The sequence below is a fragment of the Jaculus jaculus genome, chromosome 1 (genome assembly GCF_020740685.1).
Source record: "Jaculus jaculus isolate mJacJac1 chromosome 1, mJacJac1.mat.Y.cur, whole genome shotgun sequence".
NCBI lineage: Eukaryota > Metazoa > Chordata > Mammalia > Rodentia > Dipodidae > Jaculus > Jaculus jaculus.
This window is the reverse complement of record NC_059102.1, coordinates 328564332-328628261: the sequence shown is the minus strand read 5'-3', so window position 1 is coordinate 328628261 and position 63930 is coordinate 328564332. Positions and strand designations below refer to the sequence as shown.

Here is a 63930-nt window from a genome sequence, read left to right as displayed (position 1 = left end):
AGCATTGCTGGTATTCAGCATGGTGTTGTGGGTTATGAATTGTGAGAGCGGCAGTAACTGTGGGATGTCAGTGTCTCTGGATATCCCCTCCAACCCTGTGGCTCTTACATTCTTTGTGCCCCCTCTTCCATAAAATTCCCACATTCTTGGTTGGTGTGCTTTAAGTCTACTTTAGTGTACATGTTATTAGGCTGGTTGCTAATAGCAGTGTTCCTTGGTTTCTCCCAATGTTGTTGGCCATTTTTTCCAAGCAGCTCATGTAGTGCTTAGAAATTATTTTGTGGGGTTGGGGTGCTGGAGGAATGGCTTAGCAGTTAAGGCATTTGCCTGCAAAGCCAAAGGACCCAGGTTCGATTCCCCAGGACCTACATTAACCAGATGCACAAGGGGATGCATGTGTCTGGAGTTCGTGCAGTGGGTGGAGGCCCTGGCACACCCATTCTCTCTCTCTCCCTCTTTCTCTGTCAAATAAATAAATTAAAAATGTTTTAGCAGGGCTGGAGAGATGGCTTAGCGGTTAAGCGCTTGCCTGTGAAGCCTAAGGACCCCGATTCGAGGCTCGGTTCCCCAAGTCCCACGTTAGCCAGATGCACAAGGGGGCGCACGCGTCTGGAGTTCGTTTGCAGAGGCTGGAAGCCCTGGCGCGCCCATTCTCTCTCTCCCTCTTTCTGTCTTTCTCTCTGTGTCTGTCACTCTCAAATAAATAAATAAATAAATTTTTAAAAAAGTTTAAAAAAAATTATTTATTAAAAAAAATGTTTTAGCAATTATTTTTTTGAGGCAAAGGAATGAGAGCAAGAGCAAGAGCATGAGAGAGAGAGAGAGAGAGTTGGTGCCTCCAGCCACTGCAATCAAATTTCACATGCATGTACCCCCTTGTGCACATAAGAATTTTGTTTTTGCTTTTGTTTTGGAGGTAGGATCTCACTCTGGTCCAGGCTGACCTGGAATTAGCTATGTAGTCTCAGGGTGGACTCGTACTCACGGTGATCCTCCTACCTCTGCCTCCAGAGTCTGGAATTAAAGGCTTGTGCCACTACGCTCGGCTGAGAAATTATTATTTTTAAAAAAAAATTTATTTATTTATTTGAGAGAGAGAGAGAGAAAGAGTTACAGAGAAGGAGAGAGAGAATGGATGCACCAGGGCCTCCAGCTACTGCAAACAAACTGCAGACGCATGCACCCCCTTGTGCATCTGGCTTACATGGGTCCTAGGGAATCGAACCAAGGTCCTTTAGCTTTGCAGGCAAATGCCTAACCACTAAGCCATCTCTCCATCACCTGAGAAATTATTTTTGATAAAACAATATACAATTAAAAGTAGGAGGTGGGGCTGGAGAGATGGCTTAGCGGTTAAGCGCTTGCCTGTGAAGCCTAAGGACCTCGGCTCGAGGCTCGGTTCCCCAGGTCCCACATTAGCCAGATGCACAAGGGGGCGCACGCGTCTGGAGTTCATTTGCAGAGGCTGGAAGCCCTGGCGCGCCCATTCTCTCTCTATCTGTCTTTCTCTCTGTGTCTGTCACTCTCAAATAAATAAATAATTAATTTTTAAAAAAAAGTAGGAGGTGGAGTGGTACAAAGTGGCTTTAAACAGAGAGGTAGACAGGATGAGTCACAGAGTTTATTATGTCATGTCATTTTACAGTCCCTGTTTTCATCCTTTCCTAGGTGAGTGGAAAGTCTGCTATATACCTCATTTTGTGAACTATTTCGGCCAAGGCCTTATTTAAACTCTGAATCCTTCAGAGCTTGAGTATGCATAAGAATCAAGTGGATTACAACCTGCTGGTTCAGTGATGCTATTATCTCTAAAATATTATGCACTTCATAACTGTATCCAGGCTGAACTATCTGAACACAGAAATCAATTCATGGCAGGTTCTGCTTCTGGCCCACATAAATACTGAAATTTAACATGTCCACCTAGTACTATCTAAACTCACATTGTATTCATAACAACATATCTATGTGTATATTTCTACATCTACCCATCTATTATCTATCTACCTATCATCTATTTTATATCCATCCATCCACTGGGGAAACCGTAACCATAGACTTTGATGTAAGATGAAATACAAAAATCAACTCCAGTGGCTGCAGAGATGGCTCAGAGGTTAAAGGTGCTTTCTTACAAAGACTGGTGGCTCAGGTTTAATTCCTCAACCAGACTAGTGTTCATATACAACAGCAAAAAACCCTGGCACATACATGCACATGTGTGCACACACAAATATGTGCAAAGACTTTAAAAATAAACTCCAAATGAATCAAAATCAAAGCACTTAATGTGAGACTTGAATATCTGAAACTGCTGGGAACAGGAAGGGAAAACATTGCAAGATATGAGACTATGTAAGAACTTTCTGAAAAGGATTCTAGTCACCTAAAAAATAACATCAGCAGGGCTGGAGAGACAGCTTAGCATTTAAGGAGCTTGCCTGACAAGCCAAAGGACCCAGGGTTGATTCCCCAGTACCCACATAAGCCAGACGCAAAAGGTGGTTGTATTAGGGTTCTCTAGAAAAACAGAACTGATAAAAGGAATTGTATTAAGGCGGTCGCACGCCCCTTCCGGCGAGGGGAGGCCCCTGAGGATCGAATGCTGCTCGCTCAGCCGCCTGTAGCGCCACCGGATGACGTAGGGCCGGGTCTGCGGTGTCCCTCCCCGCTGCCCCCCCCCCCCCCCCCCCCCCGCACAGGCATCCCGCCCAGCCTGTTTATCACCGCAGGAAGATCTCTGCCCCCTGGACCTGGGAGACACCCACCCTTTCTCCAAGCTGAAGCTACAGGGTATTGAGACATTAGCAAGATGTCTTCCCACAGAGCATCTGCGGTGGCACAGGGCAGCGGGGCTCCTGCCAGCAACAGGGAAACCGACACACTGGAGCTGGCAGAACTGGGACCCCTGCTGGAGGAGAAGGGCAAGCGGGGGACTGCCAACACCACCACCAAAGCTGAAGAAGAGCAAACCTGCCCAGTGCCCCAGGAAGAGGAGGAGGAGGTGCGCGTACTGACACTTCCCCTGCAGGCCCATCATGCTGTGGAGAGGATGGAGGAGTTTGTGTACAAGGTCTGGGAGGGACGTTGGAGGGTCATCCCACATGATGTACTTCCGGACTGGCTGAAGGACAATGACTACCTGCTACATGGCCACAGACCACCTAGGCCCTCTTTTCGGGCTTGCTTCAAGAGCATCTTTCGCATTCACACAGAAACTGGCCATATCTGGGCCCATTTACTTGGTTTTGTGCTGTTTCTGTGTTTGGGAATCTTGACCATGCTCCGACCAAACATGTACTTCATGGCTCCGCTGCAGGAGAAAGTGGTTTGGGATGTTCTTTTTGGGTGCAGTGCTCTGCCTCAGCTTCTCCTGGCTCTTCCACACTGTCTACTGTCATTCAGAGAAGGTTTCCCGGACTTTTTCCAAATTGGACTGCTCAGGGATTGCTCTACTCATCATGGGGAGCTTTGTCCCCTGGCTCTATTATTCCTTCTACTGCTCTCCACAGCCTAGGCTCATCTCCCTCACCGTCGTCTGTGTCCTGGGCACTTCTGCCATCACTGTGGCACAGTGGGACTGGTTTGCCACTCCTAAGCACCGTCAGACAAGAGCAGGCGTGTTCCTGGGACTTGGCTTGAGCGGCGTCGTGCCTACCATGCGCTTCACCATTGCGGAGGGCTTTGCCAAGGCCACCACTGTGGGCCAGATTGGCTGGTTCTCCCTCATGGCCGTGATGTACATCACCGGAGCTGGCCTTTATGCTGCTCGCAGTCCTGAACACTTCTTTCCTGGAAAATTTGACATATGGTTCCAGTCTCATCAGATTTTCCACGTCTTGGTGGTGGCAGCAGCTTTTATTCACTTCTATGGCGTCTCCAACCTTCAGGAATTCCGTTATGGCCTAGAAGGTGGCTGTACTGATGACTCCCTGCTCTGAGCTTTCCCACCTGAGGGGTGCAGAAGGAACTTCCCAAGTGCTTTTAAAAAATAACTTCATTGCTGAAGCAAGAGGAAGAGTCTGGGTTGTTTGTTCATAGAAGAAACCTCTTAGAGAATTCAGTACCAGTCAAGCTTCAGCTCACTTTCACAGCCACGGGGCAATGAACTTTCCATTTTCATTCTCTGCCTGGGGAAGGTGTGAATGGTCAACGCAGCCATCCCCCTCCTCAGTCGTCACCTTCTCAGCAAGGCAACTACTGGTCCTTCACAGACACACGACTTTGGAACTCACATTGAAATTTTCCCCCTCCAACCATTTTGGGAAAAAAATTATGGCCTGCAACTCTTTTTTTTTTTTTTTTTTTTTTTTTTTTTTTTTTGGTTTTTCGAGGTAGGGTCTCACTCTGGTCCAGGCTGACCTGGAATTAACTCTGTCATCTTAGGGTGGCCTTGAACTCATGGCAATCCTCCTACCTCTGCCTCCCGAGTGCTGGGATTAAAGGCGTGCGCCACCACGCCCGGCTTATGGCCTGCAACTCTTCATAAACTATATTTGTTTGTTTTTCTTGAAGAAAATATCCCTTCCTTGCCCTTTTCCTTACTTTGTAACCTGGCTTATAACAAGCCATCATTTTTGTAGCACACTTTTCAAAAACAATTATAACCTATTCCCATCTTTCTAGGGCCTAGACCTGCTTACACAGCAGGAAGAGTAAATCCACCAACTTTTATGTACCCCAGCTAATCATGGAAATATGTCCAGACTTCAGATAACTTGAGTTTTTATTTTTTTTCTTAGCAGAATAATGTAAAATTTAAATTGGGAAAGATATTTAATACTAAGCTTTAAGAAGAATCCTGCTATTGTTGCTATGTATCTTGATGCAGAGAATATGATGATAATAAAAGAAGAAAAAAAATGAATTGTATGAAGAGGGAATTTATTTGATTAGCTTACAACAGTCCAACAACAGCAGGCCTGAGAGTCAAAGAACCTGGTAGCTGCTCAATCCACGAGGCTGGATGACTCAGCAGTCCCAATCTGGCACTGAAGGCCTGGAGGTGTCCTGGAGAGAAGCTGCTCTTCAGTCCATGCTGGTCTTTCCACACTGGAATGCATCAAACAGCAAGCAACCAGCAGCACTGGCAGCCAGGTGGGAGGGGAGGAGAATACCTTTCTTCCCAGAGTTTCTTTTGATAAAGCCTCCCCTCTGAGAAGGGGCTACCTACTCTGGAGGAAGGATTCCTCCTTTAGTTAATCCTTCCTGGAAGCAACCTCAGAGACCCACTTATGAGGAATGTCTGTGGATTCCTAAACAGATCAAGTTGACACAAACCTAACCATCACAGTGGTCCATGCATCTGGAGTTCCTCTGCAGCAGCTGGAGGTCTTAGTGCACCCATTCTCTCTCTTTCTCTCAAATAAATATATAAATATAAAAATATTAAAGTAAGGTAAACAATCAACAAATAGGACTTTATGACATTGAGAAAGCTTCTGTGTAACAAAGGAAAGAATCAACTGGAGAGATGGCCTAGGTGGATGGAAAAACATCTTTGTTATCCAAGCTGCTCTCACTTTTGGTTGGATAATCTGTTTTATCTTACATATGGTAGAGAATACTGGGGAGATTCAAGATACATAAACAAAACAGGAAAAGATAGCTGACTGCCTACCATGACTTTATCACATCAACTGGGGCCCAGAAGTCATGGCAGAGGAAGTGGCCACACAAGTACTGCTCTCATTGCTAGCCTAAAAGCCAATTCCATGGAGATGCAGACAGATACTATGCTCACTCAAATTTCATCAAAACAGAAATCCAGAGACTACAGGGAATTCAATATTATATCAGATTTCTAACATGCCCATCAAGGCTCAAGGAACATTGTGGAAACCTGGCAGAAATATTGAAAGAAGAAGCTAGAGAGATAGCTTAACAGTAAGGCACTTACCTACAAAGCCAGTGGACCCAGGTTCAATTCCCAAGGACCCATGTAAGCCAGATGCACAAGGTGGGACATGTGTCTGGAGTTCATTTGCAGTGGCTGAAGGCCTTGGCCTGTCCAAGCTCTGTTTCTATCTGCCTCTTTCTTTCTTTCTCTCTCTCACTCAAGTAAATAAATAAAAATTAAAAAATGTTTTTTTAAAAAATAAATACTGTAAGATCCTCAAGGTGAATGGGATTAGCTTGGGGGCACTGTCACCTCCAACAGAGACTAACTGAGGCCCTCAGAACCCCACAATGAATACCAATAACCCCACTGATGAGGGCCCTCAGTGGAATGGGGAGTCGGGGCTAGGGGATATGAGTGTTATTTTTTTTTTCAGAAAATTAAATTTGAAGTTAAAAAACTGAACAGAGAGTTTTCAAAAGAAGAAATCCAGGCAAGGTGTGGTGGTACATGCTTTTAATCCCCATACTTGGGAGGCAGAAGTAAGAGATCACTGTGAGTTGAAGGTCACTCTTTGATTACATAGTGAACTCCTGGGCTAGAGCAAGAAGCTCAAATAAAGAAGGAAGAGGAGGAGGAGGAGGAGGAGGCGGAGGAGGAGGAGGAGGAGAAAAGAGTGGCTGAAGAGATGGCCTAGTTGCTAGGTTATTTGCCTGAGAAGACTAAGAACCACCCAGGTTTGATTCCCCAGTATCCACATAAACCAGATGCACAAGGTGGCACATGCATACAGAGTTTGTCAGCAGTGGCTAGAGGCCCTGGCATGCCTATTCTCTCCCCCAGCTTTCTCCCTCCCTCTCTTTCTTTCTAATAAATAAAATATAAATAAATGAAATATTTTTAATAAAGAAAAGAAATGCAGGACTGGTGAGATGGTCCAGTGGTTTAGGCACTTGCTTACAGAGCCTAAAGGCTCAGGTTCACTTTCCCAGAACCTACATAAAGCCAGATGCATAGAATGGTTCATGTATCTGGAGTTCATTTACAGTGAGCAGCAGCCCTGGTACCTGGTACCCTCTTTTATCCATCTCTCTCTCTTTCTCCTTCTCTGCTCACAAATAAATAAATAAATAACATTTTTTTAAAAAACAGAAGAGGAGACTTCCGGTTAAGATGGCGGCGTAGGTACCACGCCAAAGCAGCCTAGGGGGGAAAAAGACCAAAAAAACTCAGCAAAATACATGCTTTTACTAAAAAGTGAGGTGTATAGGAAATTGAGGCGGCAGCGGAAGTGGAAGAGTTATAGAGCATCCAGAGCCCGCACAGGCGGGATAAGCGGCTCCAGCGGCTCAGGCAGCTCGGCCAAACGCCGCAGCCGCGGCGCAGCAGAAAACCACCAGACCAGCTCGAGCCGCAGGAAAAGCCAGGTGCGGGATTTTCCCCTCACACCGCGCTCTCCGCAACTCAGGAAACGTGAGGGAGAGAGCGGCAGCGAGCAGCGGAGGAGAAAACCGCGAGGTAGAACACGTGGAGCAGCGAGACAACCAGAGCAACCGCGGCTCCCTCCCCTCCCCCACCACCTGAGCCCAGCTCCAGCGAACACAGCAGTGGCCCGGGACCCAGCCACGCCAACTTGGGCTGACAGCGGGACCCAAGCAGGAGCAGAGTTCGGCAGCAACTTCAGCGGCTCCAGCACCGGTACCAGCGGCCCCAGCAGCAGCGGACCCAGGAGCGGCAGCGGCGGCAGATCCCGCAGCAGCGGCTTCGGGGGGAGCAGCGGCGGTGGTCACGGCAGCGGCAGCTTCAGCTTCAGCAGCGGTGGTGGCTCCGGTGGTGGCAGCTACGGCAGCAGCAGAGGCAGCAGCAGCGGCTCGGTTTGCCCCGTAGGAAAAGCAAGTGCCCAGCTCCAGAAATCAGAACAGCAGCCCGACGACCCAGGCAGCAACTTGACTGAGACCAAAATCACCCAAGGTAACTGGGATTGCACCAGGGAAGGGTCTCACTTGGTCACAAGCTGACTTGGATCCCTCAACAGACCAGAAATCTAAACCTCTTTGTTGATAGAAGATCTGGTCATTATAATAACTACTCTTGCATACATACTCGGGGCTGTTTTTGATTGAATGTGTACAGTGTTTAGTTAAATTTTAGAATCTACCTGTATTTTATTCCACTCAGCCTGCTTGAATACTCCTATAGCAGGGAATCTCAACCCCTAAGAACATCTTTGTAGATACTCTGAGAGTCTTAAGAGCCACACCTAATACCTTAAGGTCCTACCCTGAAAATATATTACATCAAATCAATTGATACAGCTAAGAATACACAGCTAGCTAGAAAATCCAAGCATAAACTTAATCCAAGATGCAAAAATATATACATTATAACACAAGAAACACTAAAAAGCAAGATGATATAAATCCACCTAAAAGTATTAATGCATCAGAAATGTCCTCCAGAGAGAAAGAGTTAGAGGAAATGCCTGAGAAAGAGTTCAAAAGAATAATTATAAATATGTTCAAAGAGGTCAAAGAACACATGAAAACAATCAAGGAAGAAATCAAAGAGGAAATCAAAGGAATCAAAGAAGAGGCAGGACACCAATTTAATGAAATAAAGAAGGCAATACAAGACATAAATAGGGAAATAGAAATAATAAAGAAAAACCAGTCAGAATTACTAGCAATGAAGAACACAGTTAATGAAATAAAAAACTCTGTAGAAAATCTCACCAGTAGGATGGATGAGGGAGAGGACAGAATATCTAAGCTAGAAGACCAGGTGGCAGACCTAATGCAGTCCAACAAAGAGAAAGACAAACTTATAGAAAAGTATGAGTGGGAATTTCAAGATATTCGGAACACTAAGAAAAGATCCAATATAAGAATTCAGGGCATAGAAGAAGGAGAAGAACTCCACTCCAGAGGCATAGTAGGCATCTTCAACAAAATCATAGAGGAAAATTTCCCCCAAATTGGGAAAGAGGTGCCAATACAGATACAGGAAGCCTTTAGAACCCCAGCCAGACAAAACCCAGAAAGAACCTCCCCTCGCCATATTATAATCAAACTTCCAAACACACAAGCCAAAGAAAAATTATTGAAAGCAGTTAGAGAGAAAAATCAAGTTACCTACAAAAGCAAGCCCATCAGGATTACAGCAGATTATTCAACACAAACTTTTAAAGCCAGAAGGGCTTGGAGTGATATATTCCAAGTTCTGAAAGATAACAACTGTCAACCAAGGTTACTTTATCCTGCAAAGTTATCCATTCAAATAGATGGAGAAATAAAGACATTCCATGACAAAAGCAGGTTAAAGGAGTATTTGAAGACAAAACCAGCTCTACAGAAAATACTTGATAGAATCCTCCATGCTGAACAAAAGGAAAAGCACACATATAAGGAACCTAGAAAAAACAAGCTATACTCAAATACCAGTTAACAGAAGAGAGCACAGGTAGAACCAGTAACACACACACACACACACACACACAAATGGCAAACATAAATACACACCTTTCAATAACATCTCTTAATATCAACGGTCTCAATGCCCCAACGAAAAGACATAGATTTGCAGACTGGGTTAAAAAGCAGGATCCTACAATTTGTTGTCTCCAAGAAACTCACCTTTCTACAAAGGATAGACATTATCTTAGGGTGAAAGGTTGGAAGACGGTGTTTCAAGCAAATGGGCCTAGAAAACAAGCAGGGGTTGCTATCCTAATATCAGACAGGGTAGACTTTAGTCCGACGTTAGTCAAGAAAGATAAGGAAGGTCACTTTATATTGATTAAGGGCACACTCCAACAGGAGGACATTACAATCCTAAACATATATGCACCTAACATGGGGGCTCCCAAATTCGTCAAACAAACACTATTAGAACTAAGGTCACAGATAACACCAAACACAGTGGTGGTGGGTGACTTTAACACCCCACTCTCATCAATTGACAGGTCATCCAGGGAAAGAATAAACAGAGAGGCATCTGGACTAAATGAGGTCATAGAAGGAATGGACCTAACAGATATATACAGGACATTTCATCCAAAGGCTGCAGAATATACATTCTTTTCAGCAGCACATGGAACATTCTCTAAAATAGACCATATATTAGGACACAAAGCAAATCTTAACAAATTCAGGAAAATTGAAATAATTCCTTGCATTCTATCTGACCACAATGGAATTAAACTACAAATCAGTAGCAAGAAAGGCTATAGAGCATACACAAAATCATGGAAACTAAACAATACACTACTAAATGATGAGTGGGTCAATGAAGAAATCAAAAAGGAAATCAAAAAATTTATAGAGTCAAATGATAATGAGAACACAACATACCAAAATCTCTGGGACACAATGAAGGCAGTTCTAAGAGGTAAATTTATAGCCTTAAGCGCCTATATTAAGAAATTAGAAAGGTCGCAAGTAAACGACCTAATGCTTCGCCTTAAAGCCTTGGAAAAAGAAGAACAAGACAAACCAAAAATTAGTAGACGGGAAGAAATAATAAAGATTAGGGCAGAAATTAATGAAATAGAAACAAAAAGAACAATCCAAAGAATTAATGAAACAAAGTGTTGGTTCTTTGAAAGGATAAACAAGATTGATAAACCCTTAGCAAATCTGACCAAAAGAAAGAGAGAAGAGACACAAATTAATAAAATCAGAGATGAACAAGGCAACATCACAACAGATTCCAGAGAAATTCAAAAAATCATAGGGACATACTACAAAAGCATATACTCCACAAAGTATGAAAATCTGAAAGAAATGGATGATTTCCTTGACCTATATGACCTACCTAAATTAAATCAAAATGAGATTAATCACTTAAATAGACCTATAACAAACATGGAGATCCGAACAGTTATCAATAATCTCCCAACTAAAAAAAGCCCAGGCCCGGATGGATTCACTGCTGAATTTTACCAGACTTTTAAGGAAGAGCTAACACCATTGCTTCTTAAGCTTTTCCAGGAAATAGAAAAAGAAGGAATTCTACCAAACTCCTTCTATGAGGCCAGCATCACCCTGATACCAAAACCAGGCAAAGATAGAACAAAAAAATAAAATTACAGACCAATCTCCCTCATGAACATAGATGCAAAAAATCTCAACAAAATATTGGCAAACAGAATACAAGAGTATATCAAAAAGATCATTCACCCTGACCAAGCAGGCTTTATCCCAGAGATGCAGGGATGGTTCAACATACACAAATCTATAAATGTAACACATTACATAAACGGGTTGAAGGACAAAAATCACATGATCATCTCATTAGATGCAGAGAAAGCATTTGACAAAATCCAACATCCCTTCATGATAAAAGTCCTACAGAGACTGGGAATAGAAGGAACATATCTCAATATAATAAAGGCTATTTATGACAAGCCTACAGCCAACATATTACTAAATGGGGAAAAACTGGAAGCTTTTCCACTAAAATCAGGAACAAGACAAGTGTGTCCACTGTCCCCACTTTTATTTAATATAGTTTTGGAAGTCTTAGCCATAGCAATAAGGCAAGAGACACACATAAAAGGGATACAAATTGGAAAGGAAGAAATCAAGTTATCATTATTTGCAGATGACATGATTCTATACATAAAGGACCCTAGAGACTCTACTAGCAAGCTGTTAGAGCTGATCAAAACCTACAGCAATGTAGCAGGATACAAAATAAATACACAGAAATCAGTAGCCTTCATATATGCTAACAACAAACACACAGAGGATGAAATCAGAGAATCACTCCCATTCACAATTGCATCAAAAAAAATAAAATACCTTGGAATAAACCTAACCAAGGAAGTAAAGAATCTATACAATGAGAACTTTAAAACACTTAAGCGAGAAATTGCAGAAGAAACTAGAAAGTGGAGAAACATCCCTTGTTCCTGGATTGGAAGAATCAATATTGTGAAAATGGCAATCTTACCTAAAGCAATCTACACATTTAATGCAATCCCTATCAAAATTCCAAAGGCTTTCTTCATGGAAATAGAAAAAACAATCCAAAAATTCATTTGGAATCACAAAAAACCTCGAATATCTAAAATAATACTGAGCAACAAAAAAGAGGCTGGTGGTATCACCATACCTGATTTTAACCTATACTACAGAGCCATAGTAACAAAAACAGCATGGCACTGGCACAAAAACAGACATGTAGATCAGTGGAACAGAATAGAGGACCCAGATGTAAGCCCAAGTAGCTATAGCCACCTGATATTTGATAAAAATGCCAAAAATACTCATTGGAGAAGAGACAGCCTCTTCAGCAAATGGTGTTTTGAAAACTGGATAAATATCTGCAGAAGGATGAAAATAGATTCTTCTCTCTCGCCATGCACAAGAATTAAGTCCAAATGGATTAAAGACCTTAACATCAGACCGGAAACTTTGAAACTGCTGGAGGAAAAAGTAGGGGAAACCCTTCAACATATTGGTCTTGGCAAAGACTTTCTGAATACAACCCCAATTGCTCAGGCAATAAAACCACAGATTAACCACTGGGACCTAATGAAATTACAAAGATTTTGCACCGCAAAGGACACAGTGAAAAAAGCAAAGAGGCAACCTACAGAATGGGAAAAAATCTTCGCCAGCTATATATCTGATAGAGGATTAATATCTAGGATATACAAAGAACTCAAAAAGTTAAATAATAAGGAATCAAACAAGCCAATCAAAAAATGGGCTAAGGAGCTAAATAGAGAGTTCTCAAAGGAAGAAATACGAATGGCATATAAGCATCTAAAAAAATGTTCTACGTCACTAGTCATCAGGGAAATGCAGATTAAAACTACATTGAGATTCCATCTCACTCCTGTCAGATTGGCCACCATAATGAAAACAAATGATCATAAATGTTGGCGGGGATGTGGAAAAAAAGGAACCCTTCTTCACTGCTGGTGGGAATGCAATCTGGTCCAGCCATTGTGGAAAGCAGTGTGGAGGTTCCTAAAACAGCTAGAGATTGATTTACCATATGACCCAGCTATAGCGCTCCTAGGCATATATCCAAAGGACTCATCTCATTTCCTTAGAAGTACATGCTCAACCATGTTTATTGCTGCTCAATTTATAATAGCTGGGAAATGGAACCAGCCTAGATGTCCCTCAACAGATGAGTGGATAATGAAGATGTGGTACATTTATACAATGGAGTTCTACTCAGCGGTAAAGAAAAATGAAGTTATGAAATTTGCAGAAAAATGGATGGACCTGGAAAGTATTATACTAAGTCAGGTAACCCAGGCCCAGAAAGCCAAGCGCCACATGTTCTCTCTCATATGTGGATCCTAGCTACAGATGACTGGGCTTCTGCGTGAGAATGAAAATACTTAGTAGCAGAGGCCAGTAAGTTGAAAAGGAGACATAAAGGGTGGAGAAAGGAAGGGAGGAGGATACTTAATAGGTTGATATTGTATATATGTAATTACAATGATTGTAATGGGGAGGTAATATTTTGGAGAATGGAATTTCAAACGGGAAAGTGTGGGGGTGGGGAGGGAGGGAATTACCATGGGATATATTTTATAATCATGAAAAATGTTAATAAAAATTTAAAAAAAAAAAGAAATAAAAATGTCCAATAATTATTTTTTAACAGCATTCAACATCCTTAGCCATGAGGAAAATTCAAATTGAAACTACTTTGATATCCTAGCTCACCATGGTCATAATGGCCTTCATTGAGAAACCAAATAATGGGCTGGAGAGATGGATCAACAATTAAAGGCATTAACTTACAAAGACTGCTGGCCTCGATTCAATTCCCTAGCACTCCTGAAAAGCCAGATACAAAGTAGCATATGATTTGCCATCCCCACACAGCTATCACCATGGAAGGTTGAGCCAGGAGAATCCACAGCTTGCAGGCCAGCTAGTCTGACATTTCATTTGTAAAGGCAAGAGATTCTGCTTTAAAGAAGGTAAAGTATAGACACTTTGAAGTTGTCCTCCTGAGCATTATTCAAAGAACTATACATTCTACTGAAGAGATATTTGTTCATCCATGCTTTGGCTATACTCTTCAGAACAGCAAGGAATTGGTTTCAGCCTAGATGTCCATTAATGGAGGAAGGGATAATGAAAATGTGGGGACACATAAAATGTACAATGAAATTTTATTCAGCTATAAAGAACAATTAAATTATGAAATCTGTAAGAAAATAGATGGTATTTATGGTAGTTTGAATGGATACCCCCCAATATAGTTAGGATTTTATTAAAGTTTATAATTTAGATTTGCAGCCACCTGAATGAAGGAGATGTCACTCTGGGCAAATCCTAGGATCCAGTCCTAAAATGTGGGGGTGGATTTGAAATTCCAGTCTAAAGATATGCAAAGTGACTGAATTCTGCCTGGGATGACTATGTAAGTGTGCTTGCTTGTGGTACTGATGTAGTTTGTGCCTTTTCTTTCTCTGCTTGGACCTGAGAAAGTGGACCAGCTTCTTCTGCCATTATGGAACTTCCCCTCTATCTTCAATAAATCACTTCATAACTGTACCTGGTTTGGAAGTTCATCCCAGTAATGTGATGCTGTCTATATGTTCTCTCCCATATGTGAATTCTAGCTTAGAATCTTTATATATGTGCATTATTGTGGAAGATAGTGTGCCAGGAAACTAGAAAGGGGCCCATGAGAGTGAGAACAAAACAGAAACTTTAAAGGAGAAAAGTAAGAAAGATGGCATATGATATGAAAATCAAAGGAGGAATACTGGGGTGGGAAGTTGAAAGCAGAGAAGTGAGGCGGGCAGATGGAGGAAAGAAAGGGGAGGGGGTGGGCTAACCAAACTAAGTAAATATGTTAATAAAGATAAAATTAAGCCAGGCATGGTGGCTCACGCCTTTAATCCCAGCACTCAGGAGGCAGAGGTAGGAGGATCGCCGTGAGTTCAAGGCCACCCTGAGACTGCAGAGTTAATTCCAGGTCAGCCTGGACTAGAGTGAGACCCTATCTTGAAAAACCAAAAAAAAAAAAAAAAAAAAAGATAAAATTAAACAATATAAAGAATAAAATAAGATAAAGGAAGGAAAGGTAAGCACAGTGGGGACAGAGAACAAATAAGCTCAAAGTATAATGATATATATGTATGAAGATTTCATAATGAAACCCATGTCTTAGTGATATTGCTTATTTATTGTGCCAGTATTTTCTCTACTACTTCTGGCTGTGCCCAGATATCCCTAACTCTTTCCCATGTGGCAAAATACTTTATTCTAATATATATTACTTTCAGTAAAGTTTGTTGCTTTTTCTTTGTAATATTGTTAATTCTAATACATGAAATATATTCTTATACTTTTCATTCATTTAATATATGAACAGAGAAAAACCAAAACAGAAGACTATTTGAATGTATTTTGAATAAGCAGCTCTACAACTTACCATTAATAGGCTCATAATAGATGTATCTAGAAGATAGTTGTGTGCTGAAGCTTGGAAATATGAGGTAAATAAGCAATAGAAAAGTTCTATAGGCAACATTTTCGAATGTTCTCTTACTCAGACCAAGTCTTTTTTGTTGTTGTTGTTGTACCAGTGTTTTCTTTTTTTATTTTATTTTTTCTCAATTTTTTAAAACATTTTTCATGATTATAAAAAATATTCCATGGTAATATCCTCCCTCTCCCCTGCTCCCCTTTGAAATTCCATTCTCCATCATATCCCCCCCATCTCAATCAGTCTCTCTTTTATTTTGATGTCATGATATTTCCCTCCTCTTATGATGGTCTTGTGTAGGTAGTGTCAGGCACTATGAGGTCATGGAAATCGAGGCCATTTTATGCCTGGAAGGAGCACATCATTGTAAGGAGTCCTACCCTTCCTTTGGCTCTTACATTCTTTCTGTCTCCTCTTCTGCATTAGACCCTGAGCCTTGGAAGGTGTGATCGAGATGTTCCTCGGTACTTTAGTCACTTCTTTGAGCACCATGAAACCTTCTGAGTCGTCCCAAGGTCACTGCCATCTGAAAGGAGATTCTCTACCAAAAGTGAGAGTAGCACTAATATAAAGGGATGAATATTAAGAGAAATGCTTACTGGGCAGTTTGATAAACATAGTATATATACTTATCCAGACATCAGCAGATGTTACACCCCTAGGGCTCATGATTACCCCTGTTTTAAGTTTTCAGTATCAGGGATGTATTCCCTACCATGGAGTGGGCCTCCAGTCCAATTGGAGGGCAGTTGGTTTCCACCTTGATAGACGTGCCACTATTGCACCCATTGCTCATTTGGCATGGCTGGCCAATTATAAGGCTTGCAGTGTCCACTGTTGAGTATCTTCACTGGTGGTATCTCTTTCCCCCATTGAACTGCATGTAGAATGGCTTCTTCCAGCTTTCTGTCAGCTGGTCTACATGGAGGAGGTTATCAGCTCAGTTCCAGCAGGATTTCTCAGTGGCCTTGCAGTCCAAGTATGTGGAGTCTTCAGCAATAGGGTCTTACCATCGATTCTTGGTGGAAAACCAAGGGCCTCAGCAATGGCTTATAATGTTTTGGGGGCATCAGGGACAACAACTCACTGGAAGATATCTCATTCCTGGCACTGAAATTTTTCTAGCAACGATCTATGTCTCCTGAGTGTTCCATTGTCCAAAAACAGAGAATTCCCTATGATTTATTTATATCCTCTTAAATTTTGATTAGCCCTCCCTCCACCTTTACTTTACTCAATATCCTCCCCTGACCTTACTTAGGACCTTTTCACCCCCATTAATCTATTCTTCTACTTACATATATACAATACCAACCTATTAAGTACACTCCTCTCTTCCTTTCTCTTCCCTTTGTATCTCTTTTTAGGTTATTGGTCTCTGCTACTGAGTTTTTTCCTTCTCACACAGAATCCCAATCATCTGTAGCTAGGACCACATATGAGAGAGAACCTGTGGCGCTTGGCTTTCTTGGCCTGGGTTACATCACTTAGTATAATCCTTTCCTGATCCACCCATTTTTCTGAAAATTTCATAACTTCATTTTTCTTTACCACTGAATAGAACTCCATTGTATAAATGTGCCTGTTGCAGTCCGGTTCGCATTGCTGTTAGAAATCACCCAACCAAGAGCAGCTTCTGGGAAAAAGAGATTTATTTTGGCTTACAGGCTCGAGGGGAAGCGCCACGATGGCAGGGAAAAACGATGGCATGAGCAGAGGGTGGACATCACCCCCTGGCCAACATAAGGTGGACTACAGCAACAGGAGGGTGTGCCAAACACTGGCACAGGGAAACTGGCTATAAAGCCCATAAGCCCGCCCCAACAATACACTTCCTCCAGGAGGCATTAATTCCCAAATATCCATCAGCTGGGAACCTAGCATTCAGAACACCTAAGTTTATGGGGGATACCTGAATCAAACCACCGCATTCCGCCCCTGGCCCCCATAAACTGATATCCATACATGATGTAAAATACAATGCATTCAGTCTGACTTTAAAAGTCCCCATAATTTTTATCAATCCCAATGATGTTCATACATCCCCATAGTCCAAGATCTTTTAACTGAGCTGTAATACCAAAAAATAACCTCAAAAAAACCATAATGGCACAGAATAAATATTCACACTGCAAAAGATGGCTTTGGGCATAGCAAAGAAACATTCAACCAATACAAGATTTAAAACAACCAGGGCAAACATCAAACTCTGTAGCTTCAAGTCCAGCAACTATAGCCAGTGACAAATCTCCAAGTCCGATAATTCTAACCAGCAACAAGTCTCTGGCATTCCAATTCTGCCCCTCCAGCTAGGCTACTCACAGTCCTGGAAAACTTCATCAGGGCCGGCAGCTCCTTGGCAGCATCTCATGGTCCTGGCATCTCCACTGGGTCTCCACTGCAAGCCACGGTTCATCCTCTTGGCCCCATGGGGTCTCTATGCAGGCAACCAGCAAACCCGCTTCACACTGCCCATGGCCATTTCCAAAACACAAGACCATGTTGCAAACTCAATGACCCTCTTTCCAGCATTTCTTATACTCCACGATACCAGGTAGGGTGCCAACTTGTTAATCCAGCGGGGAATAAAGCAGACTTTAAAGAACAGGACACTCCTTGAGCACTGGGGCCCCTTCAAAAGAGTCTACATTCTTTCTGTTGCCCCAGCACAGGTCAGCTAGCCCAGTCTCAAAGGTTGTAATCTCTGAGTTGCAGCTGAACAGGCAACAGTTCACCCAAAGATTTTTCTTTCTGTGCCATATCCCTCTGCACACACAAGTTCATTTCTACGCAAAGCAACCCTGCACAACTTCTCAGGACATGGGCACAAGAGCAAGCTTCTCACACAAACTGCTAGCCCAGTCCAAGCAAAGCTCTTTCTCACCCTCTACCCTGATAAGCCAAACCTCACAGTCCATAGTTCTTACTGCATTCAGGTCTTGCAGCTCAGACCAGAACAGTCCATCAAGCTGTACTTACAGCACTGCAAGGCATCTCTTAGGCCAAGGTTTCAACTCCTTCCACATTCCTCTTGAAAATCAGCTCCAAAAGGCTGAAACCACATAGTTAGGTGTGTAGCAGCAATCCCACTCCTCAGTACCACTTTACTGTTGCAGTCCGGTTCGCATTGCTGTTAGAAATCACCCAACCAAGAGCAGCTTATGGGAAAAAGAGATTTATTTTGGCTTACAGGCTCGAGGGGAAGTTCCACGATGGCAGGGAAAAACGATGGCATGAGCAGAGGGTGGACATCACCCCCTGGCCAACATATGGTGGACTACAGCCACAGGAGGGTGTGCCAAACACTGGCACGGGGAAACCGGCTCTAAAACCCATAAGCCCGCCCCCAACAATACACTCCCTCCAGGAGGCATTAATTCCCAAATATCCATCAGCTGGGAACCCAGCATTCAGAACACCTAAGTTTATGGGGGACACATGAATCAAACCATCACAGTGCCATATCTTCATTATCCACTCATCAGTTGAGGGACATCTAGGCTGGTTCCTTATCCCAGCTCTTATGAATTGAGCAGCAATAAACATGGTTGAGCATGTGCTTCTAAGGAAATCAGATGAGTCCTTAGGATATATGCCTAGGAGTGCTATAGCTGGGTCATATGGTAGATCAATCTTTAGCTGTTTTAGGAACCTCCACACTGATTTCCATAATGGCTGGACCAGATTGCATTCCCACCAACAGTGTAGAAGGGTTCCTCTTTTTCCACATCCCTGCCAGCATTTATGATCATTTGTTTTCATGATGGTAGTCAATCTGACAGGAGTGAGATGGAATCTCAATGTAGTTTTAGTCTGTATTTCCCTGATGGCTAGGGACATAGAACATTTTTTTAGATGCTTATACACCATCCATAATTCTTCTTTTAAGAACTCTCTATTTAGCTCCATAGCCCATTTTTTTAAATGGCTTGTTTGATTTCTTATCATTTAACTTTTTGAGTTCTTTGTATATCCTAGATATTAATCCTCTATTGGATATATAGCTGGCAAATATTTTTTCCCATTCTGTAGTTTGCCTCATTGCTTTATTCACAGTGTCCTTTGCAGTACAAAATCTTTGTAATTTCATGAGGTCCCAGTGGTTAATCTGTGGTTTTATTGCTTGAGCAATTGGGGTTGTATTCAGAAAGTCTTTGCCAAGACCAATATGTTGAAGGGTTTCCCCTACTTTTTCCTGTAGTAGTTTTAGAGTTTCTGGTCTGATGTTAAGGTCTTTAATCCATTTGGACTTAATTCTTGTGCATGGAGAGAGAGAAGATTCTATTTTCATCCTTCTACAGATACATATCCAGTTTTCCCAACATCATTTGCTGAAGAGGCTGTCAGACCAAGTCTTCCTCAGACTTGGTTTTCAGCAAGTGATAGCTTCCCATAAGGAAATAATTTCTGTGGTAGTTTGAATGTGATAATGTAAATGTATGGCCCCACAGACTTAGGTGTTCATTAAAATTAAACTTGTAACTTGGGTCTCCAGCCATCTGGCTGAAGGAGGTGCCACTGGGGGAAGATCTAGGCGTCTAGCTCTTAGGCATGTTTTGGGGTGGATCTGAATTCCAGACCAAAGGCTTGGAAGGAGCAATTTGAGCTCTGGTCATTTGTGTTTGCTTGGGTTTGCTAATATTGGTGATTGCTTGCTGAAGTTGTTTCTGCTTGGATCTGTGATACAGAGCCAGCTTCCTCCACCATTCATGCAACTCCCCCTGGATCTATAAGTTTGAAATAACTTCCTTCCTCTCATAAACTGTATGGTTAGATATTTGTCCCAGCAATGTGAAGCTGACTACAAAACCATTTGAGGAAAATAGATGTAATTTTAAAAGGTAGACTTCAGTCCAATATTACTCAAGAAAGATAAGGAAGGTCACTTTATATTGATTAAGGGCACACTCCAACAGGAGGACATTACAATCCTAAACATATATGCACCTAACATGGGGGCTCCCAAATTCATCAAACAAATGCTATTAGAACTAAGGTCACAGATAACACCAAACACAGTGATAGTGGGTAACTTCACCACCCCACTCTCATCAATTGACAGGTCACCCCAGGAAAATATAAACAGAGAGGCATCTGGACTAAATGAGGTCATAGAAGGAATGGACCTAACAGATATATACAGGACATTTCATCCAAATGCTGCAGAGTATACATTCTTTTCAGTAGCACATGGAACATTCTCTAAAATAGACCATATATCAGGACACAAAACAAATCTTAACAAATGCAGGAAAATTGAAATAATTCCTTGCATTCTATCTGACCACAATGGAATCAAATTACAAATCAATAGCAAGTAAAGCTATAGATCATACACAAAATCATGGAAACTAAACAATACACTACTAACTGATGAATGGGTCAATGAAGAAATCAAGAAGGAAATCAAAAAATTCATAGAGTCAAATGATAATGAGAACACAACATACCAAAATCTCTGGGACACAATGAAGGTAGTTCTAAGAGGTAAATTTATAGCTTTAAATGCCTATACTAAGAAATTAGAAAGGTCACAAGTAAACGACCTAATGCTTCACCTTAAAGCCTTGGAAAAAGAAGAAAAAGGCAAACCAAAAATCAGTCGACAGGAAGAAATAATAAGGATTAGGGCAGAAATTAATGAAATAGAAACAACAACAACAACAAAAATCCAAAGAATCAATGAAAAAAAGAGTTGGTTCTTTGAAAGGATAAACAAGATTGATAAACCCTTAGCAAATCTGACCAAAAGAAAGAGAGAAGAGACACAAATTAATAAAATTAGAGATGAAAAAGGCATCATAACAGACCCCAGAGAAATTCAAAAAATCATAGGGACATACTATAAAAGCATATACTCCACTAAGTATGAAAATCTGAAAGAAATGGATGATTTCCTTGATTTATATGACCTACCTAAATTAAATCAAGATGAGATTAATCACTTAAATAGACCTATAACAAGCATAGAGATCCAAGCAGCTACCAAAAATCTCCCAAATGAAAAATGTTCAGGCCCAGATGGATTCACTGCTGAATTTTACCAGACCTTCAGGGAAGAACTAATGCCATTACTTCTTAAGCTTTTCCATAAAATAGAAAAAGAAGGAATCCTACCAAACTACTTCTACAAAGTCAGCATCACCCTGATACCAAAACCAGGCAAAGATAGAACAAAAAAAGAAAATTATAGACCAATCTCCCTCATAAACATAGATGCAAAAATTCTCAACAAAATATTGGCAAACAGAATACAAGAATATATCAGAAAGATCATTCACCTGGATCAACTAGGCTTTATACCAGAGATACAGAGATGGTTCAACATATGCAAATCAATAAATGTAATACATTATATAAATGGACTGAAGGACAAAAATCATATGATCATCTCATTAGAGGCAGAAAAAGCATTTGACAAAGTCAAACATCCCTTCATGATAAAAGTCCTACAGAGACTAGGAATAGAAGGATCATATCTCAATATAATAAAGGCTATTTATGGAAAGCCTACAGACAACATATTACTAAATGAGGAAAAACTGGAAGCTTTTCCACTAAAATCAGGAACAAGAAGAGGTAGCATTTTATATGAGATTTAAACTTATTCCATAGCACATTATTCATTCAGGAAATAAACTTTATACATGTGGCCCATTTGGGAAAGAAAAATCAGTTGGAATTACCTACAATTAAAAGGCAAAGAAATTCTAGAAAGAAAACATAAGCACAGTGAATGTGGAGAAACTTTCAGTGATCATTCAGACTTTATGTGCCATCAGAAAACTTACAGCAGAGAAAAGCTTTATAAATTTCACATATGTGGAAAATTATTCATTATAAATTCATATCCCATTCAACATCAGAGAATTCATACAGGGGAGAGACTTTATAAATGTAATAAATATGAGAAAGTCTTCAGTAACTATCGTGCTTCATCAATATCAGAGTTCAGTTGAAAAAAATCCTTCACTAATGGGTCATCTCTTACATAACATCAGAGAATCCTCACTAGAAAGAGACCCTATCAAGTTAACTATGAGAAGACAGAGTACACACCTGACAATACCAGAGAATTCAAACAGGAAAAATTTCCATAAATGTAATAAATGTTGGGAAACATTCATTTCCCACTCAGCATTTTATAAAACATCAATGAGTTCACACTGGAGAAAAACTATAATGCTGTAATTAATGTGGGAAGGACTTCTTTGAAAATTCATTCCTTATTAAACATCAGTAAACTCATATTGGAGAAAAATCCTATGAATGTGGTTAAGTTTTCAACCAGAATACTTACCTTATTCAACATCAGTGACAAATGTGCAAAGGTACTTGTCAATAAGTCAGTCTTGTTCAGATATGAGCAGTTTCAAACTTTAGAATAATCCTGATAATGTTGTAACTTTGTGAACTATAGTCCTGTAGGATTGGAATATGTTTTGAGAAACATATTGTTACATGACTTTTGTCAACATTCAAGTTCATAGAATGCCCTTAATCACTATATGACCATATTTTCATATAATTGACAACACTGTAAGTTTTACACCAGCATTATAATTACCTTCTTGTTGGTGGGAAAATAAACACTCGACAAGAAGTAGTTTATGGAAAGAAGTGGCTTATTTCAGGCTTACATTCTTGAGTGAAGTTTCATCATGGCATGACAGAGCAAAGACAAGATGTTACATCTTGCCACAGCAGCAGGAAGGTTGGTGAGTAGGCTAACTCACACTGGCAAGTGGGCTTTACTATAAAGTCTCAGTCCTACCTCAGTGACACACCTCTTCAAGCAAAGCTCTACATTCCAAAGATTCCAGCAGCTTGGAATAGAATATGAGGCTTAATCACAACCACATGAGGCTATGGGGTAGATTTCATACTCAAATCACCACATTTTGCCCCTGGCCCCCATAGACTCACAAACACGTCCTTATATAAAATTCATTAAGTTCAAGTTTAAAAGTGATCATAGTTTTTACCAATCCCAGCAACTTTCACAAGTCCAAAGTCTTATCTGAGTCTGTGAGCCCTGTAAAATCAAAATACAAGTTATGTAATTCCAACATATAATAGCACCTATGAAACATTTCCATTTCAAAAAGGAGAAATTGGGAATATCAAGGAAAGTTTGGACCAATACAAGATCAAAAATAAGCAGGGAAAACGTCAAATCCTGCAGCTGCATGTCCTTCACCTGGGACCTGTGATGAAGTGCTCCAAAAGGCCTGTGTAGCTCAGACCCTCCATCTGTGCTGTTTACATCTCAGAGAAATTCCACCCCAAAACAGCAACTTTCCTTGCAGCTGTTCCATATTTTTGGCTTCTCCAAACTCCTGGGATTCGACTGCAACCTATGGTTAATCTTCACAGCTCGATGCCATGGCCTAACAGTTCCTCCGCACAGGGATTTCAATGCTGCACCATCTCCCAGTAGCTGTATCCAAAACCATGTGCATTTTCCAACCCATTTTTCATGCATTTATTATACTTCCAAAACCAGTACCAGATGAGCTACCAAATTTGTTAAGACATGGAGGAATAAAGCTGACTGTGAGGAGGAAACTCCTTAAGCATTTCTCCTTCAGGCCCCTTCCTTTCAAAAATAAAAAAAATAAATACAAGCACTTCTATTGTCCCATTGCAGAACAACTGTCTCAGTCTTAACGGTGGTAATCTCCTAAACAATTGTAGCTGAAGCTGCTGTGTCTGGGTGTGAGATCTGAAATTTTTGTTCACATTTCTTCCTGTGCCAAACTTTCTATTATCAAATACTTCTGCTCTGATTTTCTTCCACTAGACACACCAGCCCATTATTTTTAAATTGGATTTGATCAGGTTCTAAGGACAAGGGCAGAATGTTGCCAACCTCTACCACAACATCACAAAAACTACTCCTAACCCTGTCCTGAAAAAGTCTTCTTTCCCCTCGAAAACCTCATACACTGGGCCTCCACAGTCTACACTTCTCTCTATTTAGATTTTTCAAACTCTCACCAGAATGGTCCATCAATCTCTATTTATAGCACTGCAAGATTTCTCTAGTCCAAATTTCCAAATTCTTTCATGTTCCTCCCCACAAACCAGTTCCAAAAGATGAAAAAACCACATGACCAGGTTCATCACAGCAATAACCCTACTTCTCAGTACTTTTCTGTAGCAGTTACCTACTCATTGCTGGGATTAAACCCCTGACCAGAAGCAGTTTATGGAACAAACAGATTTATTTTGGCTTACAGTTTTAAAAAGAAGCTTCATCACAGCAGGGAAAGCATGGCAGACAGCTGACTCACATCTTTATTGAAACATAAATTGAGGTTTTCTTTTCAATGTACCAATATGAAATGTCAATGCACCAATAATTTTGGGGTGTCTCATTAATTCCATGAGTGAAATCCACAGACCAGACAATAAAGTTCAGAAAAATTCTATTATAGCTTAGAGCTTTAAGACTTGAGTGGAAAGAGATCTTAAGGGAAGGAAAGAAACAGCTCTGATCCAAGAAAGCAAGAGAGTATCTGAGTAGCCTTCCTCAAGACTTAGGTTTGAATTTTTTTAATGTGAGTCACTTGGATGGGTGGCTGGTCTAGCCAGTTAGTCCTAACATCAGGTGTCTGGGGTCAGGATTTATGGAAAAGGACAATCATCCCAGAAATCTTACTGTCAGAAGGGAGAGGAAGGACTCCCTAAGAGGGAAGAGATAAGGAAAGACCAGTACCTTTTGATGTTTCTGACTTGTAGTTAAGTGTAATGATGTAGATTCTCCCCTACAGGTCCAAGGACAATTCCTGCATTTATCCAAGAAAGGGCTTTTCATTTTGGGGGCCTGTTCCCTCTAAACTGTTTCAATATCAACTTCAGGTAGAAATAGCAAGAGAGAGCTCTCTAATACTGGCAAGTGGGGCCCACCTCCAGTGATACACCTCCTCCAGCAAAGCTCCACCTTGCAAAGGCTCCACCAACAGGGGATTAAGTATAAGGTTTACTCATAAACATTTGAGGCTACAGGGAACATTTTACATTAAAACCACCATAGATTATCTTAATCAACCCCTAATAATGCTACCCCTGCTTCAAAACTAGTGTTCAATTCCATCTGAAGCAAATTAGTTTCTTATGTTTAAGCTGCTTTTACTTGCATAGAGAAAATGACGTGTCTAGTAAATTCCCTTCCTTGAATGCCCCTTCACAATAATTCCAAAATCCAGTGGTCTCTCTAGTTTTCCCCTAAATTGAAATATAGCTTATAACTATGTAAGCAATATAAACCACCTTGTATTTATGAAATACTGATGTTCTTCCAGTTGGTACTAGTTTGTTAGAAAAAGTAAACACAATCCATGGAAATGACAGGAGGAAAGAGACTGACCCATAGCAACAAAGCAGACATGAAGTTGTCCCAGTGCCAGAGTTGTGAGGTCAGCCAGGGAGGCTAAAATGGAGAGTGAAGCTTTGACATCCAATGAGTACCTTGGTAAATACCAGGGTTGTGGGGTGATGCTCCATGCATAATTGCAAGCATGAGGAAAGTTTCTGCAATCAAGAAAGATGTTACATGAGGGGACTGAATAAACACCACACACACACACACACACACACACACACACACACACACACACACGCACCAGGAGTGGCACCTCTGCCCATATCTTAATGACCATAATCGCCAACATCCAGGCATGCATGGCTAACAGTCTCTACCCAAGACAGACTAACGAATGGCAATCCTCTTTCTTGAAGACCAGGCGTGTCTCCAGCATCCGGGCACTACAAGTAGACAACTGTCTGGAATCCCCAACATCCGGGCACCGCAAACAGCTAGTCTCTGTCCGGAGGCCGTTGAGGGCCCACGGTTCCTCAGAACGCCTCGGAGCGGCCCTTAGTGGCGTGGAGAAATGCCCTCCACGGCTTCACGGCTGGGGTCCACCCACGGGACGCAGACACCTCCACCCCAGAGGCGGTGGGTGGCGCAGTCGCCGCGAGAGCCGAAGAGGCAGGGGTCTGCGTCGGAGCAAGAGTTGTCACCCGTGCGGCAGGAGGCGCACGGAGGCCGAGGCTGCTGCCACACCGACTGCCTGGAGGCGCCGCTGTCGGTTGCCTTCCGGCGGCTGGGGGCCGCCATCGCCTCGCACCCCTGGGCCTTCCTGCTGGCGCCCGTGCTGCTGACCGCCGCGCTTGGCTCCGGGTTGGTCTTCCTGCCCGAGGACAGTGAAAGCCTGGAGGAGCAGTACACCCCGATCGGAAGCCCTGCCAAGGCCGAGCGGCGCTTCGTGCAGGGACATTTCAGCACCAATGACTCATACCGCTTCTCCGCCAGTAGGATGAGCTCCGAGTCCCACTTCGCGTCCATCCTGGTGGTGTCCCGCAACGAGTCCCTGCTGGAAGAAGACATCTTCCAGGAGGTGAACAGGCTGGACCAAGCTGTGCAGGCCCTGAGTGCAGTCCAGGAAGACGGAACGCAAATCCCATACAGCACGGTGTGCGCCAAGTACAAGGAGCTGTGCGTGCCCCCTAACCCACTGCTTGTCGCCTGGCAGAACGACTCGTTATTGTTGGACCTGAAGAACCTCACCTTCCCGGTATACAACATGTCCGGCCATATCATCTACATGGCCAGCTTCTTTGGGGGAAATGTCTTAGGCCAGGAGATGGGACAGAGCCGCCACCTCATAAAGTCCAAAGCCTTGAGACTGCTGTACTACCTGAAGACCGAGCAAGATGAGGACAGCAAGCGCAGCAAGGCGTGGCTGAACCACTTCATGGACCAGTTTAGGGACATGACGAGTGCGCTGGCTTTGGATAAGATCAAGGTATCTGGACTTCAGATTTGCAGGGATGTGTTCTTTTCACAGTAACCCTAGCCCTCCTGGAGCTGGGTGTGCTCCACTGTCTGGGAGCCTAATCCAACCTTGTCAACACGAATGACTTCTACAAAATCATAAATCCTTAGTAACAGTCGGTCAATAGCATAAATCCAGTATCAACCAGATAGATCTAAGTATAGAAAACTGAATTTCACAGGGTTTGGTTTTCCAGTCGTATCACTTGGAAATTCTTACTTTTAGTCTCTGGTTTCTGAGAGCTGCTAAAACTTTTTTTGGAACTGAGTGGGATTAAAAAACTAAAATTTAAGCAAAGTTCCATAGTGTTTAAAAGAAGATAATTAGCTCAGCAATTTTCAGGTTTGTTAACAGGTAAGGCACCTAGCTTTTAGTGTCAGACTTTTGTTAGATGTTCAGTAATTTCTGGGCCAGAAACACTAACACTAATAAATAAACCCATAAAAGTGAAACACCTCCTGGGAAGAGCCCTTGAAGACCTCCTTTCTTTTTTTTTTTTAATTTTTTTTTTTTATTTGACAGAGAAAGAGGGAGGGATAGAGAGACAGAGAGAGAGAATGGACCCTCCAGGACCTCCAGCCACTGCAAAGAACTTCAGAGGCATGTGTCCCTTGTGCATCTGGCTAACGTGGGTCCTGGGGAATAGAACCTGGGTCCTTTGGCTTTGCAGGCAAACACTTAACTGCTAAGCCATCCCTCCAGCCCAAGACCTGCTTTCTTGAAATGATGTTTATACAATAAAATACTAAAAGATACTAATAAGATTTAGAAAATGACACCATATCCATAGTCATTAGTGACATGATTTCATGATTTTATGTAAAACAGTTTGGGTATGTTCAAAAACACTTTGGGTTTTGAAGGGAACTTTGGAAAGCTCAATGCAGACTTTGCGGGAAGAAGCATATCTACATTATCCTCTCTATTCTAAATTACAATCCACATATTTTGATGTGTCTTATCAAGCAGCAAAACTGTTCCTGTAAAAAGTTCCAGCTCTCCAGTGTAACTCTTGTCAGATTTGGAATTGGTCTTCCTTTCCTGAGTATGTTTTTGTTCCAGGTGGTCTTCCTTACATCCCTTTTCAAACAGCGGGAATTGAAGGCAACTTCTAAGACAGTCATCCCTCTGTTCCACTTGTCATACAGTCTAGTCATACTGTTTGCAGTTATATCATGTTTCAGGTAAAACTTTTATTTTTTATTTCTTACTTTGACAAATTATTTTGAAGAAATGTAAACAATATAAAAATATACTAGCTTAACCATTTTAAGTATACTATTCAAAGCAATCACCAAAACTATCTGGTTTCCAAGTTTTTCCACCACCACAATATATACTCTGTGACCATTATGAAATAAATTCTTTTTTAAAATATTTTTCGTTTATTTTTATTTATTTATTTGAGAGCAACAGACAGAGAGAGAAAGAGGCAGATAGAGAGAGAGAATGGGCACGCGAGGGCCTCCAGCCACTGCGAACCCCCTTGTGCATCTGGCTAACATAGAATCGAGCCTCAAATCATGGTCCTTAGGCTACACAGGCAAATGCTTAACTGCTAAGCCATTTCTCCAGCCCATTATGCAATAACTTCTAAAACACCTCTCCCCCAGTCCCAAACTTCAATCTACTTTCTGCCTCTGAATTTGCCTATTCTAGAGACTTGTACTTTCTGTTCTTTATAAGTTATTCAGTCTAAAGCATTTTGTCACAGCAAACAGAACATACACTTCTGTCTGCTTTGGTTGCCTTCTCTCCCTTTTCTAGTCTTATAAGACTTGAAATTGGGTTATTTTATTTTATCACTCCTTTCATGTAGATATTTATAGCCAGAAACTTCCCTCTAAGCACCCTTGTTGCTTCATCCTTTTAATTACAATATGTAGCATGCTAATTCTGTTCCTCACTAAGTTGTTTCTAATGCTTCTTGTGGTTTCCTCTTTTAGAGTGGTATTGTTGGATTTTTTAATATTTGTTAATTTTTGAGTTGTTCTACTATTGATTTGTAGCTTTGTTATGCTCGTGGTTAGAAAAGGTATTTCATATAATTTCAGTTTTAAAAGTCTATTCAGACATGTTTTACAGCCTAATAGTCTATCCTGGGAGTTGTTTCATTTGCAGTTTAAGGAATATGTATCTATTTGGTTAAATGCTCTGTGAATCTCTGTGTAGTCTAATTTGTTTGTTCTGCTCTTCATTTTCTACATGTTCTTATTGATATTTTCTCTATGAAAACTATAACTCACATAATTTCATCATTCCTTTTATCACGTTTCTATGAAAAAGCTGAAGTGTTCCAAGAGTGTTTGTCAAATTAGTGGAATTGAAAGTTATTTTCCTGAATATATTTTGTTGCAAGTGCTTTTATTTATGACTTTGGATCTAAAACAAGTCTCTGGTAGACAGGATATTGTTGGACATGTTTCAACCATTTTGCAACCCTGTTTATTGAGAGTGTAATCCTTTTACATTTCAAATAATTTGTGATAATGGAAGACTTACTTTTGTTATTTTTTCTTTGTGTTCTGTATGCACTAGTACGTTTTCTTTCCATTTCCCCAATCATGCTTTGTTTTTATTTTTGAGACAAAGCCTCATAGCACAGGTTGCCTTAGAACTCAAATTTCCACCTTTGCATCCTGAGTGATTGGATTATAGGCATGCACCACTATGCCTAGATAATCATACTTCCTGTCATGTTTAGCTTATGTTTTCCTCAGGGAACTGTTTGTATTCCTTTCTCATTTCATTCTGATTTGTCTTCTAGAGATTTTCTTTGTGGTTATCATAGATGTTCCACACAATATCCTACATTTCAAGCAATAGATAGCAATGCATCATTTAATGATGGAGGAATGTGCAATTGGATTATTATGCAGACAGTAGAGTCTATTTCAGAGACCTCTATTATTCTTTGGCTGTAAAACTATACAATGTCTTACTGATATCTATGGGAAATTATAATGCAATGGCTAGTATTTATGTATCTATCACACTTAAATATAGAAAAGTACAGTAAATACAGTGTAAAAGATAAAAGTATTATACCTATATAGGTACTTGCCATTAATGGAGTTTGCAAGGCTTGGAGTTTCTCTAGGTGAGTCTATTTGTGAGTGCTTATAAAGGCTTAGGACATTATTATGCTAGTATAGACTTTATAAACTGAATACATAGGATAAACTAAATTTATTTTAAAATATTTAAGAGTAAATTTGCCTTATTTTAACTTTTTTTTATTTTTAAATATTTAATTTATTTGAGAGAAAGAAGAAGATAGAAAGAGAGAGAACATGGGGATACCAGGGACTCTAGCCACTGCAAACAAACTCTAGATGCATGTGCCACCTTGTGCATCTGGCTTTACAAGGGTACTGAGAAACTGAACACATGTCCTCAGGCCTGGCAGGCAAGCTCCTTAACCACTGAGCCATCTCTCTAGCCCTTCTTATTGTAACTTTAAAGAATCTCCCTCTCTCTTTCCTTCTTTCTTCCTTTTTTTCTGTATTTTAGAAGTTGTCATAATCAGCTTTATATTGCTGGGATAAACTTCCAAAATAGCCAGTTCATAGGAAGAAGGGTTTATTTTAACCTTATGGATCCAGGGGACATTTCCATAATGATAAGAGAGGCTAGTTCCCTTTCATGGGTCCACACAGAGAGAAATACCACCAGCAGCACCTTAAGAAAGCACACTCCAGAAACCCGAGTCAGAGTTCAAACACTCTGCATACCTTTGACTAGAATTCCAGTTCTGTACCCACACCTTAGGTTCTGGACCCTAGGATCCACTTACAATGACACCAAGTTACAAGCCTGAATTAAACTAAATTGGGCTGGTGAGACAGTTCAGTGATTAAGGTGCTTGACTGTGAAGCCTAAGGACACAGGTTCAGTCCCCACCCACAGAAGCCAGATGCACAAGATGGTGCATGGAAAGAAAGAAAGAGAGAGAGAGAGAGAGAGAGAGAGAGAGAGAGGGAGAGAGAGAGAGAGAGAGAGAGAAAGGGCCCTTCTAAATCTATTGTGGGGGATCCATTCAAACTACTACATTCTTCCACTGGCCCTCAGTAGATTCATTACCATTTCACATTGTATATTATTTAAGCTTGTAAGTTAGTGTCACTGTGGGTAGATCCTAAGGTCCAGCCCTATGGTGTGGGGGCAGATCTAGAATTCCACTCAAAGAATTCTTGAGCTCTGCCTAGGTTCCTGGAGCATGTTTATTATGGTGCTGGTGGTGGTATTTCTGTGTGGACATGTGGAAGGGGACCAGCCTCTCTCATCATTATGGAACTTCCCCTGGATCTGTTTAAAATAAAGCCTTCCTCCTATAAACTGTGTACAGTTTGGAAGATTATCTCAGCAATGTAAAGCTGACTACAGCAGAATTGGTATCAACAGTGGGGTGTCCTTACACAGTTAATCCGACAATATGGATTTGGACTTCATCAAGGTCAAAAAAGCTTCTAAGATCTTCACTGTGAATTTTGTTTTCTAAAATTTTATGTTAATTTTATTAGCATAAACTACTGGGTTTCATTGTGCCATTTTAAAACAAAATCTATTACATTTTCCCTCCCCTCTGTTACCCCTGTCTTTCTGTATCCTTTGTATGCTTCCACCCCCAGTACCCTCCTTTCTGTTTTCATGTCACATGTGTTCTGTTGCTCTACCCCTCTTCCTCAACACCTCTTTTCCTTTTCCCACGGTCTCCTTTCTATGTTAATAGTGTATACTCACACTTGTACCCTTATGTATAAACACACTTTAAAAAGCTAGGATCCCTATATAAGAATGTTCAATCTTTGTCTTTCTGAGTCACCACACTTGATGTGATAGTTTCCAGATCCATTCATTTCCTTGAAAATTTTGTCATTTCATTTTTATTTATATCTGAATGAAATTCCATTGTACATATAAGCATTTTTATTGGTATCATTCACTTCTTGATTGCCATCTAGTCTGGTTCCATTTCCTTGCAACTGGGAAACTAGAATGCACAGTTATCTCTATGGTAGCATATAGAGTTGTTTGAATATATACCCAGGATACAAAGGAATGAGATACCTCGGTCATATTGCATTTATGTTTTTAATTTTTGAAAGATTGCTATATTGATTTCTATAAGATCTATGCTAGTTTAAACTTCCATCAACAATGACTAATGGTTTCTCTTTTCCCATATTTTTGCCAGCATTTGTTATTTTGTTTTCTTTTTTAATATATCTTTTTTATTTATTTGTTTGAGAGAGATAGAAGCAGAGGGAGACAGAGAGAGAATGGGAAAACCAGGGCCTCTAGCCACTGCAAATGAAGTCCAGATGCATGTGCCACCTTGTGCATCTGGCTTACATGGGTACAGGAGAATCAAACCTAGGTCCTTAGGCTTTGCAGACATGTACCATAACCACTAAGCCATCTTCTAAGCCCTGTTTTGTTTTCTTGATGTTAGTCATTCTAATGGATGAGATGGAATTACAAAGTAGTTTTGATTTGCATTTCCCAGGTGACAAAGGATGTTTACCCCTTTTTTGCATGTGTGTGTATGGTGTATGTATATGTGTGTCTGTATGCATGTGGGGTCACATGTGTGGAGGCCAAATATTGACCTTAGGTGTCTTCCTTAATCATTCTAAACTTTATTATTTAAGAAAGTGTCTCTTAGTTAACTCAGAACTCACTGATTTGGCTACATAAGCTACCTAGAAAGCCCTGGGTATCCTCCTGTCCCTGTCTCCCTAGCTCTGGACTTATGGTTATGCATCACTGTACCTAACATTTTTGTGTGTGTGCTGGAGATCTGAACTCAGGTTCTCATGCTGGTGGAGCAAACACTTTACCTACTGAGCAATCTCTCCAATCCCACTGAGCCCTTTTTAAAATATGTTTTGGCCATGCACATTTCTTATCTTGAGAACTAGTTATTCATTTCATTAGCCCACTTATTGATTGATAGCTGGGGAGTTTTTTAGTATTTAATTTTTCCAGTTTTTGTAAACTCTAAATATTAATTCTCTGTCTGAAGTGTATTTGCCAAAGATTCTGCCCCATTCTGCAAGCTGTTTGTTCTGTCTGCTAAGTTTCCTTTTCTTTGAAGAATTTTAAAATTTTTATGTAGCTTAATTTGTTACTTCTTCAGGATTTTTTTCTGTGTTATGGGAGTCCTGTTCAGAAAATTCTTGCCTAGGCCTATATCATGTTATGATTTCCCTGTGTTTTCCTTTAGATGCTTTAGCATTTCAAAATTTAAATTAAAAATAATTATTTATTTGAGAAAAAGAAGAAAGGAAAGAAAGAGGGAATTTATGGGTACATCAGGTCTTCCTGCCACTGCAGACAACCTCCAGACATATGTGCCACTTTGTGTGTGTCATAGACAGCTTCACATTGCTGGGATGAACTTCCAAAGTAGGCATTGAAGGAATGGCATTCATTTGAAGTTTACAGATCCATGGGATGTTACCTAATGGCAAAGGAAGCTGGCTCCCTTTATCAGATCCACACACAGAAATAAAAGCAACCACCACCACATTCTAAGAACCCCAGGCCTAGATAGATCAAGCACTCTGCATCTCTTAGGGTGGGATTCAGATCAGCTATTAGTAACAAACACCTTAGGGATATACCCCAGCTAGGACTTCAAGAGCTATACTGAGTAAGAGTGGAGAGAGTGAGTGTCCTTCTCTAATTCCAGATTTGAGAGTAAATATTGTCAATTTTACCCCCTTTAATATAATGCTGGTGATTTGTTTGTTGTATATAGTATCCAAGACTTTTATCTTGAAGATATGTTGCATTTTATCAAATATATTTTCTGAATCTATCAAGAGATTTCTGTCATTAAATTAATTTATATTATATAAATATATATTCATTTACATATATTGAGCCAAGCTTGTATCCCTGATGAAACCCATTTGATCATGATGTATAATTTATTTATGTATTCTTTTTTTTTTTTCAAGGTAGGATCTTATTGCAACTCAGGCTGACCTGGAATGCAGTCTGTAGTCTCAGGCTGGTCTTGAACTCACAGTGTTTCTCCTATATCTGCCTCCCAAGTGCTGGGACTAAAGGCATGTAAAATTATGCGTGCCTAATTTCTTAATGCATTCTTTTATTCATTTGACAGGTATTTTGTTGAGAATTTTTGTATCTATGACAATCAGGAAAATTGGTGTATATATCCTTAGGAAGTACTTTGAAAATATATTTAGAAATCTAGAGGGCTGGAGAGATGGCTTAGTGGTTAAGGTCTTACCCATAAAGCCCACCAACCCCTGTTTGATTCCTCAGTGCCCATGTAAAACCAGCTGCACAAAGTGGTGTGTGCATCTGGAGTTCCTTTGCAGTAGCTAGAGGTCCTGGTGCCCCATTTCCCCTGCCCTCTGCCTTCTGGGCATGGTAACACATGCCTTTAATCCCAATACTCACTCAGGAAGCCAAGGTAGGAGGATCACTGTGAGTTTGAGGCCAGCCTGAGAATACATAGTGAATTCCAGATCAGCTTGGGCTACAGCAAGACCCTATCTCAAAAAAAACAAAAACAACAACAAAAAAAAGCAAAAAAGACAAAAAAGAAAGTAAGAAAGACAGAAAAAGCTGGAAAACCTAAAAGAAATGTAATCTTTTTTTTTTTTCTTTTTGTATGTTCATCTGGCTTTGGGATCAGGGTAACACTGGGTTCATAGAATGAGTTTCATGGTGTTCCTTCTCTTTCTATTTGTGGAATAGCTTTCGAACTGTTAGCATTCATTGGGCTGGACAGACTTCCTATTCCAGCATGAGGACCTGAGTTCAGTCCTTAGCATTCATGTAAATCACAAGGTGTGTACATGAATAGTTTTAACCCTGGTAGGAAGCAGAGACAGGAGAATCACTGGGGATTGCTTAAAATTTGTAAGCTCCAGTTTCAGTGAGAGACCCTGTTTCAAGGAAACCAGGCAGAAGATCAATAGAGGAGGATAACTGATATATTCTTCTTACCTCTGCATATGTTATACACACAGTACATGCATCCATATACATGTGTATAAACCACGCACATACACACAAAAATAGATTTTCCATAAAAGTTTGATAGAATTCAATCAATAGCAGTCTTGGACTTTTCTTGGTGGAGTGACTTTTAATTAGTGTTTCAATCTTGTTATTAATTATGTGTCTATTTGAATTATTTGTATCTTCTGGCTTTAATATTGGTAGGTCATATGTGTTTAGAAATTTACCCATTTCTTGATCTTCTAACTTTTGGGAATATGAGGTTTTAAAATATTCACTGATGGTCTTCTATATTTCACTGAGTCAGTTCTACCAACTCTCTTTCTTTTTTTTTTTTTTTTGGTTTTGCAAGATAGGGTTTCACTCTAGCCCAGACTGACCTGGAATTCACTATGGAGTCTCAGGGTGGCCTCGAACTCACAGCAATATCCTCCTACCTCTGCCTCCCGAGTGCTGGGATTAAAGGCGTGCGCCACCATGCCCAGCAACCAACTCTCTTTCTATCTCTAATTTTATTCATTGAGTCTTCTTCCATTTATTTTTTTTTATTTTTTGATGTACAGTCTCACTATCACTCAGGCTGACCTGGAATTCACTATGTAGTTTCAGGGTGGCCTTAAACTCATGGTGAATCCTCCTACCTCTACCTTCCAAGTGCTGTAACTAAAGACATGGGCCACCATGTCCAGATTTCTTCCATGTTTTGCTAGACTGGTGTTATAGACAGTTTCATACTGCTGGATGAACATCCAAACCAGACATAGTTTATGGGAGGAATGGGATTTATTTCAAGCTTATAGATCAAGGGGAAGTTTCATAATGGTGAAAGAAGCTGGTCCCCTTTCACAACTCTGCACAGAGAGAAAAAAACACCACCAGTACCACAAGTAGCAGCAAAAATAAATAACTAAAATCATTAGCCAAAAAGCAGGGAACCCAGTCAGAGTTCACTCTGCATACCTTGGGCTGTAATTCAGATTTTCCCCCAATGAGAACACCTCCCCCCCTCCCGCTCGCCATAGCAGGAGTTTGCTTGTCAGAGACAGAAGCTGAAAACTCATACCTGAATCTATTGGGTAACAGATTCAAACTACCACATTACATCCCTGGTCCCTAATAGACTTGTGAACATCTTACCTTGCAAATTATTTATAGTATAAAGGTCTCATAGTCTCTGTTAACCTTATGACTGTCTCTGAATTGTGAGTCCTATAAAATCAAACAAGTTGCATTATTCTAATATAAAATGGCACAAAGTAAGTATTTCCATTGCTATAGTGCATAACAAGAAGAAATTGGACCAATGCAAAATCAGTAACCACCAGGTAAATATCAAATACCTGCAGTTAAAATCCAACATCCTACAGATTCTGGATTTTCCAATTCTGTCCCTCCAACTGGGCTGAGTAGCCAGGGAAAGCTTTCATCCCAAACCAACAGCACTCCATGGTACCCCTTGCATAGTCCTGGTACATTCAAAACACCTTTGGGTCTCCATGCAAACCACAGCACATTTTCAAATGGCTTTCCTGGTCTCTTTGTTATGGTCATCACACCCTGCCTATATGCCTCATCTCAGCAGTGGCTTCTGGAATTGTGTCTACTTCATGACCCACTCCACACACTTTTCATGCTTCTAAAACCAATACCACGTGTGTAGGACACATCCATGCTGTTATTTCAGGGATGAAATAAATTATCTTGAAGTTTCCTTTCAGTTATCTCCTTTCAAACAAGTTTTCATTTCTACCATTAAGTCTTTCCTCATGCATCCTTTCCATTGTTTCAATGTAAAGCAGTTGGGCCATCCTTAATCATGGTAATACTTCCTTAACAATAGCAGCTTCAGCAACAGTCTGTGTCAGTAACCTAAAACTTGTATGAATTTTCCAACTTTAAATGTCTCAGTTATATATCTTCTACAAAGCACATTATTCCATTACAGATTTAACATTGATCAAACTCCCTGGACTTTGGCAGAAGAATGCAGCTAGCCCTTATGCCAATAGTTCAGTTCCCACAAAGTTCTCTGAAGTCTTTTCTTCCTCTTAGAAAGTTCATAAGAAAAACCTCCAAATGCAGTTCTCTCTGCACTTAGCATTTTCAAACTTTCACCAGAATTACCTATAAAACTTGGATCATCACTCTGGAAGTCATCTTTAGTTGCAAATACCAAGTCCATGACTATTCCTCCAGAACAAAAGTTCCAAAAGACCAAAACCCACAAGGTTAAATTCATCTCAGAAATTATCCCACTTCTTAGTACCAATTTCTATTGTAGACAGCTCCATATTGCTGGGATGAACCTCCAATCTAGACTCAGTTTATGGGAAGAATAATATTTATTTCATGTTTACAGGTCTAGGGAAAATTCCATAATGGAGGAAAAAGTTGGACCCCTTTCACAGATCCATGCAGAGAGAAAATCCACCAGCAACACCACAAGCAAGAACAAAAAAAAAAAAAAAAAAAAAAAAAAGGAAGCAGCCAAATAGCAAGGAACCCAGGAAGAGTTCACTCTGCATACCTTAGGCTTGAGTTCAGATTCACCCATAATGATAAGCTTTACCACCCACTTCCCTTAGCAGGAGTCTGCCTGCTAGTAGCAAAAGCTGCAAACTCAATTTAATAACATCTGAATCTACTGGGAGACATAGATTGATAATGCTACAATTTGCGAGGGGTTTATCAATCTAGAAAAATTAAATATTTTCCAAAATGTAACTCTTGATTAATTCTATGTATTGTTCTTTTTGGTCTCTATTTTATTAACTTTTTTTCCTAATTTTTATTATTTCTTACTGGGTTTGGAATTGGATTCTTTTGTTTTTGTAGAACATTAAAGTACACAATTAGGTTATTTGTTTCAAGTGTATCTCATCTTTTGATATTTTATTTATTTGTTTTATATTTTTTTTAATTTTATTTATTTGAGAGCGACAGACATAGAGAGAAAGACAGATAGAGGGAGAGGGAGAGAATGGGCGCGCCAGGGCTTCCAGCCACTGCAAACGAACTCCAGACGCGTGCACCCCCTTGTGCATCTGGCTAACGTGGGACCTGGGGAACTGAGCCTCGAACCGGGGTCCTTAGGCTTCACAGGCAAGCGCTTAACCACTAAGCCATCTCTCCAGCCCCAGATATTTTATTTATTTGAAAGAGAGAGAATAGGCATGCCAGGGCCTCTAGCTACTGCAAACAAACCCCAGGCACATGTGCCACCTTGTACATCTGGTTTATGTGGGTACTGTGGCATCATATCTAAATTCTTAGGCTTTGCAGGCAAGTACATTAAACACCAAGCCATCTCTGAGCCCTGTCTCTTAGTTTTTTCATGTGAGTACTATAAATTTTCTTCTTTGGGCCTAGTAGGTTGTGGTATCATTTTCATTTGTTTCTTGAAATTTTTAAATTTCCTCCATGATTTTTTTTCAAGGTAGGGTTTCACTTTAGCTCAGGCTGACCTGTAATCTCAGGGTCACCTCGAACTCATGGTCATCCTTCTACCTCTGCTTCCCATGTACTGGGATTAAAGGCATGTGCCACCATGCCTGGCTTCTGTGATTTTTTACATATGCTGTTAATTCAAAAATGTAGTTTCTGGGCTGGAGAGATGGCTTAGCAATTAAGCGCTTGCCTGTGAAGCCTAAGGACCCCGGTTCGAGGCTCGGTTCCCCAGGTCCCACGTTAGCCAGATGCACAAGGGGGTGCATGCGTCTGGAGTTCGTTTGCAGAGGCTGGAAGCCCTGGCGCACCCATTCTCTCTCTCTCCCTCTATCTGTCTTTCTCTCTGTGTCTGTCGCTCTCAAATAAATAAATAAAAAATGACCAAAAAAATTTTTTAAAAAAATGTAGTTTCTGCGGATGGAGAGATGGCTCAGCAGTTAAGGCACTTGCCTGCAAAGCCTAATAACCCTGGTTCTATGCTTCCCCTTTGACAGTTCATGAACCAAGCCTTCACAGTTCACAATTCTCTCTGCAATTAACATTTTCATACTTCCACCAGAATAACACATCATCCTCCATTTACTGCACCATTGTCCAATCCAAAGCACCAAGTCCTTCCACATTTCTCTAGCCCACATCCAAATGACCAAAATGCACATGGACAGATTTGTCACAGTAATAGCTTTCTTCTCAACCAATTCTACTGTTGAATTTACCTTCTGGTTGCTAGCACAAAGCACTCAACAAAAAGCAGTTTATGGGAGGAAAGGATTTATTTTGGCTTACAGACATAAGGGGAAGCTCCATGGTGGCAGGGAAACCACATCACATCCTGGCCAACATCAGGTGGACAACAGCAGCAGGAGAGGAGAGTGTGCCAAACATTGTCAAGGGGAAGCCAGCTATAACATCCATAAGCCTGGCCCCAATGACACACCTCCTCCACTGAGAATCCAATTCCCAAATTGGCATCAGCTGAGGATAAAGCATTCAGAACACATGTTTATGGGGGATACCTAATTCAAACTATTACATATAAATACCTCACTAGCTAAGTGTATTTCTTGGAGATAGCTGAATCTTGCTTCTGGACCCAGTCAGTTAGTTTGCATCTCTTTATTGGTGAGTTCAGGTAATTTCCATTTAAAATCATTATTGAATCAGATTTACCATTTCCTATGACTTTGTTTGGGTGATGTTCTACTTGGCTGGTTCTTGACATTCTCTTCCTCCCTTGTTAGTCTGGAAGTTTGCTGTCCTTGCTGTGTTGGACACAATTGACTTTTTGTGCATATCTTACTCTCATGGAGTATATTCTGTTATGCGCTCTCATGGATAAGATGTTCTTTTTGTTTTTATCTCTCTGGGTACAGTATTCCTTTGAGAATTTTCTGCAGTGCTGGTTTGTGTGTTATGAATTTCCTCAATTTGTAGCTGTTTTGTAATAACTATTTCTCCATGAACTTGGAAAGATAATTGCCACGGGTATAGCAGTCCTGGTTTGTAGTTACTTTCCATGGTTTTAATATATTATCTTTCCTAGATTTGGAAATTGCTATTAAAAAGTCTAAATTTACTTTGATATTCTTGCTGCTTAATTTGAGATCATTTTTTTCTTCCTTGTAGCTTTTAATGTTTTTGCTTCTTTTTTGCTTTGTATCTTTGACTATGATGTTGTAGAGCAGTTCTTCCACAGTTATATTTATTTAGGGATTCTAAATGTCTCTGATATTTGGATATAGAATGCTTCATCTATGTGAAATTTTCTATTCAATTTCACTAAATAACTTGTTTCTGTCTTTTGACTTTATTTTGGCTTTTTCTTCTGCCCCATGAATTCTTAGATTTGTACTCTTGAGTTTATTTCAGACTTACTAGAAGTATTGGATACATGATTTTTCCCTTATATACTTCTGAGTGTATTCTTGTCTTACTGTTGTCATCCATCCCTGAAATTTATTCTTCTGCATAGTGTTGTGTATTGATGACACTTTATGATGTGCTTTTTATTTGCTTGATTATTTTAAGTGAAGTTCTCTTACCTCTGTTCCTATCTAGTCCATAACACATTCCATCCTGTTGGTCTTATATACACATACTTGAAAACTATACCTTGCACATGAGCATTTACCTCCCACAGATCCCTTGTTTAATACCTACATGGGTCTATAGTCCATTGCATCCATTAGAATAATAAGACTGCATTATTCACTATACTTATACTTTCATAAGTGGTGACATGTTAATATCCTAGAGTACTTCATAATTATACAATTTTATGAAAATGACAAAGGTACACAAAATGTCAGCTTGAGTTGTGTTATAATCTAGAAATAAACCAGGCATGATGGCACACACCTTTAAGCCCAGCACTAGCGAGGAAGAGGTAGGATGATCTCTGTGAGTTCAAGGCCAGCCTAGAACTACAGAGTGAGTACCAGGTCAGCCTGGACTAGAGTGAGACCCTAGATGGAAAACAAAACAAAACAAAAAATAGGAAATGCTTATCAATGAACTATAAGCTATTTTAAACTCATGTTAAAATCTATTTCAAGTAAAATGTGGACCCATCAACAAGCATAAACATTTTTTTTAAGTGAAATAATTTATCTGGCCTTTTTCTGCAATGTAAGCAGAAGATTTAGGAAACTGGCCATGTTGTTGCCAATGATGCCTAAATCTGCCTGTGTATTTGAATTGTTTGAGAAGGATGTTTTGCATAAAAATTCTGTTGCATCATACTTAATGAGTCAGGATATGCATAGTTCAGTTCCAGGAAAAGCAAAGTTAGTAGACATTCTCTTGGTGGTTCTGATAGGCTACTTAAACTCAGATCCTTCTTGGAGCTAGAATATCCTCAGGCACCTCAAGTTCCTACAGGAATCTGTTTTCTTTCATTGTCTATTGAATAATAAAGGAAGAGACATTTAGACAATGTTAACCAAGCAACTGTCAAAGTCTATAACCAACAATATGCCCAGTCCCCATCTCTTGAATATATCACATCAAAAGAAATCCCAAAGGCCAATATGAAGAATGGAAATACACATGTCTTATAGAATTTTCAGCTCTACTAATCTTTCTGATTTGTTCACCTTCTTTGTCTTCTTATACTCTTTTTAAAAAAAAATAAATTCTTTATCTGCAAGCAGAGAGACAGAATGAGCCTGAGAGGGCCTCCAGCTGCTGCAAATGAACTCCAGATGCATATGCCGCTGTTCATCTGGCTTTTTTGTACCAGGGAATCAACTGCAGGTTGCTAGGCTTTGCAAGCAAGCACTTAACGATTGAGACATCTTCCATTCCTATCTTTTTACACTCTTGCAGTCCAATATTAATGTATTTAGAAAGCACACTAATAAAATTTCATTGTGCCCTGGAATTTTGCTGTAGATGTGTATTGATTTAGGAAAAAGTGAAATACAACCATGATATGTGTCCCATGAAATGTTATATATCTGAGTGAGATTTACCATTTGTTTATTTTGCATAGTATGTGGTATAGGCACATATATGTATTTGTGCTGATCTGCTGCCCTGTGTATATATATGAAGACATGTTTTTCTTTGAGGTGGAGTGTTTTACTGACTCGAGAGCTTGTTTTTGTTTACTTGCTGTTTGTTGGTTTTGAGCCCCAGTGACACTTGTACTCTCAGGCCTTCATGCTTGCATGGAAAATACACTTAACGACAAAGCCGTCTCCTTAGCCCCTTGAATGAAATTTTCATTAAAAACATCATTGCAATATTTCCTCTGTTTTAGAATCATTGGCTGTGGTTGGGGAGATAGTAAAATGCTTGAGAAAACATAAGGACCTGAGTTCAATCCCCAGAACCCACATAAAAATGTTGGAAGTAGTAACAAATGACTGTAGTTCCAAAGCTAAGGAGGTGGAGATGGACATATCAATGGGGCCTATCAGCTAGCCAGTCTATCCTAATTGATGAGCTCCAGGTTGATGAACAACCTTGTTTCAACAAGAGGTATACTGGAGGTTGCCCTCTAGCCTCTACATGTACATGTTATATATACACAAACACATACTCACATATGCTCACATACAAACACGTATATATACAAACATTCATATTATCCACACATGCAAAAATAAATAAATAAGCCTGACCCCTGAATACATCTGTGTTTTTATTTGTCTTGCTATGTGGGCTCTTTTATACATGCATTCCTACCAAGATGGCATCTACCAAGTTATTACACAGCAAGAGACCCTTGCAAAGATGAAATTTCATGCTTTTGAACATCTAGAACTATAAGCTAAGTAAACAATTTTCTTTTTTCTTTTTTTTTAAATATTTTGTTCATTTTTTATTTATTTGAGAGTGACAGACACAGAGAGAAAGACAGATAGAGGGAGAGAGAGAGAATGGGCGCGCCAGGGCTTCCAGCCTCTGCAAACGAACTCCAGATGCGTGCGCCCCCTTGTGCATCTGGCTAACGTGGGACCTGGGGAACCGAGCCTCGAACCGGGGTCCTTAGGCTTCACAGGCAAGCGCTTAACCACTAAGCCATCTCTCCAGCCCAACAATTTTATTTTTTTAGGAACCTAGCCTCAAGTAGTTTACTATAGCAACAGAAGTTGGATAAAAATGAGAGGGAGTAAGTAGATTTGTTAGGTAGTTTAGGGTAACTGCGCCCCTTTACAAAGATATTCTCCACTACCTACTGTATCCCCTTCACACCCTTCTACATGTCAGAGCAGAGCTAACCGCTGAAGTATCTTATTAAATTATGGTATTCTTGCATGCTACTCTGCTCTTGTATGGTTGCCAGATTCCTAACGTTGGTGTCCCCTCTTTTTTGTCAGTTGGTATAGGGTAGTGCCTCTGAGTTTAAGGTCTCCAGCAGACAAATATGAAAATTATCATCCCAGAGGTTTCTGACTAGGTATCCAACCCAGTAGGTAGTGAGAAGCTACCACCACAAATTGCCTGATTTTTTTCCTGTACATTTACAGAGTGGATTGTATACGAAACAAAATGTGGGTTGCAATCCTTGGAGTGGTCTCCGTGGCTATGTCAGTGGTGAGTAGCTTTGGTCTGATGCTGCACATCGGAGTTCCATTTGTGATCATAGTTGCAAATTCACCATTTCTTATTCTTGGTGAGTAAAACAAAATGTGAGGCTGCATATGATATATATGGAACTGTGGGGTAACAAAGGAATTAGTTGTATTGAGGAGGCTGCACAGGCCCCAAATGAGATGTCAGGAAATAGGAAGTTCAGATTTAATTATATGTCTGTAGAGTTGGAAGAATCTACTGGCCCACATAAACAGGGAACATGAACAGCAGTTCACACAGAAAACAAAGTAATAGTCACTGAAAATACAAGAAAAATAATTTGACCTCTCAATTGATCAAGAGATACAGTTAAACTAAAAGTAGATTGTTTTCTTTCTAGATTTACCAGTATGTATTCATTATGTCAGTTCTGCTCCTCTAGAGAATGCTTAATACTACTGGAGAGATTACAGAAGTCTTTGTATTTATGCTACTTTCAGAATTTATTTTATAGTAAGCATGAAAAATCTATATCTATCTGTCTATTTATCTCTATCATCTATCTGTCCATCCATCCTTAGAAATTGAGCAAATTTGAAGAAATAAGTTTTAGTTTTCTGGAGGAGATGGTAAATGAGTTTGCTCTGCATGTCGATTTAACTGACTCTTCAGGTCTTTCCTATACATGTTCCCAGGCACAGTGATCCCCACAGCCTAGAATAACTATAGTGACTTATTACCCATAAGCCATTTTGTCATCTGTGTATCCACAGGGATATGTGTGTACATAGGCATAGGTGATTCCAGCAAATCAATAACAATGTGGGGACAATATATGAAAGATGTTGCATAAGTAATATAATTGGTTTTTAAACAATTGCCTAGCTGAAAGCAACTGAAATATTCAATGCTGGAAGCCATGGGCATGCCACAAGCAGTTTATGAGAATCCCTACTTCTGTGTCTGTTTGAATCTCTACATCAGTCATGTCTATGAATATCTGAACTATAGGCCTGGCATATTCCCAGCATTTTCCCAGCATTTACTTGTAATATATGGGGGAAAATATAAACTAAGATTAGCATTACAGTTCTGAGGTCTGATGTTATGGCAAGACTTAAGGAAAAGTGAAAACAGTGTGAACTGCAGTAGGTGTGAGGGAGGTGAAATTCATCCTCAGCAGACTCACAATGTCCTTTATCATCCCCTTTCTTTGAAATTTTCCTTTCTTCTTGACAACATTAAAATCCTCATTTTTGTTTCAAACCAATCATAAAATGTCACTTTGGAATGGAGCTAATTACCTAGTAGGCATTGGTACATAGAATGTGTGTGTGTGTGTGTGTGTGTGTGTGTGTGTGTGTGTGTGTGTATGTGGGGGCCAGGATGCCTTTTTTTGCTTGTGTGTATGTGGTGTGGTGTATTCACAAATGTGTGCAGTTGTTTGCACCCCATACATATACATGTGGAGACCAGAGGATAATGTTGCTTATCTACATATTTCTTGAGACAGGATCACTTCCTTAACTTGGAGTCACAGTGAGCCCTAGAGATTCTCAGATGTCCACCCCCAACAGACTGATATTACAGATATATATATGTGTGTGTGTGTGTGTGTGTGTTCAGACTTTTACATGGGTTCTGAGGAGTTGAACTTGGCAGTCTATAGCTGAAGAGGCTTTTGTACTTAAGCAGCAAGTGTTCTTAACTGTCAAGCCATCACATGAGCCCATACCCAGCACTTTTATGTGGGTTCTTAGGATTGAACTCAGAATCTCCTGCTTTCAAGCCTTCCCAGCAGCTCAAAGGATTCTTTTTTTTCCCCCTTTTCTTTTATGTTAGGGTTTTGATCTAACCCAGGCTTACCTGGAATTCATTCTGTAGACTCAGGCTGGCCTTGGACTCATGATGAGTCTTCTACTACAGCCTCCGAAGTGCTGGAATAAAACATATGAGCCCCCATACCCAGGTCCCTGAAGATGATTCTTAAGATTCATTCTAATGTAGGTTTCTGATCTCAGGAGAAGTGAGACAGTGCCTCCTTCATAGAATGCTTGGTTGCAGGAACACTAGGTTTGTGAAGGTGCCTGTGTGTGCCTCTGTATGTCTATAAACTGATAACATTCAGATGTTTTCATACTAGGCTGATGTTAACAGTAAATACATTCATACAGCTTACGTTTTAACAACAGAATGTTGGGTGGCTGTATTTGTACATTAGTGTGAAAGTGATTATGGGATCAAAAATACATTGTTGCTTCAATTGGCACTCATTCAGCCAGATGACCACATTTCATCATGAAGACACCGTTGAGTGAGCATTAGAAATAGAGTACCCCATGTTATGTGCTGATAACCTAGGTATGATCAATCTGGGCTGGAGATATGGCTCAGTCTCAGGTGTTCATTGCAGTGGCTAGAGGATGTGGTACACCTCTTCTCTCTATCTGCCTCTCTCTCTCTCTCTCTCTTCCTCAAAATAAATAAATAAATAAACAAAACCAGCTAGTTATACAAAAAGGAAACTGATCAATCTATGTTTACTTTTGGTGTATATTAAGAAATATGAAGATTCTGTTCTTTTATTTTTAAAACAGGTATTGGGGTTGATGACATGTTTATCATGATTTCTGCCTGGCAGAGGACCAGCCTTGGGGACAGCATAAAAGACCGACTCTCCAATGTGTATTCAAAGGTGGCAGTATCTATTACAATCACCACTCTTACCAACATCTTTGCCTTTTATACAGGGATTACCAGCTCTTTCAGGTCCATACAATACTTCTGCATCTATACAGGAACAACATTGATGTTTTGTTATATTTATTGCATCACCTTTTTTGGAGCAGCTATGGCCCTAGATGGTAAAAGGGAAGTAGGCTGCCTACGCTGGGTAGAAAAGGCAAGCTCAAGATATTCCTCTCTGAAAAAGGCCTGCTGCATTCCATTTGGTTCTAACTTATATGAACATGGTGATGACAATCATCCAATGGACTTGTTCTTTAGAGACTATTTTGGTCCTTTTCTGACAAATGCCAAAGTCAAGTTTTTGGTAGTGCTGCTATATATTTCTTATCTCATAAGCAGTATATATGGATGTTACCAAGTAAAGGAAGGTTTAGACCTTCGAAATCTTGCCAGTGATGACTCCTACATCATACCATATTTTAATACAGAAGAAGAATTTTTTTCATATTATGGCCCAAGGGTTATGGTAATTGTTTCTGAAAGTGTTGACTACTGGGATGAAGATATAAGGCAAAAACTGGAAAAATGTATGATCACGTTTGAAGAAAATGGATATGTAGATAAAAATCTTACACGGTTTTGGTTGCAAGCTTATCTTCAATATCTGAATAATAGTGGAAATGATCCTAATAATAAGAATACTTTTATGAATAATATTTCTGGTTTTTTAAGTATTTTTCCCTTTTTTACATATGATATTAATTTTTCATCTTATGAAATCACTTCTTCCCGGGGCTTCATTCAGACTATACAAGTTTCTTCTTCAGACAAGAAGAAGAGGATGTTATTCCAGTTACGAAACATAGCTAAAAATTGTGAAGTTCCTGTTATGGTATATAACCATGCATTCATATATTTTGATCAATATTCTGTAATAATAGAAAACACTATTCGAAATGTCTTAATTGCATCCTTAGCTATGTTTGTTGTTGCCTTGTTGTTAATTCCTCATCCAGTATGTTCATTGTGGGTCACATTTGCTATTGCTTCTGTGATTGTGGGAGTAACAGGTTTCATGGCACTCTGGCGTGTTGATCTTGATTCCATATCCATGGTTTATCTTATTATTTGCATAGGGTTTTCATTTGATTTTTCTGCACATATCTCCTATGCATTTGTTGCCAGTTCTGAGGACACAGTAAATAAAAAATTAGTAGAAGCATTATATATGCTAGGGTATCCAGTACTTCAAAGTGCAGTTTCAACAATACTAGGGGTGTGTGTTTTAGCTGTGGCTAAAGCATATATCTTCAGGACGTTTTTTAAAATTATGTTTCTTGTTATGCTTTTTGGGGTTGCTCATGGCCTAATTTTTATTCCAGTATTTTTAACCTTTTTTTGAAGGCTTGTTTAAATATTCACTAACACATACACTGTTAATACTAATTAATAGAAAAAAATAGAGATAAAAATAGAAAGGGGGTTGTTGGGTTGGAGGAACTAAGGGAAGAGGAGGTAGAAAGGGAGGGTAATGGGGGATATAAGCAGAGTATATCATATGCATGTGTAAAAGTATCCCAATGAGAACGATTAGTTTGTACAACGGATATACACTAGTGAAAATATATAAGTATTTGATAATTAAAAACTGATATAAAGGTTGAAAAGAGTTAATATACTTTAAAGGTATGTTTCCTTGATTTGGAAATTCCACTGTAAATTATTATTTACATAGTCTGAGAAGAAATAGTCCTACATTAAAATATAATTACTAAATGCAAACAGTGCCATTGTCTTTATTCTAGAATATGGTATAACTGTCCATTTTCCCTTTTACTTCATCATTAGAAGTTTACTCCTAGAATTCTAGCAGTTTACATGTCATCCATACTATAAATAGAATATTATTTTCGTTATACTTGTTACATTTAGTCTTATATGCAAATGCAACTTGCAATTTACCCCTAGTGAGAGGTTCCCCCAACACTTTCTTAATGGTTTAAATTGATACAGAGAAGTTAAAGCTTATAAATTCAAGTTATCATTTTTAATGGCCAAGGCTTACTCTGTTCTATAAAATGTTTGACAACTCGAAAGTTATAAAAAATTTACCTGTGGGTTTCTGTCAAAGCTAGTAGTTTTCAACTTCACATTTGGGTGTATGATCCATACACTTGTATTTGTTAAGAGACAATGAGCAGCAGTTCATTTTTTTTTCCATAATAGCTAGTTGTCCCAGTCTTGTATATAAAAAGATTATCATTTTGTATAGCATTACCTTGACACCAAAACTAAAAGTCAGGCACATTCTATGTGGCTCTGTATCCATATTACTAATTTGTATGTGTACACAGAGGCGGCATTCCTCTGCCTTGAATATCAAAGCCATCTGTTAATTCTGGTAATTAGGTTGTGTAATGTACTTAGCATTCTTAGCATTTTTCTTGTTTTCCAAGTTGTTTGAGCTGTTCTAGATCCTTTGTATCTGCATGCTAAATTAGAATCACTTGTAGGAGTCTCAAAATGACTTCTATGATCTACATTGGGTTGTGATTAATTTATAGGCCTATTTGAGGAAAGGTGCAAAACTGAACAATGTTAGGGCTCCGGTCCATGATCATTAGTCATTTCTTTATATTCATTGTCTTCTTCAATGACTCAGGAAGGTCTCTTGCAGTTTTGTATAGACTTACATAAGATTTTTTTTTTTTTTTTTTTTTTTTTTTTGCAAGCAAGTGCCTTTAACCTCTAAGCAATCTTCCTAGCTCCTCAGTATTTTTATGATATGGTAAATATTTATATGAAATTTATTTTTACTGATACTTTAAAAAGTTCGATTGTACATATTATGTAATCTTGTTCACTTGTTAGTAGATTTGTTTACATTTAGAATTTTAAAATAATTTTTATTGTTATGAACATATTACAAAATGGTCATATTCTCATTGGGTTGTACTCTTTTTTTCCCTCTCTACTATCTCCATTGCACTAAAGGTCCTCCTCAGAGAGGCTATTGGTAATCATTGTGTGGTCGTGCATGTACCAGTTGGTTTCTGTGGGGAGGATTATGCTTCACAGTTCACCTTCCCACAGTATGGCTCTTAACATTCTTTCTATCCCCAGTTCTGCAATATTCCCTGAACCTTGGAGGGCATGTTAGAAGTTTCTTTTAGTGGTTATCTCTAATCAGCCTTATTTTAATATTTTCTCTCCAGACCTCAGCAGCCTTATTTTATGTTTTGATGAGTTTTGAATTTCCTTAAGGTCTACCACTATCTCCCTGGCAAAGGCTGTCAGTCAAGCACTGAGAGAAGCACTCATATTTAATCTGTTACTTCCTGGGTAATGTTGTTTCTTAGGTCCTGACAGGTGTGATAGGCACTCACTTTCCTTCTTTCTTACTTTTTAATTTCTTTTGGTCAATTTGAAGGGTCTTAGATCTCCCCAGAATTCACTGCCACCTGTAAAAACCAATTTCTCTTGTGATGATAGTATTGATTTAAGTAGATAAACATATGCATTTAGAAGACTTTTTGATGGGCATAACTCCCCATTTACCCAAAGAATAGTGGAAGCTCTCTTTTAAGATATCTTCATTGGCTTATTTGTCAGTACCAGGCATGATTTCCCTCCCACAGAATGGCCTTCATATCTAGTCAGAGAGCAGTTGATTACTTCCCATAACTTATGTGCCACTATTTCACCCCTGGATACATCTTGCCTCTGTTGGCAGAAAAGACACAGCTCTCACATCAAAGGAGTGTGATAGTTTATTTTGGAGCCAAATATGAGTACCATGCCCCAGGAGCACAGATTTAGGTTACCCCAAATTCCATGTTCCAACATGTTAACAATTTCATGAAGGTTTTACAGTTATAGAACAAATAAAGTCATAAATCAAGGCACTTTTCAAGTACATTGGCTGGCCATTAGGTAGATGGATTATAGCAAAGTGGAAAAATCTCTACCATAATCTTCAGATGCTATCTGATAACATTCTTACCCTTGGGTTGGTGGAATATGGGAGTCTGTCCTTTCATTCCAAAAAGAATTACACCAGATCAACTGATGGTCACCAGGATATTAGGTCAAACGCAGAGGTAGGCAATAAATGGCTATTATGGTGCTAATAGTAGCCCAAGGTAATTTGGCTCTCACTTGCAACATTCCTTCTCTCTGTGACCAAAGGAGTTTTATCAGTCCATTCAGCCTTGCTGAAAGTAGTTATAGCATATGCTGTGCTTTTTTGGGATCTTTAGTTCACACTTGTTGATTTTGTAGTTTGCAGGATCTACTGCTTGTTCACATTGTGTGTAACTTTTATACCCCAACAGCTCACATAATTATTTAGAGCATTATGACATATAGTCATCAGGGAGCTAGCTTCCATCTCAATTTCTAACATCATGTGATGTTCTAGAATGGCATTCCAAAGCACTTCTCCTCATCTTTTGGCTCTTATATCCTTTCTGCCACCTCTTCCACAATAGTCCCTGAGCCTTGAAAAATTTGAGAATTATGTCTCATTTAGTGCTTAATACTCAACTGTCACTTCTCAGCACTTTGATGACTTTGAATCCTCCCCCAACAGTCACTGCCATCAGAAAAGAGAGACTTCTCTGATCAGAAGTTAGAGTATCACTAACACATGGGTGTAAATACAAGTATAGGACAATTTGGTAGGCACAGAATATCCATCTAGCCAAGCAACTATATAGTAGTTCCTCACCCCGCACCCAGGGCTTATAATCTTCTCAACCATAGACTTTTTTGACTATGTTTTGTTTTCAGTATCAGAAATGAATTTCCTCCTGTGAAATAGGCTTCAGATCCAATCTGAGAGCTGTTGACATGCCACTATTACTTTTTCCTCATCATGTGAAATCTTATTTTAAACCTAACCTTTCTCTTGACCTGATTCATTGCTGAGATACATCCACAGCTGCATTGATGACGTAACAGTGAATGTCATTTTATAATGTGAGTGTTCTCAGTGAATTGTCGGAGTCCTGCACAATGAATGCCTCTAAATGAATGTTCAGTCCTGGCCAGGCTGAAATACCTGAGTGTCACAGTCATGACTATCACTGATATCTTTCCCATCCTTAGCATAAAACCTCAGCTGACAATAGAGAAAATTTCTTATTGGCATGCTGAGAAACTTGAACACTTGGGACAACATTCTCATACTATATAGGATAGTGGTTTATGTTGATAGGACAAGAAAGCCAATTTAAGTATTTTGCTTAGTGCTCCCACAGAAGTATCATTTACTGTGCTCTTCCTGTACCCTAGAGGTAGGCTTCATTGAGAAGGAAGAAGAAACTGAGTTAAAAGCTTTGAAAATGTAAAACTTGCTGGCACATTTCTTAAAGTACTATAGTAATCTCTTGTAATAGGTGAAGTGAGATGGATACCTTTAAAAACATCAGTAAATAGTAGTTGAGTCTTCAACTTGGATATCTTGTTTAGTTTTTATTAATACATGGATATGAAGTAGTTGTTGAGTTCAGAGAGAAAAGACAGTAAACATTGTTTAAGCAAGTGAGATTTGATGACTGAAGCTGCAGCTATACATATAATTTTCTTAAGTTATGAAGACAACAGAGGGCATACTACCATCCAGATCCTCAATGTCTTCAACATTGATGTAGAAAATGTTGACTATTGGGTGAAAATTAAGAAGCCATAGGAATATTATGAACAGAGACCTGAACTTAGATCAGTCCAGTATGAGAGATCCTAAAGAGACAAAAAAGGGGCAGAGCAAGCTGAGAGACAGCTGCCAAGTGAGTTAGATTCCTAAGGAAAGCAAGTCAAGGAAAAAGAGGATGTATGTGAAGGTCAGGACATAGGGTCTTTAGAGTAACTGACATTCACTAAAGGATAGTGAGTTATTTGCAGGAGCAAATAAGAGCTGGAGTGGAAGAAAGCACAGGTCACTCATGTGGTCCCAGGAACTTGCACTGGTTCACATGGTATAATTATCAAATGTGAGTTATCCTTATATCCATACATGACTAAGAATTTCTTGTGGCCTGGGCACTTTCACATTTCAGCTATGATACAATTTGTAGATATGAGATATGAGGTTCAGGAGTGACCAAGACCACGGAGACCACTATGAGGCAAAGATGGAAGCTTTTATTCAGAAAAAAACATGAGCTGCCAGGACTGATTCTCAAGAGCAGAGCCGTCAACTTTGAGATTACAGATAGTGCGCTGTATAGAGCTCTTCATTTGGGGGAAGGCGAGGAAGGGAAGGAACTCCTTTGCTCTTTACATTAGCCATAGGGTGTGAGACCAGAAGTGACCAGGTGAGAGATAAGAAGGCAGGAAACCTAGACCTGGGGCATCATAAGACAAGGAAGGGATAGTGGCTGGGTGTTTCTTGAGGAATGTGGATGACCCGCTTCCTTATGTCTCTGTTGCCCTCCTGCTGTAACTCCATTTTGTCCTGACCTAACACAACCAATTACAGAAATTAAGGTTGGTTCATTCTTCACTTATAAATAAAACAGTAACTAATAATTGTTCTCCAGATCAACATAAATGAATGTTAAAATGTGCATCTTTGTGTCCCTCACCTGATGAGTGGATAACGAAGATGTGGCACATTTATACAATGGAGTTCTACTCAGCGGTAAAGAAAAATGAAGTCATGAAATTTGCAGAAAAATGGATGGACATGGAAAGGATTATACTAAGTGAGGTAACCCAGGCCCAGAAAGCCAAGCGCCACATGTTCTCTCTCATATGTGGATCCTAGCTGCAGATGATTGGCCTTCTGTGTGAGAATGAAAATACTTAGTAGTAGAGGCCAGTAAGTTAAAAAGGAGACATAAAGGGAAGAGAAAAGAAGGGAGGAGGGTACTTAATAGGTTGATATTGTATATATGTAAGTACAATGATTGTGATGGGGAGGTAATATGATGGAGAATGGAATTTCAAAGGGGAAAGTGTGGGGATGGGGAGGGAGGGAATTACCATGGGATATTTTTTTATAATCATGGAAAATGCTAATAAAAATTTAAAAAATTAAAAAAGATATTAAAGTAAAAACAATATTAAAGCAAGAACAAAGTAAATGAAGGTAAGAAGATTGTATAATTGTTTGAAACCCTAGATTAATATAACATACTTCCATTGTGTAGGAAACAAGAGAGTCAGAGTTGAGCTTAATTAATAAAAGGCGTGTTAAGGGGCTCAGGGAGATAAAGGCCACTTAAGGTAGGGGTACATTATCTGTTGTCTTTGTGATGTGTTCAGAATACAGAGGACACACTTTTCTGAGCTGTTCTATTAAAACTCTGAACAATAAAAAAAAGTGCATCTTTGAAAGAATATCTCAAAACAATGATTTTACTCAGTGATAACTGAAGGTCATAGAAAACTTCATAAAATGACTGTCTACTCAAAATCGTCTTGATCTATAGCCACAGAAACTTAGAATTTTCTGTATTATGTCTGAAATTAAAAAAACACCAGTAAAGGCTGAAGGGATGGCTTAGCAGTTATGGTATTTGCCTGCAAAGCCAAAGGACCCCAGTTCGATTCCCCAGGACACACATTAGCCAGATGCACAAGGGGGCTCTATTGTCTGGAATTTGTTTGCAGTGGCTGGAGGCCGTGGCACACCCATATTCTCTCTCCTCCTTTGTCTCTGCTAAATAAAAAACAAACAAAAAAAATGTCAGTGATCCATGCCTTAAGCCATTTGATATTATTTCTACCTGTATGGGACAAATTCCTAGTACATGAAGAGAACTTTGAATCTCAATGGCCAAGTACATCATCTTGTAAAAGCTTCTGGGAGGATGGTTATAAAGCCTGACTTCTTCTCATTAGAGCAGTTATGTGTCAGAGTTTTGGCAAGGATTCTTACTGTTTATAAGCAGTCAAATCTCTCATGAAATATAATATTGAAATATTATTCCAAAGCCAGGCATGGTGGTGGACGCCTTTAATCCCAGCATTTGGGATTAGGATTGCTGTGAGTTTGAGGCCACCTGAGACTCCATAGTGAATTCCAGGTCAGCCTGGGCTACAGTGAGACCCTATCTATCTATATATATATATGATTACAAATATAAGGAAAGCTCAACACTTTATAAGTTGGTAATATATAGTAAGCAGTTCTTAGTATATTCTTGGTAGATATCCATGGTCTTACTAAATGCTTTAGATAATACTGCAAGCTATGTTATTGTCCTGAGTATCCATGCTGGAGCTGCATCTCAAGAATATATAACTGCCCAAAGTTACAAGACTTCTAAATGAAGAAAACTTAGGCATATGTGTTTGTTGGATTTTATAACATGAATTTTTTCTTTTGTATTGACAACTTCCATAATTATAAACAATAAGCCAATGTAATTACCTCCCCCAACTTTCCCTTTTGAAATGACACTCTCCATCATATCCCCTGCCCCTCCCAATCAGTCTCTATTTTATTTTGATGTCATCATTTTTTTCTCATATTTTCATGGTCCTGTGGTCTTGTGTAGGTAGGGTCAGGCACTGCAAAGTCATGGAAATCCAGGCCATTTTGTGTCTAGAAGAGTGCACTGTAAATAGTCCTATGCTTCACTTGACTGTTACATTCTTTCCACCACCTCTTTTGCAATGGGCCCTGAGTCTTGGAAGGTGTGATGTTTCAGTGCTGAGCACTCATCTGTCACTCCTTGTCAGCACTATGGTCTCTTTTGAGACATTCCAGAAGTCACCAATATCTAAAAAGAGAAGCTTTTCTAACCAAAACAGAGTAGCATAATATATGGGTATGGGGCTAGAGAGATGGCTTAGCAGCTAAGCACTTGCCTGTGAAGCCTAATGACCCCGGTTCAAGGCTTGGCTCTCCAGGACCCACATAAACCAGATGCACAAGGGGACACATTCATCTAGAGTTTGTTTTCAGTGGCGCACACCCATTCTCTATCTCTGTCTCTCCCTCTTTGTCTCTCTCTCTCTGTTGCTCTCAAATAAATAAATAAAAATAATACATATATATAGGTATGGACATTAAGAGAAGTGCTTACCAGGCAGTTTGGTGAGCATAGTATATACATTTAGCCAGACACCAGCAGACATTATACCCTGGGGCTCATGACTTCCCCTGTCATAGATTTTCAGTATCAGATATATATTCCCTCTCATGGAGTCAGCCTCCATCTAATTAGATAGTGGTTGATTTCACCTATAACAAACAAAACTATTGCAACCATTGGCTCATTTGGCCTGGCTAGCCAAATTTAAGGCTTTTAGTGTCCACTTTTGTCTCCACTGGTGATTTCTTTCTCCATGGAACTGTAGCTTTTTTGAACTTTCTGTCAGCTGCTCTATGTGAAATAGGATTTCAGCTCAGCTCCACCAAGATTTCTCAGTGACCTTGTATCCCAAGCATGTGAAGTCACCAGCAATAGCATCTTCCCATCTATTTCTGGTGGGAAACCAAGAGCATTGGCAATGGCTTACAATGTTTTGGGGGGCATGAGAGACCTCCCTGGCCAACAACTCACTGGAAGGCATCCCATTCCTTGCACCGAAACCTTTCTTGTAACATCTATCTGGGTGCACCATTGTCCAAAAAACTAGGTTTCCACAGGACTTCTTTATACCCTCTTAGATTTTTAATAACCCTCCTCCACTTTTCCTTTACTCAATCTCTTCCCCTGACCTCACTTTGACCTTTCCACCCCAAATAAGCCATTATACATTATGTGTTTTAGAATAATTTTATATGTTTCACAATTCAACTATTTCCATAGCCAAAATCATAAAATGTTGTCATGGCAGAGACATTTTTATCACATAAGGGACAATTATGGGTACAGCAAAGACATACTGGGCCAAAGCAGGACTGAAACCCTGTATGCTAAACAGGTCTTTACCAAGTACACAGTGGGAATATGGTAATAAATGCCAACCTTGAGGCCAGTGGAACACCAGTCTACAAAATGAATGCTGAGCTTGGACTTCAGGATGAAAAGGGAAGCACTGACATCTCTGGGAACCACATAACCATGGAACAACAGAAGCAGGTGATTTATTTACTCTGGTGAAGGTTATATTTCACCATGTGGTTGGCTGGCTTAAAGAAGGTATTGGTGATCTCTGCTACAGAGAAAAGTTTTTGATAGACTTTCTCAGTATAGACAACAGGGTTAGAGGGAAGTAGATGTGGGGAAAGGGCATCATATTGATCTGGAATTCTGTTAATATCCGGGGAGACATAATCTGAAGGAAGCAGTGATATAAGACATAATTTGACTCAGGCAATTAAAGTTGGCCTAGGTTGGGTGTTCCATATTGAGGTCTGTATGTGGCCTTGTTGTCTACCATGAATGTACAATCAGGTTCTATGGGTGATGAGGATGGAGTTACAGGGCTCAACCACAGGTATTGAAACCTAGAAGGGATGGGGACTGAATAAATGGAGAACTCTAGCTTTGAATTCTTTTAAATTTATTATTATTATATATGGAAATATTTTATATGTAAACATCACATGTTTGTACCATCCTTTTCCTCCTCCCTGCCCCTTTTCTGAAGAGTCCTTCCTCACTGGGGTTGAAGATCAACCCCATGGGGATTGTGAGTGATGCATTGTGGTGGGGAGTCAATGTCTTTGTGCAAAATGGCTCTAACAATCTTTCTGGCCCCTCTTATGAAAAATTCCCTGAGCCATCATGGGAGCATTTTATGTCTAATTCAGTGATGGGCACTTAGGAGCATCTGGATCTTTGGTTTGGTAGGTGTTGAGTGTCCGCAGTATCTTTTTCCATCTCCCTTGTGCTGATATCAGCTTAACTAAGAAAGTAGCACTTTCCCATTTTACCAATTCCTCTGTGTTTTCAGCTGGGGCCAGGGTGGAGTTTGCTGGGTCATTTATCTCCTTAGGTCCAATTCTCACCTGAAAAATAGAAGCAAATTCTCTAACAAAGAGTGAAGTCAGTGCTGCTTAAATGGGATAACATTTCAATCTAAAGAATCTAAAGAAATGCAAAGTGTGCCTAGCTGGATTTCTTGAAGTGTGCTGTGCTATGTGGCTTTTGGCTTTTAGGCTTGTGCTTCTCTCTCTGTCTCTGTCTGCTTAGACCTGTGAAGGCAGGCCAGCTTCTTCTGCCATTATGGAACTTCCCCTGAATCTGTAAGCTTCAATAAATATCATTACCATTACCATGCCTGGTCTGGAAGGTCATCTCAGCGAACATGAAGCTGTCTGCTACAGAAGTTGGGTGAGATGAACCTGACCATGTGGATTTTTATCTTTTGGAATGTTTGTTTTGGAGGAATGGGCATGGATTGGTGCTTGCAACTTAAGATGCTTTCTGGAGTGGTAAGCCAAATTTTATGGATGATTCTAATGAGAATTTGAGAATGCTAAGTGAAGACAGAAGAAAAACCAGGGAGAAATTTTAGCTCTAAAAAACCCTGTCAGTGAAATTTAAAAAAAAAAAAAAAAAACTCTGTGGAAAGTCTCACTAGTAGAATGGATAAAGGAGAGAACAGAATATCTAAACTAGAATACCAGGTTGCAGATCTAATACAGTCCAACAAAGAAAGCTAATAGGACAGTATGAATGGGAATTTCAGAATACCCAGGACACTATGAAAAGATCAAACATAAGAACTCAGGGTATAGTAGAAGAAAGAGAATTTCGATCCAGAGGCTTAGTAGGCATTTTCAACAAAATCATCAAAGAAAACTTTCCCTAACTTGGGAAAGAAATGCCAATGCAGACACAGGAAGCTTTTAGAGCACCAAACAGACAAAATCTGGAAAGAACTTATCATCACCATGTTATAATTAAACTACTAAACACACAAATGAAGGAAAACATATTGAAATCAGTTATACAGAAATAGTAAGTCACCTACCATGGCAAGCCCCAAAAAATAACAGCCTATTACTCAACACAAAATTTAAAAGCCAGAATGGCTTTGAATGATATATTCCAAGTTCTGAAAGATAACAACTGTCAGCCAAGATTACATTTTCCTTCAAAACTATCTTTCCAAATTGATAGAGAAATTAGGACATTCCACAACAAAAACAGGCTCAAGGAATTTATGAAAACTTAGCAAGCTTTACAGAAAATACTTACAGAAAATAATAAAAACTAAAACAAACTCAAATGACAGTTAAAACAAGTGAGGAAAGGGAAAACAGGAAGTAGTATAAACCAAGAATGGAGAAATTAAATACAAAACTTTCAATAATAACTCAATATCAATGGCCTCAATGCCCCAACCAAAAGACACAGGCTTGTAGACTGGATTAAAAGGCAGGATCCTGTCATGTGTTGCTTCCAGGAAATTTATCTCTCAATAACAGACAGACACTGTCTTAGAGTGAAAAGGTGGAAAATAGTATTTCAAGCAAATGGGCCTAGGAAACAAGCAGGAGTTGCTATCCTAATATCTGACAGGATAGACTTCAAACCAACATTAGTGTGGAAAGATAAAGAAGATCACTTTCTACTGATTAAAGGAACACTCCAACAGGAGTACATTACAATTCCAAACGTATATGCACTTAACATGGGGGCTCAAACACTATTGGATTTAAATTAACAGATAACACCAAACACAATTGTAGTGCATGATCTCAGTGCCACACTCTCAACTGACAGGACATCCTGGCAAAAAAGTAGAGTGTCATCTGGATTGTGTGATGTCATGGACCAAATTGACATAACAGATATGTACAGAACATTCCATACAAATCCTGCAGAATACACATTTTTCTCAGCATAATAAGTAATATTCTCTAAAATAGCCCGTGAATTAGGACACAGAGAAAATTTTAACAAATACAGGAAAAACTAAATAATCCCTTGTATTCTATCTGACCACAGTGGGATTAGACTACAAGTCAGCAACAAGAAAAACAATAGAGCATACAGAAATTCATGGAAACTAAACAGTACACTGTTGAATGATGAATGGGCCATTGAAGAAATCAAACAGGAAATCAAAAAATTCATAGAATCAAATGATGATGAGAACACAACATACCAAAGCCATTGAGACACAATGTAATATGGAAATTTATAGCACTAAGTGCCTATACTAAGAAATTAGGGGGGGCAAAAGAAATTGTAGAGTTTACAAGTAAACAATTTAATGCTTCATCTTAAGGCCTTGGAAAGAGAAGATCAAGTAAAACCAAAATCAGTAGATTGGAAGAAATAATAAAGGTTAGGGCAGACGTTAATGAAATAGAACCCCCCCCCCCACCAAATTCCAAAGAATCAAGGAAACAAAGAGTTGGTTCTTTAAAACAATAAACAAGATTAATAACCCTTAGCAAATATGACCAGAAATAAGAGAGAAGAGACAAAAATTCTAAAATTAAAGATGAAAAGGCACCATTACAACAAATACCAAAGAAGTCCAGAAAATCATAAGGATATATTTTAAGAATATATATGCCTCTAAGTATGAAAATCTGAAATAAATGGATTATTTCCTAGATTCATATGACCTATCAAAATAAAATCAATATAAAATAAACTAACTAAATAGATCTATTACAAGCACAAAGATCCAAGCAGTAATAAAGTTTCCAAACTAATTAATAAAAGTCCAGACCAAGATGTATTCACTGGTGAAATTTAATAGACCTTCATGGAGAAATTAACACTACTGCTTCTCCATGGAAAAGTAAGAAATATTATCAAACTCTTTCCAGGAATCTAGCATCACCTGAAACCAATACCGGGATTAGAGTTAAGGTTAGGGTCAGGATCAGGATCAGGGTCAGTGTTATAGGTTAGGGTTAGGGTTAGGGTTAGGGTTAGGGTTAGGGTTAGGGTTAGGGTTAGGGTTAGGGATAGGGTTAGGGTTAGGGTTAGGGTTAGGGTTAGGGTTAGGGTTAGGGTTAGGGATAGGGTTAGGGTTAGGGTTAGGGTTGGTTAGGGTTAGGGTCAGGGTTAGGGTTAGGTAGGGTTAAGGCTTTTAGGGTTAGGGTTAGGGATTTTAGGGTTAGGGTTAGGGTTGGTTAGGTTTAGGGTTAGGGTTAGGTTTAGGGTTGTTTGGGTTAGAGTTAGGGTTAGGGTTAGGGTTATTAGGGTTAAGATTACGGTTAGGTTCAGGGTTAGGGTTAGGGATTAGTGGTTAGGGTTAGGGTTATTTGGGTTAGAGTTAGGGTTAGGCTTAGGGTTGTTAGGGTTAGGGATTAGTGGTTAGGGTTAAGGTTATGGTTGTTAGGGTTAAAGTTAGAGGGTTAGGGTTAGGGGTTAGGTTTAGTGTTGTGTGAGGCTTGGGGCTGGAGTTGGGCTTGGGCTTGGTGTTAGGGTTCAGGTTTTAGGGGTTAGTGGTTAGGGTTAGTGGTTAGGGGTTAGGGTTAGGGTTTAGGTTTAGGTTTAGGTTTAGGGTTAGTGTAGGTTTAGGGTTAGGGGTAGGGGTTAGGGGTTTGGGGTTTGGTTTGGGATTAGGGTTAGGCATTAGTGGTTATGGGTTAGGGGTTTAGAGGTTAGGGTTAGAGTTAGGGTTAGAGCAGGGGTTAAGATTGGGTTAGGGTGAGGGTTAGGGATAGGGTTAGGGGTTAGGGTTAAGGTTATTTTTAGGGTTTTGAGCATTAGCATTGGAGGGTTAGGGGTTAGGGTTGTTAGGGTTAGGGCTATAGCGTTATGGTTAGTAGTTAGGGTTAGGGTTAGGGTTAGGGGTTGGGGTTAGGGTTAGGGTTAGCATTGGTAAGGGTTAGGGTTGGGGTTGAAATTGGGGTTAGGGTTGGGTTAGGGGTTGGGGTGGGGTTAGGTTTATGGTTTAGGGGTTAGCTTTTAGGGTTAGTGTTAAGGTTTAGGGTTAGGGGTTAGGTTGGGTTAGAGTTAGGGTTATGGTTGGGTTAATATTAGTGTTGGGTTTGGGTTAGGCTCACTGTTATGCTTAAAGTGTTAGGGTTATAGGTTTAGGGTTTTGGTTAGGGTTTAGGGTTAGGGTTTTAAGATTTGGGTTAGGGTTAGAGTCAAGGTTAAGGTTAGGGTTAGGTGTTAGGCTTAGGGTTAGTGTTAGGGGTTAGTGGTTAAGAGTTAGGGGTTATGGTTTAGGGTTAAGGGTGCGTTGGGGTTATGGTTGGGGTTGGTTTTGGGGTGGTAGTTGGGGTTAGGGTTAGGGGATAGGGGTTGGGGTTAAGTGTTAGGAGTTAGAGTTATTGTTGGGTTAGGATTTAGGGGTAAGGCTAGGGTTGGATTTGGGTTTCGGGTTAGGGTTAGGGTTGTGGTTGTGGTTGTGATTAGTGGTTTAGGGATTTGGGGTTACGGTTAGGGTTTAGGGTTAGGGTTAGGGTTAGTGTTAGGTTTGGGTTAAGGTTAGGGTTGGGTTAGGGATAGGGTTAGGGTTAGGTTTAGGTTTAGGGTTAGTGATGGGTTAGGGTTAGGATTAAGGTTGGGGTTGGGGTTAGGGTTAGGGATAGTGGTTAGGGTTTGGGTTTAAGGTTAGGGTTTAGGGGTTAGGGTTAGGGTTAGTGATGGGTTAGGGTTAGGGTTGGGATTGGGCTTGGTGTTGGGGTTGGGGTTAGGGTTAGGGTTAGAGTTAGGGTTTGGGTTGTGGTTAGGTTTAGGGTTTAGGGGTTAGTTGTTAGGATTAGGGTTTGGTTAGGGTTAGAATTGATTTAAGGTTAGGATTGGGTTAGGGTTAAGGTTACATTTAGTGATTTAGGTTTAGTGTTAGGGTCGGGGTCAGGGTAGGGTCAGTGTTAGAGTTGTTAGGTTTAGGGCCAGAGTTATGGTCAGGGTCAGGGTCAGTGTTATTGTCAAGGTCAGGTGTATGGGTAGGAGTATGGTTAGGTGTAGAGGTAAGTAAAGGATTAGGGTTAAGGGTAGGGGTAGTGTTAGGGGTAGGTTTTGGGGTAGGGTTAGGGTTAAGGTTTGGGTTAGGGGTAGAGTTAGGAGTTGGTTTAGGGTTAGTGTTAGGGTTAGGGTTAGGGTTGGGTTAGGGATAGGGTTAGGGTTAGGGTTAGGGTTAGAGTTAGGGTTAGGGTTAGGGTTGGGGTTATGGTTGGAGTTGGGTTTGGAGTTGGGTTTGTTTTTGGGTATGGGGTTAGGGGTTAGGGTTGGGGTTGACATTGGGGTTCATTTAGGGGTTAGAGTTTGGGTTAAAGGTTATGGGATACTGGTTGGGGTTAGGGTTTGGGGTTGGGTTAGCATTGAGGTTTTATGGTTAGTGTTTAAGATTAGCGTTATGGTTTGGTTTGGGATTGGCATTGGGGGTTGGAGTTCAGTTTTAGGTTTTAGGGTTAGAGGTAGGTTAGGGTTAGTGAGTTAGGGTTCGAGGGTTAGGATTAGGGTGAACAGTGAGGGTTGAGGGTGGGTATGAGGTTGAGGGTTAGAGGGTTAGAAGGCAAGGCGAGTATTAGTGTTAGGTGTTGGAGTTTAGGGTTTATTGCTTAGGGTTTAGGGTTGGGGTTAGGCATTAGGGGTTAGGGGTTAGGGATTAGAGGTGAGGGTTAGGCTTAGGGTTAGTGGCTAGGTGTTAGGGGTTAGGGATATGGTTAGAGTTAGGGTTTTGGTTGGGATAGGTGTTAGGCATTAGGGGTTAGGGTTACATGTTAAGGGATAGGTGTTAGATGTCAGGGGTTAGAGTAGGGTTTAGTGTTTACAGTTTAGGGATTGGAGTTAGGGTTTGAGTTAATGTTAAGCAGTTAGGGGTTAGGGTTATGGTTAAGGTTAGGTGTTAGGGTTTTGGGTTAGAGGTTAGGGGTTAGGGTTAGGTTTAGGGTTAGTGGTTACTCGTTAGGGTTAGGATTTGGATTAGGGGTTTTGGGTTAGGGTTATGGCTACTTTTAAATAGTGTTAGGGTTATGTTTAGGGGTTAGGGGTTAAGTATTAGTGTTTAGGGTTTAGTGGTTGAGTTTAGGGTTAGTGTTTGGGTTTGGGTTTGGGGTTGGGGTTAGAGGTTAGGGGTTAGGGTTAGGGTTTAGGGTTTGGGGTTTGGGTTAGTGTTAGGGTTAGGGTCAAATAGGGTTAGGGGTAGGGATAGGGGTTAGGGATATGGGGTTAGGGGTTAGGTGTTAGGGTTTAGGGTTTAGGGGTTGGATTTGGTGTTGGGGATGGATTAGGGGTTAGGGTGTGGGGTGGAGATGGGAGTGGGATGGTTGGAGGTGGGTGTTTGGTTTGGATTAGGATTAGGATTAGGGTGAACAGTGAGGGATGAGGGTGAGGGTTAGAGGGTTAGATGGCGAGGCGAGGATTAGTGTTAGGGGTTGGAGTTTAGGGTTTATTGCTTAGGGTTTAGGGTTGGGGTTAGGCATTTGGGGTTAGGGGTTAGAGGTGAGGGTTAGGCTTAGGGTTAGTGGCTAGGTGTTAGGGGTTAGGGGATAGTGTTAGGGTTTGAGTTTAGGGTTTAGGGTTAGGGTTTATGGTATAGAATTAGGGATTAGGGGTTGGAGTTAGGGTTAGGGTAAGGTTTAGGGGGTAGGGGTTAGAGTTAGGGATTAATAGGTAGGGGTTAGAGTTTAGGGTTTAGTGTGTAGATGTTTCAAGGTGAGGGATGAGGGGTGATAGGAAATGGGTGAGGGTTGAGGGTGAGGGTAGGGTTTAGGTTTAGGGTTAGGCTTAGGGTAAGGTGTTGGGGGTTAGTGTTAGGGTTAGTGTTCAGCTTGAGGAGTTAGGG

The 63930-nt window shown here is 40.0% G+C and overlaps 1 protein-coding gene and 1 pseudogene across 1 annotated transcript; both read left to right on the top strand.

Annotated features, from left to right (window-relative positions):
- The first annotated feature begins 2803 nt into the window (after positions 1-2803).
- Positions 2804-3973, top strand: LOC101617695 (annotated as a pseudogene).
- A 22235-nt stretch (positions 3974-26208) lies between these two features.
- Ptchd3 (patched domain containing 3) lies at positions 26209-48063 on the top strand. The gene is made up of 4 exons (XM_004653405.2): positions 26209-27123; positions 28216-28337; positions 43581-43726; positions 46224-48063. The coding sequence occupies exons 1-4, from the start codon at positions 26209-26211 to the stop codon at positions 47714-47716; spliced, it is 2676 nt and encodes an 891-aa protein (XP_004653462.2). The 3' UTR covers positions 47717-48063.
- The last annotated feature ends 15867 nt before the right edge of the window (positions 48064-63930 follow it).

Excerpts from the sequence above, each read along its gene's own strand:
- Ptchd3 (XM_004653405.2), top strand. The coding sequence starts at position 26,209 with ATGCCCTCCACGGCTTCACGGCTGGGGTCCACCCACGGGACGCAGACA. Across the intron at positions 28,338-43,580 it reads GCAGTTATATCATGTTTCAG|AGTGGATTGTATACGAAACA; the intron begins GTAAAACTTTTA and ends GTACATTTACAG. Across the intron at positions 43,727-46,223 it reads TTCACCATTTCTTATTCTTG|GTATTGGGGTTGATGACATG; the intron begins GTGAGTAAAACA and ends TTTTTAAAACAG.